Source organism: Tauraco erythrolophus, chromosome 1, assembly GCF_009769465.1.
Source record: "Tauraco erythrolophus isolate bTauEry1 chromosome 1, bTauEry1.pri, whole genome shotgun sequence".
In the NCBI taxonomy this organism is placed as follows: domain Eukaryota; kingdom Metazoa; phylum Chordata; class Aves; order Musophagiformes; family Musophagidae; genus Tauraco; species Tauraco erythrolophus.
The window spans coordinates 50,033,732-50,105,820 of NC_141465.1; the positions used below are offsets into that span (position 1 = coordinate 50,033,732).

At 43.0% G+C, this 72,089-nt stretch overlaps 1 protein-coding gene across 1 annotated transcript; it reads right to left on the reverse strand.

Moving 5' to 3' along the window:
- Positions 1 to 20,362: 20,362 nt before the first annotated feature.
- Positions 20,363 to 42,099, reverse strand: GRPR (gastrin releasing peptide receptor). The gene is made up of 3 exons (XM_009988304.2): positions 41,681 to 42,099; positions 24,195 to 24,546; positions 20,363 to 20,755 (listed from the first exon to the last, which is right to left on the reverse strand). Exons 1-3 carry the CDS (start codon positions 42,097 to 42,099, stop codon positions 20,363 to 20,365), a joined length of 1,164 nt encoding a protein of 387 aa, XP_009986606.1.
- Between the last annotated feature and the right edge of the window lie 29,990 nt (positions 42,100 to 72,089).

A 72,089-nucleotide genomic window follows, 5' to 3' on the forward strand; every position in this document is an offset into this window, starting at 1 on the left:
TTGACCTTTACATATTTTGTTGTGAGAAACAGTGAACGTGAGCTCCTATTCACTCCCACATGCCATTCATGACCATGCACACATGAAGGTACACAGGGTCCTCTCTGAGCTTTTTCTTTCAAAGATGAGAACATTTTGAGCTCTTTAACCTTTCCTCCTATAAAAGTTATTCCATATCTTTTAGTGCTCTTGCCTTTCTCTCTGTATTTTCTGCTTCTGTCCTCTTGGAGGAAGAAAGAATCAAAACAGCACATAACATTCACAATAGGAGCATGCTTTACATGCATACAGTGGCAGAGGATTATTATTCTGTTTGTTCTCTGTTCCTTTCTTAAGAATGTTTAATGTTTCATTTACTACTTTGATGGATCCTGAACATGGCATTGAGATTTTAATAGAATTGTCAACAGTAACTCAAAGATCTGCTGATAGCTAATTTAGAGCCCATCACTGTTACACATGGTTAAGAATGGTTTTACCCATGTGCAATAGTTTGTATTTATTCGCATCTCATATGCCATTTTTTTGCCCAATCACTCAGTATTGTGAGCCATCTGCAACTCTTCACAGTTGAGCTCCATTTTATTGCCTTAAATAATAGAATATCTTCAGCAAATTTAATTACCTCATTTTTCCAGATGACTTATGAACATAGAATCATAGAATGGATAACATGAGTTCCAGCACAGATCTTTTCAAAGAGCTACAAAGTGCAAAGTCTGTCTGTTAACATGGTGATATAAGGACATGCAATGAGAAAAAAGAAATTTCTTAATAGATGAGCAGTAGATGGTCTCTCTGCCTTTCTCTGTGGTTTTGTTGTTTTTTTTGGCTTTTAGTGGTTGTCTGGGGACTCAGATGGAAGGATATCTACAGAGAATATCCCTAAGTCTTTCTAAAGATTCTACCTTATACTTCTTTGACTATTGCATTGATGCTACTTCTTCCTAATAATCCGCTCTGCTCTGTATCGGGGCAAGATCTCGTTTATCACTCAATGGGTGCTACTGGTCCTTCATGCCATATTGTACTGAGGCTTCTCATCATCTGATCCAGAGCCACACTTCCATTTTCCTCCTATACTCTCCACCTGTAATGTCACAGAATGAGAAGTCTCTAAGTCATGCCTTTCCGTAGTATTTTCAATCAGGTGTTGCAAAATCAGTTGTGCTTTCGCATCATATCTTTTGTTTGCTCCACTAACTCCATAGCACAGATGAGAATTTCTCCATCCCCATCACTGCCTTTTCTCCCAAATACAGTAAAGGACTGCACAATACAGAACTTTTCAGAAAGGACCTGTTGATGAACTCTTAAACAGCTAATTTGTAGTCAGCAGCTTTTCCCCTTTCCAAAGCTTCTTGCATTGTATACAGTAGCTTTGTATTTAATCAGAGGGCCTCGTATGCTCTCAACCATATCTCAGCTTTAATGTCTGCTTTGAGACATACACATATGCAGTTCTTTTCTTTTCATCAACACTTGAGGCCAGGTTTCAGCAATTACATTTTTTCCCAGGCATGATGCCATTGCAGTATACAGTCCTAGTTGCAGCATCAAGAAGTGACATGGACATGCTTCATTAGGCCTCTGAGACCCTCCCAGCACAGGAAAGAGGATGCTCTCAGTGGGAGTACCTAGCCACAAGAGCATTCATTTCTCCTTAGGGCAGCTGGAGGAGGATGATATTCACGGTTTTGTTCCTCTGCTCTCTTTTTCGCTGTCTGCGGTATTTACAGCTCAGGAATTACTGTACAATTACAAAGATGCTTCTCCACCTCATTAGATGGTGCAGGACATAAAGTCACATTTGAGCCAGGAATTGTACCCCAGTACAAGAAACAGCACAGTTCTGTGCTCTGTCCCCATCACTGCTCTCCATCTATTATTGCTGCCTGGGCACACAGTGGGGTAAGCCAGCATGAAATAGTGAGCTGCTCCCTCCTGGGGATATAAAACGGAATGGAGGGCACTGGAGACAATGAGGATCACTGCATGGTCTCCAAGGTCTGCTCGTTACTGATGGAGCTCTGCCATGGACACCACACTGTGCCAAGCCTGTGCTTTGTCTAATTCCCTCTGTGAAACTTCAGGAGTTCACATTATCATCATTAATTACCCACTGAAATCTTCACATTCAGCACTCACATCACTCAGGAGAGATGGAGTATGCATCCCTTTCCACAGAGCAGATATACTTGGGCTCATATCAGGAAGAAAGGTATTAAACTGAGTGATGGCCTGGATGGGAAAACAAAAAGGAAGGCACCTAAGCTAAAGTGGTGTTTCCTTGGGATAAGAAATCTGGTGAAGGGACTCATAGTGGGTGGATCCCTCTTATCTGATAAACCAGAGCCACTGTGAGGCTCCCAAAGGGATTCAGGGAGGGGACTGGCACTCCTCATGTTTGGTGCAGTGAGATAAGCCCTGTTCCCCAGCACACAGCCATCTCACTCTCTTCCAGGAGAGGAGTGGGATGGTGCAGTAAAGTGGAGCGGGATGAAGCGTGGATCAAACAGAAAGGCTTCATCGAGTGAAGCTATCCAAGGAATAAGTCATGAGGGGGGATTTACTACTGGATACAGAAAAGAGCTCTTCAGAGAGGAATTTGGCAAAATGTCTGTATTCAGCCACCTGAGGCAGCACTGGCTGATGCCTGTGATAGAGGAGAAGTTACTTCAGACCCCCTCATGCATCTCTTTAAAGTTTATCTGTTTTTCTAGGCTTCTCAGTTGAGCCAGTCACTGTGATAGAGAACAGCAGTCGAAAATCTTTAATCATGATAGTTAATGTGACTTTTAACATTGTTATTGCATGAACAAGCAAAGTCTACTGCAAATGTTTGCCCCAGATGTGTGGGACTGCCCCAGCAATGCTATGCTAATTGAAACTTGCGGGTCCTGTCTTGTAGTAGGGAAATATAAAAGCGACTGAAACAGTTTATTTGGTGTTGTTACCTGGATAAAGAGGATGGAATAAATGCTAAATGAGCAAGATAGAGGTGAGGAAGCTTCATTTACCACTCTTAAAGCCTATCACTGAGCCAACCCATTATTTGCAGTCAGCAAACTGCTTTAGAAGGACTTTATCCCTTGACACTTCCCCACGCTCAGTCTTCTGAGTACTCAGCACTGTTCACCTTTAGCTATCCACAATTTACAGCAACCACAACTGCAGAAGAAGAGAGAAGGAATAAATTCCCAGGGCAGCAGGCACCTGCTGACCATGCCTATACGAGTGGTCATGGCAGCCTGACGTACTCTGCTCCCTTTGAGCATCCGACTCTGGGGGCTCTGGCTGTGTTTCCCCGGTAGAGGTGCTGCAGTGGTGAATTCGTGCCTCTCCCCGGTAATGGAGATGTCAGAAGAATTCAAGTCCCTTCTCAGTAGGCTCCTCCTGAGTCAGTGCAGCAGGCACTGCTGCAGGGAAGAAGCCCTTTTCATTTCCTGCCCATTCACCACTCCTTCTGTCACAGCTCTCTAAGCATCTCATTTCCTAAGTCTTTTGACCTGGTGAACCAGAATAATGACATTTTTGAGAAAGGCTGACTTAGCTCTGAGAACACCACTCACTGCACATCACTGTGTGAGGTAGCAAAATTTATTACTAGACCTTTCAAGGAATCAGGGCACGAATTACGGGTCACCAAGACGCAGAGGTATTTTTTCATCAGCTGCAAAAGCCTTCGGATCTAACTGTCACAACCGATTCCCTTTGAAGAGGGCCATGAGGCCAGCTGACCTGAAGGGGAGCTGGAGCGAAGCCTGAATGGGATGTACACAGCTACAGAAGCTGGTATCACACATTGCAAACTGGACAGTTTTTAGCTGGGAAACTTTTCTGAGAGAGAGAGAGGTAATGCCAGATTCTTGATAGGCTGTCGAAAGGGATGCAGTCCAAAACATGAAAAGCAAAGTAAACAAAAGAATACTTTTAAATTCTTTCTTCAAGCTTCCAGTGGAGTGTGGGGAGTGAATTGCACCTCCCAAGTCAAAAGAGCACTGGAGAACCTTTTATATTGTCTGTACTAGTTCAGCTAGCACAGATAAAAGACACTGTAGGTTAAGCTCTGCTTAACCCTCTCTGATTCCACAAATACAAACATCCACTAGAGGGACAAAAGTAATATATATTTGTGGCTTGGCAGCATGTCGCAAGAGTGGGAAGTTGAGTCTGCCCCTCCATCTGTTCCAGGTCACTTTGAAAGACAGCAAAATCTTACAGACAAAGTCATAGCACAAAGATTTTTCTTTCACTTCTGCCTAGCACCTCCAGAGATACCAACATGGCAAATAATCAAGATAACATGCCACAAATACCCCAAATATTTCTCTTGAAGTTATAGGAAGGATTCTTGCTCACTGCTGTTTCTCAAGTCCTTGTTTTCTGCATATTGTACTGGACGATATCCTAGTTTCCTTCTAATAATAATAATTAGTTATTAAAGTGCAGATTTAAATTTATATTTAAATGACATTTCTGATACTTATGACAGTGAAATAATCCTTCAGGAATGCAGAGAGTTTTGCATAATTACCAAAAAATCCAAAAGATTAACAAGTTCTGAAAGACAACTTAGAAATAGTGATAGAATATGTGCCTAGAGAGATTCGAGAAAAGATTCTGCAAAGACAGGAAGGACAGATGCAGAATATCTAATAAGCATTTCACTCAGGGCACATGAGTGATGAGCTATCCTGAAAGGCTTGGGCATTTTGGAAGGCGGTACCAGAGCAGGTGTCATGATGAAATTTATTTCTCATCTTGGGCTCTCACAAAGTGTCTTAGAAGCGTGCCTTCAAAACGTTACTTAATTAATCTAATGGGAATTTCAGGCTTGGTGATCTATTCAAGAGCTATAATAAGGCATCTCTTAACAAGGTTTGAAGAAGATTGGATTACTATGGGAATTGAAATTTCCATGGCATAAGCAGTAAGTCATGATTTATGCAGGGTGCTATAAATCTTAAATACAAGCATGTGCCTACTGAAAAGTGCCCTTGAATCCCTCAGTAAGACTGGTGTTTAGTGTTTTCCTTACAAAAACTGCCATGCAAGCAAGTTACTAGAAGGTAACATGGAGTGTGAGTTTGCAGGTGCTCTGCTCTTCTGAGACCCCACCTGGAGTACTGTGTCCAGTTCTGGGGCCCCCAACATAAGAAGGACACGGATCTGTTGGAGCAGGTCCAGAGGAGGGCCACGAAGATGATCTGAGGGCTGGAGTACCTCTTCTATGAGGACAAGCTGAGAGAGTTGAGGTTGTTCAGCCTGGAGAAGAGAAGGCTCCAGCGAGATCTTCTAGCAGCCTTCCTGTATCTAAAGGGGGCCTACATGAAAGCTGGAGACGGACTTTTTGCAAGGGCATGTAGTGATGAGACAAGGGGCAATGGATTTAAATTGGAAGAGGGTATATTTCAGTTAGATCTAAGGAAGAAATTTTTTACAATGAGAGTGGTGAAATACTGGAACATGCTGCCCGGAGGAGTTGTGGCTGCCCCATCCCTCGAGATGTTCAAGCCCAGGTTGGATGAGACTTTGAGCAACCTGATCTAGTGGCAGGTGTCCCTGCCCATGTCAAGGGGTTTGGAACTAGATGATCTTTAAGGTCCCTCCCAATCCAAACCATTCTATGATTCTATGAACTGTCCTATGAACTATACAGCAGAGCATATGCATACTCTGTCTCTGTGGCTAAGTGTGAGGTTGCTGAACCCAGTGCAAGGAGAGCAGGGTACCTCGTGTTCGCAGCTGAGTCCCTTGGGTAAAGAGCTTGCACCAGGGCTAGTGTCATGATGCCCGTACCCTGACGGCTGCTGCTTTTGCAGCTCCCCATGGAAAGGCTCCTAGGTGTTTCTGTAGGCACTGACAGAATTGGGTCTTGGAGTATCCTTTGGAAAATGCTAGAATTGGCTAGTACCAGCTAAGATCTACGTCTACCTCAGATTGCCAGAAGGCACGTATGCCATTGTCAGGTGTAGGCAAACTAGAGATATTGTCAGACAAAACAGATTAGCACAGTTATATGGAAGTGTTCTAAAAATCCCAACCTCGTGCAAAATACAATATTGGAATGAGACATCGGAAAAGGCTAGGGATATAGAGCTGTAACAAGCTTGTGACAGCTGATGGATCTGTATCCTGTCAAGCATGATGCTGTTCCCCTGCCCTTTAACCACTACCAGAGACATGTATTCACCAAAGCACTGTTGAAAAGAAGTTTGAACCTATGATCCAAACCTTCAGTCTTGATAACACTGATACCAGAGATGAGAATGGACTTCAGTGGTACAAGTGGGAGCTGCCACGAGATGCCTCAAGATGGTCTGTTACCAGTATCTCTGACTAATAATATATTCTCTAGGGTGAGAATTTACCATTAACAAACACTCATTACAAGAATGACTCATCATGTACATGGCTTAAATAACAGTTACAAATTCCAAATTCCAAATGTTTGAGAACTTTTTTTTTTTTTTTTTACATCTCTAAATCCACACCACCGTGACTAGTTTCCATTTCAGCATTTTACCTTTTGTGGAAAAGTGTCCTGACGAGACACTGCACAGACAACTTAGAAAGTAAAAGGATTTGAGAGTGCCAAACACGAACAGACCTGCTGATGTGGAGTGCTGCATTTCTGCCCTTCAAACACTGCCAGAGAAACACAAGAGCAACCATCAGTAGGCAAGGACCATTCAGGTACATCCAGGGGAAGGTCCACCCTCACACGCCTCTCTTCAGTATTCAAGACAGGTCCATGTTTCTTCACTTTGGAAGGTGCTGAAGGCTATACTCAGTTCAAAACAATGCCTAACTCTCTGTGTCTTTCTGTAAGAAGAGTCTAATGAGTTCTCACGGTATCCTTGAAGCTGATGGGCCATCCATTCCCAAAGAGGGTTAGAGGTGATGCTGTGTGTCCAGCTCATCATCACTGCAGCACACAGGGAGAAGATGAACTTTGTCTTTGGGACTATAATTTAAACTGACTGACAAGGCTGGTAAGTGCTTAATCAAAAAAGCCTACTTTACAAAAGAGGCTGTCAAGGTTTCCTATAACTTGTCATTTAGAAGATTGAAAATTAACATTAGCTTTTTGTTTCATGTTGATATAAAGCCAAACACTTCCATGATATCTGTGGAGATGTAGCTCTTGTATTAACGGTGGCTATGAAATCACAGAACCAGTATTTTTCTAGTATTTACATATTATGTATATTCACCGATTTAAATCATAAAATTCACAGCAGTGAGAAGCAAAACCTAAAAGCAAAGAATCGTATTTTTGTCTTTAGCCTTGTGCCTTTGCTTTTGTTTGGAAATTATGTTTACATTCACCTTAACGTCCTCCATACGCTGCCAAAAGCTATGTTCACATGAGAAGCTGATCCTGTGTCCATAGAAGTCAGTGTAACAATTATATGCATTCAAATAATGTAACAAAAAAGATTTAAGTGTTTAGCAGGAGTGAAATCAGTGTGATTCCCTCTTTTCAATGAATAGAGTTCAGCCACGGCTAGGTAAGGCCCAGCTCTAGCTCACTGCAGTGCCCATGCTGGAGGTAATGGCAGGAGCTGAGAGGCTTTCAGAAGGATCTTGATGTTTTGACTCTGAAAATTAGAGAAGGGTAGCCCTGTTTTTTTAATTGAAAGCAATGCTGACCTGTGTGGCCAGCCATTTCTCCAAACTTCAGCCTTCCTCTTGGATTTCTCCATCACTTTTTTTTGGTTGTTTCCTTGCCAGTTTCCTCAGGCACAGCAACTTGGCCTGCTTTTCTCAAAAACCAGAATCATAGAATGGTTCCTAGAATGATTTGGGTTGGGAGGGACCTTAAGGGTCATCCATTTCCAATCCTCCTGCCATGGACAGGGACACCTTCCACTAGATCAGGTTGCTCAAAGCCTCATCCAATCTGGCCTTGAACACTTCCAGGGACGGGGCATCCACAACTCCTCTGGGCAACCTGTTCTAGTGCCTCATCATCCTCACAGCAAAGAATTTCTTCCTTAGGTCTAATCAAAATCTACCCTCTTTCAGTTTAAAGCCATTGTGCCTTATCCTATCACTACATGCCCTTGTCAAAAGTCCATATCCATCTCTCTTGTAGGCCCCTTTAAGTACTGGAAGACTGCTAAAAGATCACGTTTTCTGGATGGAGAAAAGCCTTTTCTCCAGGCTGAACAACCCCAACTCTCTCAGCCTGTCTTCATAGAGAGGTGCTCCAGCCCTCAGATCATCTTTCTAGTCCTCCTCTGGACCCATTCCAACAGCTCCATGTCCTTCTTACATTGGGGACCCCAGAGTTGGACACAGTACTCCAGGTGGGGTCTCAGGAGAGCAGAGTAGAGGGGAACATCTCGCATTGCTTGAGAAGACTCCATTTGTCCTTCTCCACAGACTTTTGTGAAGTCTTATTTTCACATGGCATCTAGAAGAAATTTGCTAAGAAGTCAGTTCTGCTGGAAAGAGCTGACAAGAACTGTTTTACAGGGACTGTCTGTCACCTCTGAGCTTGTACACCCAGTGTGCTCACAGCTGGTCCTCTGATCTCCCCTCCCAATCACTGGTCAGAGGCTCACCGAATTTGAAGCTCATGATCCATATCTGCTTGTATGTATACACTATACATAAAGAGTGGTGGCCTCGCTACAGAAAGCAAAGAGAAGATAACACATTTAATTAATAAGAGTACATTATAAGGTCTTACAGCATTAGCAAGTGTTGGATCAGCTCCTGCTGTTTGCAGTAAACGAAGGCTTGCTGTGTGAGCAGCAGAGTGGCACACGTTTGTGCAGGTGGACGTACGCTTTTATAGATTTGTCTTTGTGCTCTCTTATGGGGAGCTGAAAAAAGACTCAGGTGCATTGGTAGAGTTCAGGAAAATTTTTAAGATTGATCTGCCACTACAGGCTTGGACTTAGAGAGGCTTGTTAACTTGCTACATGAAATGAGATTAGGTTGAACGAATGGGAGGCATTTCCTTTCCATAGGAAACATTTTATCTCCAATGTCGGAAATGCTTCAACTCAAATTTCTCAACTGCTGACACACCACAACTCAGTGGAAGCAATGTTTCAGTTGGTCCTTCCTGCATAAACTCAATTTTGTTCCTGGAAAAGTTCTATGTGTCGGGCAGACTTTGGAAAAAGTCATTGCAGAGAGTTATCTTGGGCTGGCAAGACAGCAGGGAGAGCACATTTTTCTGTCGGCAAACATTTGTTTGTCTCCCGCGACACCATATGCTATATTTCCTTTTTCAGTGCAAAGGAATGTATTTGCAGATCCTCTGCCTTAATTTGAAGTTTATCGTTCTTTCTAAGATCTGTTTGTGTTTGTGTGACTGTATAGTGACTTCTTATCAGATCGGTTCCCTTCTTACATGAAAGCTACAGTCTTAAGTTTACCGGAGTCTCTCTTGGAGTTGTAACACATTCAGGAACAGTTACTACTAATAAATTCAGTCTGATAATATACAAAATAATAATCTACCTAAATCAAAGGCCAATATTCTCTGCTCCATCAGGACTAACAGGCAGCTGAGGTTACACAACACTTTACAGGGCTGTGCCTTACATTAAAAGGGATGGGGAAAGCATAAGGATCAGTTCTAAATCACAGTAATTAAACTAAATTGATTAAGTGGCATGAAGGGCCCTAGGATAACTCCCAATAAAAATATCCTTAGCTACATTTGACCAGCTCTGAACAAGCTAATATCCTCCTAATATAAATATAATATGGGAAAAGAAGCTTCATTAGCTCCATTGCTTGATAAGTGTCTCCTTTAAACCTGAGGCAGAAAACCTAATAAAACCCAATAATCTGAGGAGCTACGAGGTGAAGATTTGAAGTATTTTCTTAATGACTATGTTAACAAACCCCTAAGTCTGTGATAGGAAACATCGCGGAAATATATTTTCCCAGTGGAGAGTCTGTAAAATCGCCCACGCAAATGGAAATACTTGTGAACTGGTAATCAACATTAACATCGGACATCATGCAGCAGAAACAAAGAAAAGCACAGAAAAGTGGGCAGAGACGGAAGTTCTGCTCTGGAACATTTCCTCTACCTGCAAGTAACGTAAGGCAGCGTAAGGCGATTCTTTCCATGCATTGCATGATAAAGCTGTTCAAGGATTGCTAATGCATGCTGCCATACAAAGGTGTAAAACTTTCCTAAGGTTAATTAATAGCAAATTTAGTATAATTTTAGAAAATACAATCTGGCATTAATATCAAATATCCTATTTACATTTTAAAGCTATTCAGATAATTTCTCATACTCCAGGATTTTTGAAAATATCAGTAGGCATTCAGATTTCTTTAAAAATCCCAATCTTAAAAGCTATGCAAAGATAAATTAATAATTTCTTTATTCTTTCATGTGCACAATTCACGAGATCACTGATGTGCCAGCACAATTTGTATGAGCCCTTTCAGTCTGATCAGAGAGAAACCAGACTGAAGACATGTAGAATTTTCAATCTCTGGCCACTTCAACGTGTGCGGTGCTGTGAGAAATCTTGCAGCACTTTTCTCCACCCTATAGGTTTTCCAAGGAATACCAAGGACTTTCCAATTTGTGCAAAAAGCACTACATTAAAAAACAAAACAAAAAAATGGAATGGGAGAGTATTGGAGTCCATGCCTTTTCATGTCAAATTCATAGTGAAAGGTCTGAGTTTTAATGCTTGTGCTGTCTGAAAATACCTACTCAAATGCAGTATTCTGCTTATGTGATGGTGTTTATTATTATAATAAACTGATCACTTGCATAAAAATGCAATATAAGAAGCAGTTTTATGTAATAATGTATAACAGGACTGTAATCAACATGATGGAAAAAGAAGTTCAAGCTTTAAATGGTGGGCAGAGCAAACATGTAAAAAGAACTCCTTCAATAAACAGTCCTTTGTCAGTTACCTATACTGTTTAAGCTCTAAATAATACTATTAATAGTAAGTTAAACATGGAACAAAGTGTGAGCAGCAATATAAATCTGAATCAGAATCAAACAATGCCAAGCAGAAGAAATTGAAGTATGAAAGACTCAAACAAACAGCATCTGTCAGTATGACATTCCGCCTCCTGCAGCACTCACACACACCTAATGTCTGCGTCCAGCTCGCAACGTTGTCTGCAATGAGGATGGAAAAGATGTTAAAGGCTTAGTGGAATGGACTGACGACCTCAAGTGCAATGATACTCAGCCTCCTTCAAGCTGCAAGCTGCAACCGATTCTTGGAGGGCTAGAACTGCCATGTAACAAGATATTCGAAGTGGTATGGATGTTAAAGCAAAGGCCACTCACAGTTTCTTTCCAGTGAGCCAGACACAAGCCCACTGATGCCAGCTTCACCCAAGAGAGCTTCCATAACATGCCTCTGTACTTTTCATTAATGAACCTAACGCAGCTGCGTTTCACAGCCAATAGCTGTTAGGCGCATTCAATTATTCTAGCACAATTGCTCCGAGCCTTTTGTTTTTACAGGTGACACCGACTGCATCTTTTCATTGCTCTCGCTGGCTGTGGCCCTCTCTGCCCCCCACTCCATCTGCAGCCCCCTCACACTCCATCTGGATTTCCATTGTGGCTGCACGTCAGTGGTGGCAGAAATGATGGGAGTACTGAAAATGTAAAAAATCTCTGCCAAGTCCTTAGGGTCTGCACATCTGTCGTCAGTCCAGTGTTGACCACAGGAGCAAACTGGATCTGGGATGAGAATTCTCAGCAGAAAAAGAGAAATTCTGTCTTGTTTTTTCGGTGACGCTGCTTCTGCTGTTGTCTATTTGGTCACTGGAAGATAACCTTTTCTAATGCTTGCAAATTGACAAAGAAGGAAGTGAATAGAAATGCTTATGAAACTTGAGATTCTTTCTAACTAAAAAGCAACAAAATCCACCTTATTTTGTCTATCATATTTTATTAGCTATAAGCTTTGTGTAATTCAATATTTACCTTTTGATAGAGTGTTCAGTTTGAGTCCAAATTTCTATATAGGCCATTCATGAGCATTCTTAAAAGCATCGTTTATGAAATTAGAAACTATATCGAAAGGCAAAGAAAATCACCCAAATTAGAACACATGCTTTCACTTTTTGACTTTTTTCTTCTATATTTCCTTCTAAATGTTACCTCAAGAGAGCTGAGACATTAACATCTATGCAAATTCTCATTTGATAAAGAAATTACTTTTCAGTGGTTTTCATACCAGATTACATAGCCTCTGGAAAAGAGAAAGCAAAGCATGTTTCAAATAAAATAAACTGCATTGCCTCTGTACACAGCAATTCAAGACATTTGCATTCCATACAGATGGCTGAATGCATACATACATTACTGTACAAAGCAATAAGTAATATTCATAGGAGATATTAAATTTACACACACCTTATGAAATACGTACCGTCTTGTAGTTCATAACTAAGGTTTTGCACACACGCACTTGGAAAATGATACAAAGTGGGTTGTGTCTTCAGCTGGTTTTGGAGTGCATTACTGGTAAAGCTGGTCTATGATATGTAACTGCTTCTCTCCATTGTAGTTTTTATAAAAAGCAAATACTATGTAGTCTCTTAAAAAAGATATTTTTTAAGTGCATGTCATGGTAACGGATCACTATGCTTCCTGAATCAATTCCTGGCTTGTTCTAGACTGCCAGCAACTGAACCTGAGTGCACATTCAGAACAATTGGAAGCACACAATGATTTTTCCTCCAGAAGCAACCAACTGAACTGGAAATGCCCTTCTGGAGTTCAGTGCTCACCTACCATTCATAGGGCTCTGCTTCTTGGAAATGAAACGAGTTCTCCTTGGAGATTCCTAACCACTGAGTGATGTAAGCATTTTACAGTTGTAAAATTAGTTTTTTTCAACCTAGACTCAATCTCTCAGACTGTACAGCACAGCTTACTTCTTCCCTGAAATGCAACATGACACAAGGAGAAACACACTCAACTGTCCCAAAGAGCATCACATTTCCTTCTGGTTGTCAGTAAATTATATTGTTCCTACAGGTTGCTCCTTTCATGGCATATTTAATATTAGTGTGTATCAGATCAAGGGCCATGACTAGCCGTTGCTCTTGCTCTTCACCTTCAGCTTCTGACATAGAGAGCAAAAGTGTAAGCACTGTAGGCATTAAATTGGTCTGCAAATTTTCTGGATTTGCTATTATCTTCTCCTGAATGAGTCTATGTCAATAAGACATTTTTTTATGAGTTTTCCTCCAATTCAGTCTGCTACATGAGCAACCACAAGGCACAGGGAAGACAGGCCACTGGTCTGTTAGACTTATGGTCTAACAAAGCCTGAGGGAGATGTCTAGAGTCATCCCAAAGGATGACTGTGGCCATTAGGAGTGTACTCACAGCAGGTTCCCTCTATCATGCCAGCAGGGAGCCAGACAACCCCAGAGGGCCACCCAAGTGAGCAAAGACCTGAACCACCATCTGAAGAGGTCTCCTAAGTGCCTCACTAAGGTGACTTACGAGGAGTGAAAGTCCCCTTCTCCTTGTTAAACCATCTTAACAGCTTGCCTAATGTGGAATCAGATGGTAGTGATAGGGCTGCAGGCAGCAGTTAGTAAGAACAGATGAATGGGACATCGTGTGTGCCCTTCTGCTGGGCAGCACGGAGGCAGGGCAGGCCAGTGAGGGACCCTGGGCTGAGATTCAAGAGGTGTGGTGGGACTTGGCTGGACTGAAATCAGCCATTTAAAATTTAGGCATCTAGCCTATGTTGGTCATCTAGAGTTGGTCTGGGTGGTGAGAGATGGGGTGCTATGTCTCATGCAAAGGCAAGTGTCCAAAACAGGAGGTATGATGTTCACTGGATGTTCCTGTCCATCTCCATGGACAGTGGAGAGAAGACAGCAGCTCGCTGAGGCTGAGTGACCGATTTTTCAGGGCAACAGGTAGGATAGAGGTACCTCAACCCTGGGGACTATGCTCAACTTTGTTGCTGACATGCAGGGCCAGTAGGCCATCCATTTCTACCTTCTTTGCCTTGGTTTTAGGCTAGTCATAAAACACAGATGGAAACATCACTTCTTTGGGGGCAAAATTCCTTGAAACCTTTGGACAAGAAGACCTGTTCCATGAGCGGGTGTTATAATCATTGTTCTCTGCCTCCCAGTGCAGAGACTGGTGCCAAACCCACCTCCTGCTAAAAAGCAACTGCAGGGAGCTGGTGGTGTGAACAGCCGTTGCTCTGGAGCTGGAAGTGCTGACACAAAGCGAAGGTCCATCCACTTCAAAGCAATGTACTGGACAGTCCTAAGGGACTAACTTGCCTTGAAAACACAGAGCAGCACTTACAAAGAGATGTTCAGCACAAGGCAGGCGTTTTACCATTGAGTGTAATTAATTTACATTAAGGTAGGGTAAATCCTTTATTTCAAGAGAATTCTATGATCAATTCTCTTTAATTCATATCCACTTATGGTAAAATAGTCAAACTAATCACAGAAACAATTTGAAGTAGCTATTTCCATAAACAAGCAATTAAGCACTTTTAAAATGAGTTTTGGATGTGTTTTTAATATAAAATTAGATTTAGTCTTCATTGATAATCTCAGCATTAAGCAGACTGCTATTCAGTCTCTGTTCTTAAAAGATTTTACAATTGCAGCAGTCAATTATTATGAAGTGAAAGGTAGACACATAAATACTCATCCAGCCAGCCAGCAGTGATGGACTTTCCAAGGCGAGGGACTCTTTCCAAAGGGAACTCTTTCATCTCTTTTGTGGCATGACCTACACAGACGCCCTACCTGGGTGAGGACTCACTGGTTAAGTGTGAACCTGCATCTGGATCCATCAGTTTCAAGGTGCTGAGCTTTCAAGGTGGACTGTGCAATTAGACTTCAAGTTTCCTAAGGGAACTATTACAGAGGAGAAATCAAGCTATAGGTGATCTGTAACTTGGACCCAAGTTAACTGCACTTGGAGTGCCTGAAACGTGATTTGGAGATGAGTGGCATCTCTCCTTCCAGGGGTCTAGCAGGATGCCGTACCCACCTCCCACGTATCTCAGCGTTCTTCCCACCTGGCTCCTTACAGTCCCAGATGAAGGCAGGATGAATAGAGGCAAAACCCTGCCAGCTCTTCTGCAAAGAGAGGGGGTTTGGGCACAAGCTGGTCTTCCCAGAAGAGATGTGCAGGCACGCAGCTGGCGCAGGGCTGTTGGCTTTGAGGGAGCAGTCTGGCTGCGGTCTGTGCACGTGAGCTGTATAGCCCCTGTGCAAGAAACGCCGTATAGAAGGGAGGGCTGCAGCAAGAGCAGCTCGTCCGGCTCACCATCTGCCGCGAAGATCCAGCTGCAGGCTGGCTGAACTTTCTTGGGGGGGGTGTCTGTAGCTACCCAAGCTAAAATACATTTTACAGCCCAACAACAACTTCTCTATTCCTAAATAAATATCTAATTACAGTAGACCAAAATCAGCCATCTCTTTACATGCACACCTTTCAGGCTTAAAAGATAGTATCATGTATAAAGATGGTGTTATAAAAATAAAAAAAAACAAAACAAAAGGGAGTAAGAATACACAAATATTTCAGTAAAGGTGGAGAAAACTTTCAGTGTTGAATAATACCATCTAAATATTTCCTTGCCTCCTTGAACTGCTGCCTTCTTCTTCTTGGAAAAGGCAATATAAGAAATATCTAATGATTTATTGTGAATGATACAGGTCCAACACCTGCTGTGGTTTCCCAGAATGGAGAGGATAAGCTACTCCGTTATCATTGTGATGCCTAGAACTAACAATGAGCCACGCAGTTGACATTCAAGGGATTGCTTAGTGTTCAGATAAGCAGCACTGAACTTCTTGTCTTTAAAGAAGGCTGAAAGACAGGTTTTCTTCCAAACTGAATACACACAGACGATTTTCTGCTGTAAAAAAACCTGTATTTTGTCAGAAAAATGAGCAAGAAGGTATATTATTTCTGCAAACCATGCATAAAACTGTAATCTTTCTGGTTTTTAACTATAACATTCGTTCCATATAAGTCAAGCTAATTGGGAGAATCAGCATTACATATATCAATAACAGATTTCCTGTTTTCTTGTTAGGTAAATAAAGGCTTTTTGAATTTGTTTGTTTGTTTGTTTAAAACAAACAAAAATTAATTACCTTATATATTATTTGGTGTTTTTTTCAAATAAAATAAATATTTGTGTTCAACAAATATTTCCATAAATATTTGTGTTCAGCAATACAACCCTCCTTTCCACCATGTGACATTTTTTCTTGCTTACAACTATTGTTGCCATGTAACAGAATCATGCAACTTTGATTTTTCATATTTAAATATTTCCTGAAAAGCAATATTTGGAAACACTGCAACACAAATGCCCCTTATAGGTAGAGCTGAGGAACTTCGAATCCTTTACCTGATGTCAGTATTAGAAAGTTTCTATACTTTGTGATTCTTTGTGGTGATTTTCCAAACTTACAAGAAATCATTTTAGAGCCAAATTGCACTGTATAATCCCAAACTAAAGCAAGAACAGCTGAAAGCTGTGATTTACTCACCATCTTCATCTCCCACCACGTTCAATGGGAGCAAAGGGAATTCAGGAATCTCAGAAAATTCAAATTCCTAATGAAAAATAATGTTTTGTCCTATTGAATGTCTCCTGAGAAAGCATGGACATAACTCAATATGTCTCTGTTTAATATTAACTTTGTATTTCACACTGATTTATCTAATAGCAGCAACATATTTTTAATAACCCTCTGACCTGTATAACTTCTGACCCAGGATGAAAGCATAGCTGCCCAGAATTAAATAGCGATACTCCCCCAGTGTTTAACATACAGCATCCTGACCCAGAGACCATTTTTCCCCCACCCACACCCTGCAGCTGGTTGAGAATGAGACAACTGCCACGTGTCAGATGGGACAGAGCAGACCAAACCCAAAGGGCTATGTGGTTCAAGGGGAATTTCATGCATTTCCAGTTTTGGGGGAGGTCTGTATGGACCCCAACTGGAAAATTGCTCAGCCTCCCAGGAGCTAGGCATTTCAGCAATGCCACCTTTCAGTGCCCTGAATTGCAGTGTTTCCCGAACAACATGGTCTGAGATGTCACCCCAACGTTCCTGGTGCTGGGCAGAGAGAGTGGAGCCAAGGACCGGGGCGCAGAGCCACCCGCCCCAGGGTCACAGCCAAGGGCTCTCCCCATCGAGGACCGCGAAGCTTCCCAGGACCAGGCTTCTCTGAAGTTGCCTGCCAGGGCGGGGTTTTTATCTTGGGTGCTTTGAAAACTTATCAAACACACGAAATGCTGCAGACAACGCTCCAGGTTGAAAGACTCAGCGCTGCGGGTGTGCCAGCAAACACCGAGATAGCCCTAGATAAGGGATTAGACCGCTGCAGCAGTGTAAAGTACATCGTGTTTTTGAAACCAAGGTAATGAGACCAGGAGCGAGAAACAGAAAAACGGTTACAGCTACAAATATTTCAATTACATGCAAGGATATGGAAGAAAAATTTCTTGAACTCTCCCTTCCCTGACCTCAACAGCTGCATCGGGTTTTTTCATTATTTTAACACAGAGATGGAATAGAAACAATTCCAGCCTCAGATTTACTCTTTCTATGGTATTAGAAAATGAATGTGCGTTTGTGAAATACATTCCAAAATACTTTTTTGCCAGGAACCTTTTTTTGATGGATTTTTTTTCCCCCACAGAACCACTTAATTGTCTTAAAGTTGTTAAAAGGAGGGCAGGGATCTGAATAAGATGAAGAATGTTAATGAAAACTTGCATTCTAGTTTTCATCTGACAAGGCCTGATCGAAGTTGCTAAAAATTAAAAGAAGTTATAGGCATTTTAGCTTCTGACAAAAAGAATATATTTTGCATGGAACTCCCCCTAAAATTTTGCCTATCAGATCTGAAAACAAAGAGAAAAAGAATACCCAGAAAATTAAGCAATGGTGAGGCTATGACACATGTGGACACCTGCAGATGTATTTCTGGAAAGCACTTTCCAAACCAGAGCCAAAACCATCTTTTCTGTCCTCTGAGAGTCGCTGGTTTTGTTAGGAAGAAAAGGGTAAAATCAATAGCACTTATTTAACTCCACAGTGCCGTATCTTCATAACTCTCCCGTGTTGAAAACTGCATCTTTCTCAGGGAGGCAGGGTCTGTATTCAGCTTAGCCCCAAGGGAGAGACAGCAATGCTCTTTTCCCAGTATTTATGATTTTTTCGCATCATAGCTGTGCTTTCCCCTTTCCCTCAGAAACAAAAATTCAGAACCTACTGGAGCCTCTTGTAGAGCAACAGTGATCTGTTGCTCGTTACCAAACAAGAGGACACATCACGTAGCACAGATGGTGTGGCTGCTGTTGAAGTTCGTGTAATTCCTGCTTGCCTTCGATTAAATTCTTATAAGGCTGAAGAAAATATTTAGTAGAAATATCTCAGGCCAGATAAATTTTCCTCATTTTTAAAAGCCATAAACAGCTCGAAACTCAACCAAACTTTCTGAACTAGGCAGACTAGGCTTCTGGTACTGTCCGTGGCTTTATGTTAAAGATCAGGGAAAATGCCATCCTGCCGAAAATTTTAGTAAATGAGGACCTCAGATAGCCTGGTAAATTGAAGTTAACACCATAGCTACACAGTCAGCTAAGCAAAGGAATTGACTCAGCTGAAAAACAACCCCATGGCATTAGTTTTCGGGCTGACTGGGGGGCAAGGACACTCACGCCTGCAGGAGGAGGAGACACAGGTGGTGGTGCCCAGGGATGGTGCGGGGACAGGGCAGGCGTGCCCTTAGCAGCACGTCAGCGCGGTGGTGCGGTCACATCCCGAGCTCATGTACCTGCCTGTGGAACCTCACCAAGAGGGCACTGCTCTCAAAGGCAGAATCGGAGTTTTCAGAGCTGTGCCTTTGGCATCGCAGCCCTTTTGCAGGCCCTGGAGACAGCAGCAGCTCCCACCACCAGCATCCCTGGGCAGCCGCAGAGGTAGGGCTGAGTGTTTTCGCATTGCACACGTGAGTTTTTCTACATTCACAGAGCAAGCTCAACACAAAGTTTTACTAGCTTTCATTTTTCTTTTGCCGTGGTAAGGAAAAGAATCATCACCAAACAGGTTGAGGGCCATTAAAAACTCAATATTTCTGCTGCAGTGATTGGTTTATGGCCTCATTTTGCAGCAGCTTTCTTTATCAGGTGTGCAGCTTCATTGCCTGTCCTATGGCCCACATGCTTTGAATTTGTTATCGGCAGGACACTGTGCTCCTGTTTCCAAGATAGCTGATGCCTGGCATGGGGACTGCTCTGGACAGAAGACCTGATTCTCCAATCTGTTAGTCAGTTTTGGCACTCTGTCTCCACAGATTTCTGTGAAGACAGAAGGAAGAAAACTGTGGGTTGGAGATCAGACCTTGCATTGCTGAGAGCTTTTACTGAAAAACTAAGGTGTTTTACAAAGCACTACCGCATGAAAAATAGCTGTGCTTCATTTTCTGTCAATTGCCTGCCCTTAGTCAAACCCAAGTAAAATTTAGTGGTACCTCTTAGGTGATGAAACACTCGCTATCTCACACTTTGAAGACAGGAAGAGCAACACAGTAATGCTTGGAAAATGCCCTGCTGTCTCCTCCACAACATGGCAAAAGCTCACACATTTGAAAACTGTAAACATATTCCAAATCACATTTATTCACGTTACTGCTTTCACATTGATGTGGTGCAAGATACTGCTCATTTCAGATGGGGCCACCGACATGCCCCAGTAAACTTGATATCTTTTATACCATGAATTAATACTGTACTCGGAACATTAATAAATACTTGAAAAGTCTGTAAATTACCTACACTGAACTCCTTTGTAAAAGTATTTACCTTATTTAAATGGATTTATTTTGGTGTCAAAATACGTTATACCATGAACTGCTGGATGCAACTGTTCTGACAGATTTTGTGCATCTGATATGGTTTTTGTCACTGCTGTAAGTCTGCCCAAGTTCGGTATTGAGCAGAAAGTGATGAAGAATGTGAAGAGCCAAACTAGATTTGATCTTAAGATGCTCACTTTGCTCTCATTAAAAGCAGCAGGTCTTGAAGCAACGCAGCACTCCCCAGCGAGCTCATGTAGGCTGATGCTCAACTGATCTGCTGCTCTGGTGATGCTTCAGTCCAGGACGAAACATTGGATGTTTCAACCTCAGCCCAGGATGAAACGTTGGATGCCTCAAGCTCCTCTGAGTTCTCTGAGCATATCAGACCTCCTAACATGCATGTGTGCACACGTGTGTGTGTGTGCGCTACTCATCGTCCCTACAGAGCAAAACCAAGCAGCAGCGCTAGGTACGTGATGTGGTGGTCCCTGACTGTGCCCTTTAGACATAGCCTTCATGGCAGACATGATTGCCATTGATAAGGCTGAAGGTAGCCAGGGAATGGTTGGTGCTCTTGAGGGAGGTCATTCGTGTGGTGCTTCTGGCCATGCTCTGGGACCGGATGAGGAGGCGAGCTCTGCAGCAGAACAGCTGGTTGTTGAACTGTTTCCGAAAGCTTTTGCTGAGCAAGTAGAGAGCAAACGGGTTGACACAAGAGTTAGTGAATGCCAGGATCCGAGCGCAGATGCTGGCAATGAAATGCAGCACTGAGGTGTCCACCTCTGAGTAGTGGTAGGACCGATATAAATAGATGATGTGAGTAGGAAGCCAGCAGAAGGCAAAGAGGCACACAAAGACCAGTACTGTCCTGGCCAGGCGCTTACGGGATTCAATCTGGAAGAAGAAAGAGAAATGCAGATTAGCAGCTATTCCTAGCTCAGACCAGGTACTCCAACGGCTTGTCCCTTTGCAAAATCACAGCTCAGGCAACAAAAGTGAAGACATCTGCATTAGTTATCCCTGTATAATATATATATTCTTGTGTAATTTTTAGATATTAACTTATTATTATTATTATTATTATTATTATTATTATTATTATTATTATTATTATTATTATTATTATTATTATTATTATTATTATTATTATTATTAATTATGGGGTAGGGGTCTGGGTTATTTCACAGAGCCAGAGGCAGGACTTTCTGCCCTGGGGCCATGTGGTATATGTACACAAAAGTGCTGCCAACAGCTCACGGCCCTTAGAGACCAAGCGCAGCACTCAGAGACCTGAAAGAGCCGGAGAAATCAAGAGAGGAAATTCTGTACTTGGAGAAACACTGAGGCAGCGGTGAGGCAGACCCTTCAGCTGAAAGAGTTGGGGCTGTGAGGAGAAAGCAGATGTAGGTGGTGAAGAGATGGATGACCCCCTCTCCCAGCATAATTTGAGCTTTGTCAGGGAAAGGCGCTTTTGCAATGTCAGCTGTCACACAGTATAATCTTCATGCAGACAAGCCACGCTTTTATTTGACTTGTGTGTACAGGCTTGGAGTCAACCTAAAGGTATTGTTCATCCAAGGGGAGCTGAGGTAAATGGTACCTTGTCTTTTGTCCGCCAGTGCTGCTGAGAGAACAATGCCACTGAAAAACACATCTTTCTCCCTAACAAAGACAAGAGCCGCGACAGAGGTCACCAAAAAGGAGAGGACAGACAGAGTTGCCCAGAAAGACCTGCAGAAATACACCGCTCCCTGGGAGAGGTTTCAGAGCCAAAAGTTTGCAGGCATGGGAAGTGTAACACCGCTGACTTTTCAGGGCTTCACAACGTTCTCTTCTCTGGTAATACCTGCATGTCTTCCCAGGCACTCTTAGGGAATTCGTTGCAGCCCACTCCCTTTATTCAAGTAGGATCTGCATGGCCTTAAACTGCCCCTGGTCCCAGCCCCATTGTCCTTGTTCCCATCCTGGTGTGGCCGCAGTGTCTGGCCAGGCTCCTGGGACACTTCCCCATCCTCACTCTCCTTCTGAGCTGCACAGGTACATCAGAAACTCCACATCTTCCACAGGCTGATCCTTCCTCAGGACAGCTGCGAGCAGGGAGTAGGCAAGAGAGACCTGACAAGCCATTTTTACTTTATTTCGTGCCCCTTTAGTGGCACCAACTGAAAATCAGCCATTGAGCTGAGGAAGGATTGACATGTACCAGATGATAATGTCTCCAGAGAGCAGGATGAAAATTAAATCCTTTGAGAAAGGGCTCTCCTTGGCTAAACCATATATTCTTTTTAAACGCATCCTTAATTTGATATAGGGCTATTGAGGCCACATCTGCACTATAAAGAAAGGAAGCAACGCAATAATGAAATCGATACCAGTTATCTCAGATGGAGACCTATAGCTCCCGAATTCACTGCAGGATGGGAATGATGGACTGACGGTGCTAGACTGCAGCCCAGTCTTGCTTTCTTTAGAGCTCTCTCCCCAAAACCAAAGGGGGAAAAAGGGCTGCTTCTACTACTCACTTTATTGTCACTAATCAAAACAGTCGTTGAATCAGCAGAAAAATGGCCTGCAGGGGAGAAAGATTTAGACATGTTCAGAAGGGGAAAAGGATAAAGATTCCAGGGACCATACATCATTTAACGGGCAGAAAACACAGCTTTCCAGCCTTGCTGTTTCACCTTAGCACCTGGAGGCTAAGTGAGATGATTGTGTTAGGTCAGCCTAAGGTGGAAATGTCAGCTAGATGCAATTATATGGACGTTTGTTCAGCTGAAGAATGGCTTGTGTCAGGTTAGCTTAGGTTGGAGCACACTCCAGCTGAAAGGAAGAGGTAAGGTAAACAAGGTAAATACGTCAAGGTACATAAGTTGTTTAGAAACAAGTTATCCTGCAGCTGCTTTCTTACTTGGACAACCTAAGGCTCAGATACATTCAAATTTAAGCACCGACCTGAAATACTCAGTTTCTCATACAGCATTTGGATTTCCCCCTGGAGATGACTCTTTTTCTCTCTAGTTGCTCACAAGAGGAGCAGTCAAGAGGAAACAGTCTCTAGTCGCAAGGCTGGAGTTAGGTTGGCCAAATCCTGGCTAAATCCCCTCACTTGACTCAGGACTCACACATTTTCAGCCACACATTTTCAAGCAGAGCATGAAACTCACTTGAAATACATGTGTCCCAGCTGAGTCAGCCCAACCGGGAGCTCTGCCGTGTGACAGTTCGCAGAGTTTTATCGAAACAGTAACAGAAGTAACTCTGCTTTCAAGGGTACAAAGGGAAAGTTTAAAGACTTCATTATTTGGAGCAAATATCGTGCTTATATAAATCAAAGACTGTCTTAAGGTTAAACCTGAGGCTACCAGCTATTGGACCAGAAGAAGATTGACCAGCCTGGCTTATTAGAGGGCAAATAATAGGTGGACAGGTTGTTCTATCCAACATCACTTCCCTCCAGAGACCCTAGAAAAAGAGGCATTTTTAGAAGGAGAATTATAATGACCAGAGGGTTTAAGGGAAGAAGCCGGGTCTCTCCTCCTGAGATTCCACACTGCAAAGATCACACCATCCACAAGGCATGTAACTTCAGAACATCTGTGGGGAACCCACACTGTCCTGCTCTGTCCTTCCTCCTGGTGACCCTGTGCCCACCACCATCCTCCTCTGCTCTCCACTGCCCTAGTCCCTCTCTAGCCTGTACTGGTTTCTCAACGTGGCACAGCATCAGCAGATGAGAGCCAGAGCCACGGTGAGCACAGGAGGCATTGTCATGCCTGCCTGACCGACTGATGCTCCTGGCCCTGGAGGGCCCTTGCAGAAGGGGCTTCTCCCACCCCTACTCTCCCATTGCTGTGTCTCATTTGCTTTTTAGTCCAGAGGACCAAATTACAGAGCCAGCACTTCCCTCTCCATGAAAAGAGCCTGCTTTGTGGGGCAAGGCTTTATCCAAGGTCCTCCCTCTGTCAAAGCAACTTTGAGAAGTTTTGATTTTCTGCTGTGTCACCCCTCAACTTCAATCTCCAAACACCATCCCCAGCTCTGCCTCTTTCCCTGCATCCCAGTCAATACCTTCCCAGGCTTTGGCAGGGGTCTCCTGCTGTGTTTGCCATGGTAACCACCCTGCAGAACTCTCTGAACTTAGAAACAGGAAAGATGCTTTAACTGTTTAGCCCTGTGCCATGGCTTGTGTCAACCATTTTATTTTTTTTAGCCCACCTCATCTATTAAAATTAGCACAACAGATGCCTTCTGTCCTAGTCTAATTTTCCCTATATGCTCACTCTATTCCAGATTCATGAGGAACGTGGATTTTTGAAGAAAGCTAAATCTCTACCTGTTTCCTCACATGCACGTTTCCTTCCACAGGGATGTTGTAAGCGCTCCGGATCAAATTCTTAGCAATGAAATAATAATAGACTGAAATGACAGATAGGGGAATGACATAAAAGATTAGAAATGATGCCATTGAGTGAATTTTGGGATGCAGCCCATCAGAATGTGGGTAAGGAGCACAGCTGATGAAGGTTTTATTAGTCCCTTTGTCATGGAAAGGGTGTAGATCCGAAAACACTGCTTCAGGGATGGCAAGCAACATGGATACAATCCAGATTATAGCAGCTCTCACACAAATCTTCATCAGTGCATGGGACGCTTGGATCTCCATCGGCCTTACTATAGCTTTATACCTAAAAAAAAACAAAAAAAGAAAAAATAATTTATTGACCTCAAACCTCAGGCATTGTACTCTTGCTTGTCCCTTCCATTTAGAAAAACAAACAAACAAGCAAACAAAATCCTCCTTTACTCAAGATCTCAAGGTTGTTTTTTTTTTCTGATGTTTCAAATTTCGATGTTTTCAATAGATTTCTCATTGTAAACCAGAGCTACCTGTCATGGGTCCATTCAGTTTCATGTGTATTGACTCTGAGTTTATTTAATTTGTAATCAACTCAACAAAGCATGGTGCTGCCTGACATTAATATGTATGTGTTCAAACAGGATTAAGATAGGAAGTGCAATCATAGACTTCTCTTCAAAAGCATGCAGCAGTTTACATCTCTTCACAGAATAGTGTTGAAGGAAACTGAATGGAGGTTTTGCCACATATTTAATTTTGAGCTGTGAGTACAATGGCCCCCTGCAAACTGAATCTTATGTTTTCTCAAGCTATGAGGAGTATGTTGCCTGTTTTAATTGCTGTTTAGTGGCATAGCTGGCAATTAAGAATTGCCCATAACTCAATGTACCCAGGCTAAGCAGCCAGAGCTGCTAACTGACTTTCTTGAAGAAATAAAAGTATTATTACTTGCTATGTTAGATATGTAGAAGGCTTTTTTTGATTTGCAATTTCGGCTTTCATGATTTCAGTCTTTCAGAAAATTATATATTAAAATCCAGGAAAATGAAACAAGCAAACTTATTTGAACCCGATGTGTGTAACGAGAGGAATGGAAAACAGGAGAGCTTCATATTTGCTGGAGCCCTTCTCTGGCAGGAACGTACACTCCAAGTAAATCACAGTTCACATATACATTTAAGGCACACAGTAGAAGAAAAAAAGATAATTAGGAAGGAGTATCTACAGGTTTCATAGGATCATAGAATTGTAGAATGGTTTGGGTTGGAAGGACTGCTTGGACCTTAAAGATCATCTAGTTCCTGCCATGGGCAGGGACATCTTCCACTAGATCAGGTTGCTAAAGCCTCATCCAACTTGGGCTTGAACACTTCCAGGGATGGGGCATAAACAACTTCTCAGGGTAACCTGTTCCAGTGCCTCACCACCCTCAGAGGGAAGAATTTCTTCCTAATACCTAATCAAAATCTACCCTCTCTCAGTTTAAAGCCATTGCCCCTTGTCCTATCTCTACATGCCCTTGTAAAAAGTCCCTCTCCAGCTTTCTTGTAGATCCCCTTCAGTTACTGGAAAGCTGCTATAAGGTCTCCCTGGAGCCTTCTCTTCTCCAAGCTGAACAACCCCAGCTCTCTCAGCCTGTCTTCATAGCAGAGGTGCTCCAGCCCTCAGATCATTTTCATAGTCCTCCTCTGGACTTGCTTCAACAGGAACCTGTCCTTCTTATGTTTGGGGCTCCGGAGTTTCTTAAGTTATTTAGGGTCACTATCATAACAATTACAATCTGTTGAACGTTTTTTCCATGATCTACCTCACAGTGCCTACAGCCCATTTCATCCCTTGGTCACTGTCAGGTCTCTGAGGATTGATGGGTACCTGTGTCCTAGACTGCCTCAGCCCACTTTCCGCATGGCAGGGTATATCCCCCATTGCCATGTGTTTGCTCTAGAGTCCGTTTCTAATCTATCAGGACCATGGCTTCTTCAGCCAGCCAAATCGGGCACTGGGGTGGGAGCAGAGGTAGCAAGAATAGAGCCCTTCCAGAGACCAGGGAGCATGCAGCAGGGTCCAGCTGCCTGGCAGCCCAAATCAGGGACATTTCATGTACACGATGGATTCCCCATATACTGTAGCCTCCGTTGTCCTAAAGCTCAGCATTTCAGAGAGGACTCTATCAGCCCTGCACTGTCTTAACTGGGGAATTGCCTTATTTGCAGGAAAAGCACACATTCAACTTCTAGTTATAAGCAATAGCCTGTTCAGCATACCTACTCTTTCCTTCTATGCATGCATATATGTGTATATATGTGTACATCTGTGTGTGTATTTTATATACATATACATATGTTTATATGCATATATTTTATAAGTACATACATACTTACATTTACATCTATTTTTATTTATTTTTATAAAGATTGTATCTGGACATCTCATCATTTGCAGATGTTTCTTCATACAATCCCACAGGTGTCTTGTGTAGATGATTTTTTCATGTAATGGACTGCAAACACCTTGCTTATTAGTCTTCTGCTTAACCACTTATTCCCTAAGCTCTCCAGCTCCCCTTTATTCCAGCTACATAGCTGCAGCAGCGAGACATAGTATTTTTCAGGAATGCTTAGCACGTGTTTAACTTGCACTCTGAAGCTGGGGATTAAGTGGTGTCATACTACAAAGCACAATCTTCCAGTGCAAGATCATCATCTCAGGTGAAGAAAATCACCACACTTAAACAAATATGATGTTACGACTATTGCAGCAATAAAGGGAAGAGCTGGGCAGATTGCTAAACAATGTAGCTGAAATACCTCAATGTATAGTCTGATTCACCAGTTATAAATTATTGACAGAAACACTAGCTAACTGAACATCTTCAGTAAACCAAAAGGAAGATAAATGCAAAAGGAAATTAATTACATATCAATGTATTCACAAATTTAGTTAATTCAAAGGTATTTCTGCAGGCGCTTATTGTATGCTTATCAACATGACATGTTAGCATAATTATTTCAGGGATTCTCTTACATAATAGATCCAGCTGAGAGAATATTTTCCAGTATTAATTTCCAGTAACATGAATGAGTTGAAGAATACAGAGAAAGAGAGATTCTATTTTATTTTTATTAACATTAATAGAGTAGAGAGAGTCAGAAAATGAATCAACTTCAAGTTATGAGTATAATTTAATTAGACATGGCATTTCCAAACAGAACGAACATAATTAGAAAAGGCTAGGAATGCTGGCACTGATTATTAGGCATTTAATTTATTTTTAAAGCCTCCTACAGCAGATATAAAAGAAGATCTGAAAGAGATTTTGCTTGCAAGGGGCTCAGCCTAGACCCAAGGCATGAGGTTGAAAACACAAAAAGATAAAACCGAAAAAACAAAGCTAAAAAATAGGTTTTGAAAATACAAGTTTTCCTGCTCAGCATGTCAGATCAGTTGCAATCTGCTTCATAGCAGCTAACCTGGTCTTCAACACTTCCAGTTTGCTAAGGAAGTAGGCCACCCCTTTGGGACATGAGCCACATCCAGTCCATGCTGTTTGCTTCTCCAGCAAACACCTGTTAACTCTTTCAGCATCTGTCCATGTTATAGCACTCCATTTTGTCTCCTGTGAAAAGCATGGTCCGAGGGTAACTAGCTGAGGTGAGAACAGCCTCCTGAGGGCCAACTGAAGCTGGATGAATTGAATCAAGTGCCCTGTGTCTGCATTCACCATGGAGGTGCCATGCATCTCACTTGCTACAGCTGCCCAAGTGCAGAGCATCTGCCTCAGCATCTGCTATGGCTAGTGGAGAGAAACAGGCAACTCTGGGGGTGATTCCTCCAGGCCAGAAATACGTGCCTGAGAGGAGTAGGGTGGTAAGTCCTCTGGAGTTGCCTCTCTTTCTGCTCTCTGTAGATGGAGCCAGGGCAATGAGGCGACCCATTCCACAGCTAATTTTAGATGGCTAAACTTTCCCATGCTTAAGATCCAGCATTTGAATACTCCGAACAACTTTGAAGAGGACATTGATGAATATGCCGGTATACCTCAGTGGAGCCCCAGACCTAGGTGGCCAGAGAAGCGAGCCCTCATGCAAAAGTCTTACAACAGCATTATTTTCAACCCAAGCAGTAGCGTGGGCTCTGAGAGTACATGTCGCATGTCGTGCTCGGCTTGTCTGCCGTAGATCCAGACATGGCCCTGGATCTCTGCTTGCTCTCACATTCATCCTCTCTAACTATTGTTTGATACAGGGTTTTTTTCAGCTGAACTCCTTTCCTGACCAGCTTTTAAAGAAATTTTTGAAAAAGATTAAAAAACAGTGGTATGATTCATGCCCTACAACAAAGGTCAAAACTTAAAAAGGAAAATATTCCTTCTGAAGATTCAGCTGAATAAAAAATGATACTTTTGTCAACTCCAATCTCTCTCCAGTTGTCAAACTGCCTAGATGAACATGACTGAGTTGCCGATCTGGTAGGAAATATGAGCTGACCTTTACTACTGCTCAGTCTTTGAACCTCTCTGTTCCCACTGTGCTTGTGAAGCAGCAGCCTGCCTCGTGCACAGCAGCTGCCGATGATCTTCTAGCCAGGATGGATGCCAGTGAGCTCCGTGTCTTGCAGTCTTGTTCAAAGAAGCCCACGCAAAGAAATTACACACGGGGCTACTTAAGTGCGATTAATATAACCACAGTTCACGAGGCGCTGTGAGGATACTCCTCAAAGGGCAATCCTCCCCTCCACCAGCCACAGTGACGCCAGTGCCATCCCTCTTCTCCAGGTCAATCTTCAGGCCTCCAAGGGGAATCTGGTGAGAGGGCTGCTTCAATCCAGTATGTCAGAATTCAAAAACACATAATGCATTATCAATTGTTAACCTAATCCCCAAAATTGATTGGGGATTGGTAGGAGCCCACAGAGTGCGTGCCTCTCCATTGAATCCTGGAAAAAGTCTTACGCACATCTCTTAGGATCTCTATCGTGCTCATTGAATAATTGTTTCTCACAACTGAAACTACTGAAATGACCATAAACTGCTAAAATGTGACACATACAAGGTTTTTCTGTGGTAAATACTTTTCCCACTGAGGTTAATACGTCAGGGCAACTAGAAAACTCATTATCCTTGTGTTAATAATAATGTAACCAATGCTAACACCACCTAATGCACTCTAGAACTTTGACTACGCAAACATTGGTTAAGACCGTACGCTTAGCCCCAAAGACGTAACTTCAAACACAAACAGAGCAGTAGCTTTATCATGAAAAAGACAGTTACAAATATACTCTCCGAAAAAGAAAATAAGGCCCCAAATGGATGTCAGAGTTTCCTAGATGCAGCTTCTCTGCTGGTGCAAAATATTTTAGCCATCTTTGTGCTCCTTAGCTGAGCCAAGAAAACACACACCACTTGAAGTATAAACAGGCTTTGCCTTCAAAGCCATATTGCCTAGAAGTTCCTAAGCATAGAGATATGAAGGGTTGCAACTTTGCTATAACAATGGGAAAGAATAGACCTTATCCCTCAGGCAGCAGCTTCAGTGCATCCCTCATGGCTTTGTCCTGCCACCTTCATCCACTTACTTCTGCCTGCTATAACAGCCACAAAAATTAAATTAAAAAAACTAAAGCATGGGAGTAAAGTCAGATGTTTCCCTTGGATTTTAAATTAATTTATCTCTGTATGTCTCACTTTCTGTTTTTGGTTTTGTTTTAGAAAGATAAACTTTATGCTATGTGGGGAAGCTGCTGCTGTAAGTAACCTGAGCTTGCTTTCCTCTTTTATGCTTGCTTTATATTAATGCCTTTCCCTCATCCTTTACATCAGCAATTACAGCTAGTATACATTGCCCATACAACAGTCCTCATTGTATATACTATAGATTTGGGCTGAAAAAAAAAAAAAAAAAAAAGACAGGCTTTTTTAAGCTGGGAGATACCACCTTCTACAGTATGTTGTACACCAGTAGATCTTAATTTCAGCCAAAATCATTTGTGTCCTCTATAATAATGGTACCTTTGTGGCCATGAGCCGAGGGTCTCATTGTACAACATACCAGTGTGTTACTGCAGCTGCTGCAAGTGGCAATGGGAAAGAAACATCGCTCACTCATGGCAACAAAAGAGGCTGGTCACACTGGTAGGTGGATGTCCAAGATGTTTCTGCGGACCAAATATGACAGCAAGGATTGTATAGCAGCTATGTGCTGGCCACTACATCCCTCTGACTTAAAAAGAGGCACTAAGTTGCCTTCATAACTCTTTCTTCCTTGCTTTTTTCAGCAGTAAGAGTGTAGCAAGAGAAAATGGCTGAAAGAGTCTCTGCCACAGAGTACTGCCCTTTTTTATCACAGTCCTTCCAAGCATGCCTGTCTTCCTGCAGCTGAATCTTACACTTGCGAGAAATACAAGAAGAGAAGAAAAATCCTCCCCATCCTCCCTACAGAGAAATGTGACATTGCCTCTCCAAAATGAATTTGCAAGAATACTTAAGTTTCAAGGAAAGTTTCCTCCAAATAATATGCCCTACACTGTTTACATAAAAAGACCCAGTCTTGAATTTGTATAACAGTTTAAAAAAACAAGTGTATTAAAATCTGTTCAAACAAAATTTCAGAAGGCTTGCCTGCCCTTGCTTCATTAGCAACTCCACTGTTTAGACTGCATCAGGATGGCAGAAAGATTCACCATATTGCCACTTTCCAGTTTTTTTCCTCTGAAGTGAGAAATCCACTGACAAACTTTTGAATCTGTTTAAACTGAGCTCTATTTTGAGATGTTGGGCTAAAGTGAACCTGAAACTTAAATAAAAAAGCAGGGATTAGTTGAAATGGACTGATGTCTTACAAAAATAGTTGTGTAAATTGCTGTGAAGTGAAAATGCTGAGTTCTTCCCAGCTCTAGAAAATGAGCTCATGAAATTGCCACCACTTCTTATTGTAATGATGAAAGAAATGCCCCTCAGTCAGCACGTCCCCATATTTCTTCTGTTCCCACCTGCAACCAAAAAAGGGAGAAAACGTGCAAATCACAGTTCCTCTGATCCCCAGTCATCTGTTCCCAGTTAGAAGCTTAATGTGTGCACATTGATCTGGTCTTGGCCTATGAATAGACTGAACAAAAAACCTTCTCATTAAAATTTTGTAATTATGTTCTGCTAGCATCATATTATTGTTTTGCTCACATAGCATGAGGGACCTGCTCAATTACCATGCAAAAAAGCCTCAAGCAACAGAGAAAAAGTTGATGCTACGCAAAGACAGCATAAATGAAGCACGTGGAGCCTTGTCGAGTGTCAAGCTCCACTCGGAAAGCAAAGAAAAAGTTTTACTAAACATCTGAACAGATTTATGAGAAATGCGATGCCCAAAACTTTCTTTATTGTTTCCACTATACATGTTATGAATATTCATAGCTCTGAAGACAAATAATTCAATAAATCCACAAAATTGCTAGACTGTCTAACCCATCAATACACTCTGACAATCTATTCCGGGTCTATCTGCTTTCCGCATACTTAGTTAAGATTATCATTATTATGCGTGATTCTTGGCTGAACATCTGTTATTAAAATCTTTACTTTAGTAAATTGCATATAGGCACAAAGACATCTCTAATGGGCTAGTCTTACATACATTGGCAGGTACTGCCTACTTTCTTTCTCTTCTTATTAATTAACATTTAAATGAAAAGAAGAAGGATGCATTGATGGAAGTGGCATAGTTCTCACTTTTAGAAGTGTGTGTTCAAATTTCAGTCTGTATACCTGCATACTGGTATACAGTATACCTACATCATCCTGGAACGGGAATTTCAGTCCAAGGCTTTGCTGTCTTGGCCCAAGTCTCCAGGGCTGTCAATGGTGTGCCTGCAGATTGAACTCTTACCAGGGCAACTAAAGCTGGGGCCTCAGACACAGACGCTTCATCAAAATTCATAAATCAATTTTGTACCTTGTCCTGATAGAGAAAGAAGAGTTTGTCATTGACTTAAAAATTAGCAGTTCCTTAAGCTATAGCAGTCATGGTGTGTTTATCTTAATTTCGTTGAAAGAGAATAAAAAGCTATACACATATCTGTGGAACTTTACAGAAACAGGCTTCCTAAAGTTAAAAGCAGCTGTCAGATCAACTGGCTGGGAACACACACGTAAAGGGGGCAATGCTACTGATACATTAGTAGCTGACCTCCGCCCTCCTCCCTTGTCTCCCTGGCCTTAACCCTGAAAATAATACGCAGGTCAAAAAGTTGCCCTGAAAAAGAGAAAACGAGGACTCATGCTAAAATCTCAAAGAAGTAACTAAAAAAAAAATCAATATACAACAGATGGGAAAAAAGCAAAAGTAAATGACAGCAAATATTGAAGTTCAAAAATGTCGGTGACTGATAAGGGAAACTGGAGGAGCCAACAAAATATCAAAGGTCACTGTGTAACAGACAAACGTGCATTTTTAAATACATCAGGAACAAAAAAATCAGTAAGTCAGGCATACACATAAATGGTGACGATATGATCAATGATGAGACAAGGTGAAAGGCAATGACTAGGCATTTGTCTGCAAGACCAAATGCAGAGGAGGTATCTATACCACGTGTGCAGTGCTATAGATGTAGCAGAAAACTCATCAGCTGTATTAAAGAAGATGTGAGCCAACATCTGCTACATGGAACACTTTCACAGCAGCAGGCCTGAGTAATTTACACCCAGGAATATTAAAGGAACCAGCTGGGGAACAACTGGTGTTAATTTTTTTACAAATCTTGAAGAAGTGGAGAAATTTCCAAGAGGTGGCTCCAAAGTTATGAAGTCCAGAAAGCTGGAAGGTGTGACCAAGAAAACTGCAAGTATCTCAGTTGCCCGAGGCCAGTTGTAGGTAGAATAAAGGAGAGATTAATCCTACTAACAGATGATAATTAGTACAAATCTGTCTTGTTTAATGCACTGCAGGGTTTGGTGCCTTTTTTTTTTTAATTTGTCACAACATTGTAGGTAATGTAAAAAGGGTGTGGGCCATGCTGGCATACAAGGGACACACAGCCTGCATGGGCACATTGGAATAGGTGACCGCTCATGTAGATATGCACATGCATGTGCCAGGGCATGCATGCTTCTCCCTCCTCTATCCACACCCATGCAATCCCAACCTCTCTCCCATGGGGCGCGGGTTAAAATTAGCAGTCCTGACCTGGGAGATGGAGCCATGCTAGATGAGGACCCTAAGCCCCACGGCATCCCCAGCAGGACCACAAATGTGCCAGTAAAAAGGCAGCAGTGTGTGGAGCCATTTCTAGCCTGGATCTCGGCAATCTCTTCAAGCTGTGGTGTTATTTATTGTGTGTATCAGCTGCCTTGAGAAGGCTATAAAACCTTTGCTGGGAAAGTTTACAGATGACACAGTGGCTGACCAGACTGTAAAAATATTGTAGCGTCATTGGGATAAATGGCTATAGTCTAATAGAAGCGATTTTAGCTCAGCCAGGTACAAAAGATTATATCCAGGACCCAAGTGAGCAGACTATGCCAAAAAACTGAAAATCTTTCTTGGAAAGATAAGACCAAGAGGAGACACCGGAGCATCTCTTCTGCACCTGACAAAATGAGATATCCTGTGCCATGGCTTTAGTGTAATTGGCACTTGAGCTAGCTGGTATAAAGCTAAGTCAGTTATATGATGCTTAAGTCCTTCTTGTGACTTCAGTAAACCTAGATGTCATAATAAACTATCACCTCCTGATGAATTTTCAGCTGCATGTTGGAGCTGAACAATCTTGTGGTATCCTTGACTGCTTTTATCATAGAATCACAGCACAATTTGGGTTGGATGGGACCTTTAAAGATCATCTAGTCCAACCGCCCTGCCAAATCCTGCCATGGGCAGGGAAATCTTTCACTAGATCAGGTTGCTCAGAGCCCCATCCAATCTCACCATGAACGTTCCAATGATGGAACATCCACAACATCTCTGGGCAACCCGTTCCAGTATCTCACCATCCTCATCATAAAAGGTTTCTTCCTTATGTCCCATCTAAACTACCCTATTTGCATTTAAAACTGTTGCCCCTTGTCCTGTCACTACAGGCCTTTGTAAAAAGTCTATTTCTTTTAAGTCCCATTTATATGTTGAAAAGCTGCAATAAGGTTTCCCTGAAGCCTTCTCTTCTCCAGACTGAACAACTCCAGCTCTCTCAGCCTTTCAGTAGTGCTATTAGTTAGATTATTATGCAGTGGTTAGAGTTTGGGCAAATTTTGGTTTGAAATACAACATAATTTTCAAGCAGAGAGGATAATAGGATGCTGGAGACCCATGAGGAGGACAGGGTGATACGTGCACCTGTAGTCTGAATACTCAGAAAGTCGCCTAGTGTCACTGAAAAGATCCATTTTAATCCAAATCCTAGGAGGTATTCAGCAGCCTCTGTGCACAGGTGCGGGCAAGAAATGCTGCTGAACTGGATGGCTAGTGCAGTCAGTACTAGTCCAGCCTCTGCATCTCTGGTTCTCCCAGGCCATTCGACCATCCATGTCTAAATCTCATGTGTCAGGGCAAGTGTAAAGAAATGTTTTTTCCTTTCCCTGTTGTGGTACTGTTTTCTCTCCCACCTTTCCACAGAGCCACAGAGACTGGACGTAGCCGGAGGGCAGGTGAGGACAGGATGGGCTGAGCTCTGACAACACTTCTCCCTTTGATGCTCCACAGTCTTCTGCGCTCTGGTTAAACTGATGACTAGCCTGATGACTAACTGATGACCTCCTAGCGTCAGAAGGGGAGTTTCCTGCAAGGAACCCCAGCTTTCTGCCTTTCTCTACAGCACAGCAATTGACTTGCTGCCTTTTGGTGCCTCAGCACTGTGAGGAGCCCAGGAACTGTCCTCGGTTTCTGCCTCAGGGCACAGGCTGGTCTTCTGGATGCCGAAATCCCTTGCTCCACCTGAGGTTGTACACAATAGATCGTGTGGGAGTGAATCGAAGAGCCTGCTACGAGCGAGAGCTCAGACAGGATCTCACGGTCCCTGGAGTCTTACGTGGTATGGGGTGAGGTGGGCACGCGGGTGCAGAACTGGTGAGAAACAAGGCGAGGGGACTTGGCAGGGCTAGCGCTGGAGTCTCTTTTCAAAATAAAAGTAAAATAGGTTATTGCAAGGGCTGTCTGTGAGCAAAGTAGCTACTGGGTGTTTCACTGCATGTACAGGACAGGCTGTGCCTGCCTCTCCTTTTTCAGCTCAACTCCCCTCCATTCTTTTTGGCCAGGCTGTTGTCCACATCTGAACACCAGGTACTAACACCTGAGCTGATGGGGCCACTGTGGGCTTGCTGCAGCGATGCCAATGTTCCAGTCCACCATGTTCAGTCTGACACGCAGCAGGCAAATTCTCCACGGCCAGTCACTCTCCTCATTAACGGTGTGTACAGCACCTCGTACCGTGAGACCATGACAACCGATTGGGGTTTTTAGGTTTTACTGAAATGTAAACAATAGGTAATCCAACTTTTCTTCCTTTTGATTGCTTAAATATTGACAGTCTCCAGCACATTAGCACTGACTTCAACCTCGGATTTGCGCAGCAGTCCCACTGATATAAACGGGAGCTCTAATGTTCCTGGTTATAGAAGTGCATCTATTGTGTTTTGGCCATCTGCTCCAGCTAATCAAGATATTCAGCAAGTTTGTGCTGTTTGATCTGTTTCTCTTGGTGCAGATGGAAATGAGAGCTAAAACCAAGGGTGTTAAGAGTTTCTATGTTGTATTGACACAACAGCAACACAGGATCTAAGACTCTGTACGTCAGCTGAGAGAGATATGCATATCTCTCGGTGCACATATCCTGTGCCAGCAGCACGGACACTGTGATGGCGGCAAGGGTCGAGGAAGGGCTGCCCTGTGCTTCAGTGGGAAGGAACGCTTTGGGCTGGGGTCTGAAGCCCCTCTGTTTTTCTTGCCTGGCTTGGAAGGACTGATGTTCTGGCTGAGATCATGCCAGTGAATCCAAAATGTACAGGTTGGCATGTCATTCTGTTGACTCACATCGACCGGATCAGGGGGTGTCTTGGTAGTTCAGAGTGTCTTTCTCCACCACCCTTTCAAAACCACCCTGAGGCTGCACTATAAATTACAGCACAAAATAGTGTCTTAGTGACCTGAAGGCACTTCATGACTACTATGATTAGCCTGCTCAGATTAAATTCATAACCAGTATGGACCTGACACTTTACAATTGATGGTGTTAAAAAAAAAAAAGTATCACTCTAAATGAACTCAGTGGAAATCCATCTGGTTTGGATCTCCATAGCTTTATTTTAGGGTAACACACTTCCCTTAATGCTCTTGTAGTGACATAATTCAGTGATTGCAAAATAAAATCAATGAATTGACATGTAGTTATTACTTCTTGTTTGGTATTGTACGCAATATTAATAGTAGGGGCTGGAGCCATTCAAAGCACTGAAGAGATGAGTCTACTAAACAGAGATTTTTGCATATTTCAAGACATCTTTCTAGAAATGCTAGATTTGTTTCTTTCCTTCCACCATGTATTTTTTGGGAGAGAGGGTTGTATGAAGTTTTCTATTTCTTAGATAAACAAATTGTCATATGAGTTCAGAGGAACATCAAATGTTGTGGCTGTGACCTGCTCCATGGGACCCAGCGCAGCTGGAAGCACCACAGCATCCCTGCACCTATTCCTGCATCCGAACACTGAGGTCAACATTTCCAAAGCTAATGTCTTCATTTCAGGTCTCAGAGCTCCCACGCAACTGCAGTTCCTGCCATCTACAGCTGATCTTACCAACGTAAGCCACCTAACCGCACCCATAATGTCACCCCATGTGTCTCACTATGCCATCACTCCCTTCCACCGCAGGCCAGCAGGCAGCTCCAGGTGGCAGGCATTGCTGCAGTTTTCCAGCACTAAAATCCAGATAATCCAAGGTACTTAAAGTAAAGATGCTGCTTGCAAACTCCAATTACGCTTTACGCTTGCTCTGCGGTGTGCTCGTAAAACCAGCATTACTTCAGGAAGATTTCACTGCATGAGCACCAGGGCATTTTGATTTTTTTACAATCTCAGCAAAACAGTGGGGAAGGCTGATCAGTGCTTGACAGCTTGGGTAATTCAAATGCAAATGTATAAACCTTGTCAGTCATGGGAGAAACAGTCAATTAAATAAAGATGTCTCCCGTGACAAGGGCAATTTAAATGGGATGCTTTCCCTCTTACTGCGCAGAGATTTTCCTTAATTTTCAGTCACTCACTGAGCCAGCCTTGGCTTTTCTGCCTGGGCTAGTGGCCCAGGTGCTACTGCTCTCACAGGCACCTCTATACCCCTTCCCCTTGCACCAAGGAGGAGGAGGGCAGGCCGGCAGATGAAGCCAAACTCCTTTGTTGGGACGAGCTGAGCAGCAGCTGAAGAAATCCGCTGCCTCGACAGGGCAGAGCAGCAGGGCAGACAGATGTCCTTCCCCTGCCAGCCTCATTTATGGGCCTTCTAAAACACACAGTCATGCATCCACACGCATGGACTGCTTGTTTCCTTGCTCTTGTATACTCAGCCCTGGTGCCTTATCTCTCACGGAGGGTGGCTGTAAGCACACCACCACGGGCCTTAACCCTCTCCTGGCTGCTCTGCAAATTTGTCAAGCTCACAGGAAAACGGGTCTCGCCAACAGCTCCCGCGGCTCCCGCAAATGCAGCTAGACAGATCCAAGCTCCCTGCAGCCAGCCGAGCAGTCCCACAGAAAACAAATTTCTAATATCATTAACTCCTCTTTGCCGTTTCCCCCACACGTTCTTGAATAATTTAACCTTAGTCTGATGGGATGTCATGATGGTGCACAGAGACAGCCTAAGCACCTGGGGACACTTTGGCTATGCCCTACCTAACCAGAGCTGTGCAGGCACGCTCGTGTGCATGCGTATGCGCGCAGAGCGCCTTGCAGACGGGGACTCAGACGTCCTGCAGATGCCTTCCCACTGCAGGAAAAGCTGAAATCAGCAGTTTGTTTCTCCGTTTCTACTTGAGAAAAGTTAGCACGTGAGCAGTCAATCCTCTGGATGACCATCAGGTCTCGGCAGGTCAAACCACGGAGCAGCTTTAGGTGCTCCGTGGAGGAGGCTGGGGCTTAGCTGAGCATTTGCAGTCATCAGCAGGTGATGGATTCAGTATTATCAACCCTGCTTAACACAGGGGAAAGTGAAAATGGAAAGAATAAAAGCTTACCTCAGGAAGGTACACCCTTGTGTCCGTGATGTGGGCTGCACAAAAATCTATTGAAACTGGGCCCCTTGTTTTCAGAAGGCAACCCAAACAACCGAGGTGATTTGTACAGTTCTTGTTAACATGTAGCATACACGTCGCACTGCTGTCTCGCATGCTGTATCTATCCATCACACCTACCCACTGCCTTTCATCTTGTGCTTCCATGGTCACCTCTTTGGACTTCACACTCCAATGCCTTTCTTTACACAGCAGATTTCTGATCTCAGTGATGCTAGGTCTCTCTAGGCATCACCACAATACGTTCAGTAACACTGGCAGTCGTTCCCACTTGCTTTTGTTAATCGAAGAAGACTGGAACCGAGGGGGTTTTATTATTATTTTTTGTAAAAGATGAATTACAGAGAAACGGTTTGCGGTGCACTGGCAAGTCTCCTTTTTCTTGGAGACAGTGGCATGTGATGCTTTTCACAGCAGATGGTTATGTTTTTCTCTCCCATGGTCCATGGCTTTGATTCATGGGAACGGGGACATTCACGTGGTTCATGTGAACACCTCAGGTAGGGTTCATGTCACTGAACATTAGCCATCTCAAATATGGGCATCTAATCCATGCTGAACAGCAAAGCTTCCTCTACATCCAAGCAAAGGTGTAGACATCTTGATATGGTGATTTACTCCGTCTCCTCTGGAGGTATCTCTTTCCATGGACTAGGGGACCCCTTGCTGACTATCCTGGAGTGGCTTCTCATCACAGACAGTAAAAGCCAGGTGAGATGAGCCGTGCCTGAGCAGTCTTACCTGCTGGACTTCCGAGTCCTCCTGTTACCCTGGTCTCACCACCATGCCCCTGTCTTCTGCAGATGTTTCCCTGCAGGGCTGAGCTGCCGCTCACCCTTCATGCAATGCCATGTCTGACCTCGGAAATGGTTGTCTATGAATCCCTCCCAGGTGCCAGGCTCAGTATATCCCTGCGCCAAGGGCCACAGCAGGGTATTGGGCTGCTGGTCCCTCTGCAGACCCAGACAGGCATCACCATGGTCTTCACAGTTGACTTGCGTCTTGGAACTTTTCCCTGTACATTTTATTTTCCTAATGATTCTGGCATGATTCATAATGGGCCCTAGCGTTTAGGGTGACAGTTTTAAGAAGATAGACTAATGATCTGCGAGTGACAAAATATAGACTGTATTATTTTGTAACAAAATTATCCCAGCACTACTGTTAATATACCAAAACAGAAACTTCAGTAAACATAATGGATAAGGACCATTTGTGGTTCAACACACAGCATTTAAGATTCATTGATCTAATAAAAGTAAAAGTTTTGTTATTACCTCCTTCAACAGTGGACAACAGATGCTTTAGAAGAGGGTAAAATGATCCCTTGGAAATGGGAACATAAAGTCTTCCCCCACATGCATGACTGCCTCCCTTATGGCCAAGTGGCATTGAAAAGTGTGCTAAGGTTTGATTACCAGTGCAGCATGATGGTTAACAGGATCCAGATAAAGCTGAACTTGAGAATTTAAAGTCACCAAAACCTAATCTTGTCTCAGCTTCTGTTTTCTGTTCTGTTCACCAACTTCAGGCAAAAAATGCTATTGATGTGCTGCTCAGTAAAAGCATTTGCAATGTTTACTTTATGTGGCACGTGATCAAGTAGCAACAAATGTAACATAATCTTCTTTATGATGTATTTTTCTTTCACTGACACTCAAAACAACTTACACGACGGCTTTGGAAAGATGAGTTTCCTGTAGAAATACTTATTGTTTTCCTAACATTTTCTTCAGAGCAGGCAGAGGGGGTCCAGTCACCAGATGAAACTCAGGAGTGAAAATTTAGGTGGCCCTTTACTAGAGGATTTGTGCACTTTTCCTATTTTCTCAACTCTCTTAGAGCAAATTGCTTAAAGTCTCTTGTCTACACATAGGCCTATTTGTCCTCTGCTATTGGGACAGACAGTAGTATTTTTATACAGACATCAATATGGAGGAGTTATTAAACATATTGACAGTTCTGCCTCTGAAATACTATGGAATCATCTGCTTTCATTGAGACCACATACTGTATATCAAAACATGCGTACAAACTACGTGGTAAACTGATCAAAAATAGTCAGATGCTTTAAAGTAGGAGGTTAGGAGGAGAGACACAGAGTGGCATGAATGGGACTACCTAAAGTAAACCTAGTTTCACTTCTTTGTGATCAAGAAATGCAATCCCCAAGTCTTTTTTGAGCAAAACAAAACTGAAATAATTTTTCTCATTGAAAATCTTCATACTTCTATGAGATTTTATGATGGCAATGTATTCCTTAATCTCTTTCTGAAACATCCAAATTAGAAACAAAATGTCCTGGCTTTGGCTTCTTTGATGTACGTAGAAGTTTCTATAAAAGCCAACAGTCTAATAAATGCTTAAAACCTTTCCAGAAAGGTAAAATTCATTCCTTCCAAACAACATTTAAATTAAAATGTCTTTCGAATTTAAATCTGAATTCTCTGAGACAGTTTTCCAAAGCTTCACAGAAATCTAAAATAGACCTGGCTTATTAGAAGCATGTCATTTGTTAAAATCAAACTTGTTTTCACATATTCTAAAATAGCACAGCTATTACATGTTATTTTTATCAAACGTTATTGGAAGACAAAGTTTCCAAACCAACAGCACAAATCAGTTTTGATTGGATAAGGGGTGAAAGGTCTAACGAAGGGAAATACTCTGGCTATGGCAAACCGAGATGCCTGGCTTCAGGCATCTTCATTTGAATATTTGGAACATATTTCATGAAATATTGCCTCACGTGTAACAAGCCTTAAAGAAGCCAGCCACCAGAAAGAATTGATTCTAACTGCACTTCCAGTTGCTGCTCCAGTGCCTTCACACTTCATGAAATACGGATCAATTATCTTTTTGGCAAATACGAACATGCTGTCTTTAACAGAGCTTCCTTCATTAGTGGTATTTTCTCTCTCTGGTCTTGAGCTTGATTTGCTTTTGTCTTCTCTTTTAATTAAGTTAGACTACCAGCTAAACTGCACATTTAGTTTAGCCTAGAAAAAGTATCCTGCGTTCAGCCTGCATCCTCCTCCTCAAGTGTGCTCATAAAAGAAATTAACCAAAAGTTGTTCTTTTTCCCTCATTAGGTAAAAAACATGCTTGTCACCTAAAAATATGCATTCACAATCATGCATTTTATAGTCAGAAATATGCAGACTTCTTTTCAAGGCTACAGCAGCCAGCTTACCTGTCAGCCGAGAGAGCAGTGAGAGTAAAGACTGACACCCCAACAGAAGTGAGCTGTATGAAGGGGATAAGTTTGCACCCAGTTCTGCCAAACAGCCACTCATCAGCAAGGTACCTGCTGGCATCCACGGGCACGCAAGTCACCAAAAGCAGCAGGTCACCCAGAGCCAAACTGGAGATGAACAAATTAGGGACGTTTCGCATGGATTTCACGGTACAGAAGATCTTAATCAAAGTGATATTGCCAATCAGGCCTATCAAAATGATGATCCCGTAGATGGTGGGGATAGCATACAGGAACGCTGGGTAGAACCAGTCATCACCAAGGAGGGAGACGTTCGCGGTCTGGTTGACGGAGATGTTGTAGAGAACAAAGTTATCTGTTTCTAGGTCTAGCAGAAGGCACTCTCCAGATGCCATTGTCCTACTTTGCTCTTCTCAGAATGCAGCTTTCTTCTTCGAAAATCCTCAGATGAGTTTCTTGCTTTAATTTTGCTGCTGCTTGCTGGCTTTAAGCAGTCAGGAGAGTTTAAAAGTCATATCCTTTTGTGACACATCGTGACAACAAACAAACCAAAAAGCAAGTGCAGCTTGTTCAACAGCACTGTTTCCCTAAGGTGAAAGGAGAACATCCTGTAGCATAGTTCGAATCCTGAAACTTGCCTTTTCCTCATGGACTTGTCTTGCTGACAGAGCTGTTCCTGAGCTCTGCAAGGCCATTGATCAAATTCAAAGACCAGCAAGTGGGAGGCATTTTCAAAACCGAGGCTCCTTAAACTCCCAGCCTCAGGTCTGCCGCGCAGGACCGAGTCCAAAAGGAGGGAATTCCAAAAAGCAAGAACTTTTGGTAGTTGCCGTCGCGCTGCATCGTCAAACCTCTCCCGGCTTTCGGCGCCTGCGCTCGCCAGCCGGATTTAAAGTGAGGAGAAAGCAGGGCTCCGCTGACAGCTCGGATCCTATAGGCAGGATCTTCCGGACGTCAATCCTTCCCCTGCTTCCCACGACGAGAGCCGCCTCGCTGGAAGCGGCTGCCGCTGACTCCCGGGGAGCCGCCGGCGAGCGCCGGGGAACGCCGGCCACCTGCTGGACGGCCGGGTCACTGCCCGCTGGAACGGGGACCGCTCCCACCGAAACCGCCCTTCACTCTTCAGCTGAGAGGGGGGGGGGGGGGGGGGGAAATGTTCTCGTTTATAGCTCTTGAGATGGAGTTCACCGCCTGGCTAAAACGAAAAAAAAAAATAAATCAGTTTATTTCATACTGCAAATGATGTGACCGGGAAAGTAATCACAGCTTCTGAAATAAGAGCACACGAGCTTTGTTTGCGCTCGGCTATTCAATTGCTCCGCTGAAAGAGAATAATGGTAACGAGGCCAAATTCATCCCCAGGGCAAATGAGCTGAATGAAGCCAATTAAGATAAAATCAGCATTATAGTTAAGGTAGGCAAATGAGTATCAGGACTACGCACCCGGACTTAACCAGGGAAGCCTGAACTCTGCACATTTTTTGTTAATGTTTTAATTTGGAAGTAACAATAATGAGGGACAAAGTTTACTGCTCAATGCCATCATTTCTGTTTATGAGGTACCCATCAAACTGGCATCTAGAGGTAATGCACGTCTAGACGCAGCAGAGAGAAACTTGCTTGGCTTATAACAATCTGAACATGCTCTTTCTGAGACCTTAATTAAGATATAACTATTATTGATGCCTTACTACTTTATAACAGATGAACTATTTATGATTATATACAAGGACTTTCCAGACTACGAAGAAATACAGTTAATTTGGAAAACAGCCTGCTGAATTAAATGAAGCTGTAATTTACATTTCCCCTTCTAACTGCTCATTTTTGCAGGCAAAAGAATGTTTTACCAAGTGCTAGGATTACTCAGAAGCAAAGGGGGAGGTGATTAAAATCAGACATTAAAGTGTGATCACTGGTTTCTAAATAAGGGAAGCATTTCAGGACATGATATGGAAAACCTCCAGGTGCTCGGGATCCATGTCCCACGGTGGGATTCTGAGCAGGAAACATCAGTAGCTGTTTTTCTGCCTCATTCTTGTGACCCGGATCAGTGCTTTCAGCTGCTTTGCTGCTATTCGCTCTTAGTTAACAAAGGACTTAGGTGTATCCTTAATTTTAAGTAGGGCTCCTCATGTATGTTTTTCAATCCAAACACCCAGAGCGTTGGGCTGAGAGCTGGAGTGAACAGAGGCAAAGCCAAATTTTCTGGTATGCTTTTCCTTCAAAAGCGTGCTTTTAAAATTAGACCTGAGGTTGCCACCATTAAAAGCAGAGGACGCAGAGCTACTGTGCACAGTCCGATTAGGGCGTGCAGGCGAAAGCGCTTCAGTGGGTCAGGGCCAGCTCTGGGCAAGGCTGCCAGGTTGGGCAGAGCCCAAGCCAGAGGGAGTGCCATATTTGGCATAGCAGGACCTGCAGAAGGCATGGAGAGGCACTGTGGAGCTACTGAAGCAGCCCAGCCACACCGCATGGTGGGACACCTCTCCCAGAACTTCCTCCAGGATATCTGTGAGTCTGGTCAGAGGGGCTGCATGACAAAGGGACACACTCCTCTCTCTTTGCTTTCCAAGCTTCGGGATGAAGCAGAAAGGACATTGCTGGAAGCGATAGAAAGAAGCGGGAGCAGCTACTCAGTATAATCCTGATGGACTCCCGTGCACAGCAGCGGTTGGACTCCCATGCACAGCAGCGGTGACCTGCTCTGAGCGGGAGGTGGGACCTGAGATCTTCCGTGCTCCCTTCCCGTTCAAATGACTTGGTGACTCTTGGATTTTTAAACTCACCACTCAGAGACGTAACAGCTCTAGCACTCATCATGAGCCTTTATTTTTCCAGATGGACAACAAAATGGTCTGCCAAAACCTCTCTAATATGGCCACTAAGTCATAATTAGTCACAGTTAAACTGTTTAACACTGCACAGTTAAACTGTTTAACACTGAAATCTTTTATAGCAAACTATGTTGGGTGAGCAAAGCGAGGCAAGGGAAGTAATGCTGGAACCACTTCTATCTTCCTGCAGACGGTGGTGTTGATCACTCTTCTGTTCTTTTGAGGTGAATGTAGGCAGATCACCACGTCCCAGGTGTCTCCATCAGTGATGGAAGAGGCTTTCATGACCTCTGGTAGGATTCATTTCACCTGCATCTTTGCCAGGTGGGTATTTTGCTCCAGGAAGTACATCAAGTCCAAAGCTATAGATTTCTAATTTTTGGTTTTGACAAACTCAGGCTTCAGGTTTAAGGACAACCTCTTTTGGCCACAGAGAATAAGAGATTGAAAAGACAAACGCAGAAAAGGAAAAAAAAAAAACCCCACCCAGATCCTGTGAAGCTTGAAACTTAGTTTACATTATAAAACATTCATTACTTACGTCAGACATAACAGACTGTTTTGAGGTACATGACTACTACTGAATGGCAGGACACTGTTTTTTCTCACAATTGCCTAGCCTACTGCTGGTTCCCAGAAGCAACTTAGATATGTTGAGGATTTTTCTCAGAAGTGTTTTCGTCTTATCATAAATTGCATATGAGAGGTTTTGCTTATTATAAATGGTGCATCTTTTTCATCACATCACTCCAGCATTTATCTTCCCTGAGCAGGCAAAACGTGTGGGCACTTGTATGAGCATAGACGCCTCTGCCGTACTGTTCATTTCAGGCTCCCAGGCCTCTCTCCAAAGGACGGTAAGCATCAATACCCATATTTCACCAGCGGAGTAACCTTCATGCACACACACAAAAAAGTGACTGGCACAGTTACTTAACAGGCTATTGGCAAAGTTGTGAATAGGATAATGCAGGTCTCCCGAGCCTGGTCCTGCATTATAATGGTTTTCTATTGGACAATGAGAGATTCCAGAGATACTTTCAATAGATGCTTTTTTTTCAGCTCTCAACCTTCATCCAACCTCTAAATGACAGCTGCAAAGAGACAACCTTCCTACTCCTTAATTGTGCACAATGGGGGAGATTTGTAAAAGAGCTCGATAGGTAAAATTTTCAAAAGCAGTTAAACCTATTTGAAAGGTAATGAAAATTAGGCTCCTACATTGCTCATGAGCTCACCACCCAGAAATGGAGCCAGATTTTTGAACAAATGCAGTCTGCATTGAGAAAAGTACACAAGGATCCATTTTTCAAAGGCGCTTGGAGAGCTGCAGCTGCCACAGTGACAGCTACAGTCAGGTTTTCAAAGAGCCCAAATACCCAGTGTACCGAGGTCTTTTTCAAAGACACTGATCGTTTATTCTACATACTTAAACGGTTGTCTTTTGAAAATCTAGTGCAATGGGGGTTTTCTGAGCCCCTGTGAGGTCCCACGGGAGGTGCTCTGGTGATGGGAGCCAGAGAACACCACTGCAGCCACCTGCAGACCCTGAGGCTGGCTGAGACTGGCATGGCCATCACCTCGGAGGGCAGGAGCACGCCAGCTGCACCTGGGTGGGCAGCCCATGCAGCATCCTCCACACCAGGCACCTCCAGCACCCAGGGGATGGGAGGGTGATGGGGATCATCTCCTGAGGAGCATGGCTCTTTGCCGAGGGTGTCACGTTTGTTATCTTGCCACAATATGACTTTGTAGTGGCCTCTTGCATATCTCCTCGGAGGAGGTGGATAAACTCCTTTCGACAGTCAAGTGTCAGGAGAGAAGTCCCTTAGCTCAGGGTTCCGCTGTTTCCTGATAACTGGATTACTTGGGCTAGGAGTCAGTGAACCAGGGATTACTCCGTGCTGAGCTTGTGGAGTGCAACATCCGTTGATTTACTCAACATTCTCCTTCCGCAAACTGTTCATCTCCCAGAGGGAACAAAGTGGTGGGAAGCATCCTGTCTATCATCTCTTCAAGCAAATTTTTAATTTTTATTGCTGCCACCCCTACCTGATCATATCATGCTCTGTGTCTCAGTTCACCAATCTGTTTCAGTCACCAATGTTAACAATAACTGTTCACAAGAGGGTAACTTTCTAACTCAGTCCATTCCAGGATTCTGGTTTACAGCAGAGCTTTACAGACAGTTTTGGGGGCTTGTTGGTTTTTTTTGAGCAGTGATCTGGGCTCATACCTGTGTGACTGGAGGTCAGAGGGGCTCGGCAGAGAACTGAATATAACTCACAGTGTAAAAGTCCCCTGAGTGGAGACTGTGTGCTGGTGTCTTGCATGTGTAAAAATGGAAATGAAGCATCGTCAAGTTTCCTCCTTCATCGTGCAGCCTTGCTGATGCACAGCCTGTCCTGCAAATGAAGATGCAGGCCACACAAGGTGAAGCACTCCCACTGTGCCTTTGAAAATAGCTTATTCGTCCTAAATTAGACAACTCCTTCAGTTTGTTATTGAATTTCATAAATCCCTTACTCACTCCCAGCATCTCATCATGACACACAGTCATCAAAAACTGACACAGCTGGAAGGGATGTCTGAACTGGGTAACACCTAGGATGCGTGCTCACAGAGAAGGACGTATTTGAAGGAGAGACCATGCAGATATTTATTTACAGGAATCTGCTGCCAGGCTTGGAAAGTAACACAGACAAAAGCATAATGGCACTGAAAACTCGGCAAGTGAGAGAGGTGGGTCAGTAGGAGCAAGGAACCAGCCTGTGCCTACCAAATGAGGGATGAGAAGGGACTTGAGGATGAAGAGAGATGCCTGTGTGAGAGTCTCAAGGAGGGGGCATTTGGAAAAGGTGCCCAAAGAGTGCTAGCATGAGTCAATTGCAGGAAAAGGACCTTGGCAGCAGCCCTCTGCATAGATTGGAGGAGCAACATTACATTTTTTTTACAGCAGAGAAAAGAATGCTGCAGCAGGCCAGATACGAGATAGTGGACATCTGGGCAAGAAACCTCAGCTATAAAAGAGATAGGAAAAGCTACATCCCATGTAGTTTATACAGGACCCTCCACCCTGCAAGGCAGATATATCTGAGGATGCAGAGAGAGGAACAAGTAGAAAGCAGGCTTCAGTGACAAGCAATCAAGAAAGGCGCTGACACCTTGGTGTAGAGAAAACTTTAACATCTCTTTTAACCATGCTGAGCTCCTGCGGGCAACTGATCATTCCCAAGGAAACATGACGGGACAAGATTTCTGTCCTAGTAGATGGAGGCAAAGCAAAGTCAGAGAGATTTGAAAGTCACCTGCATGAACAGAAGACATAAGTTTGTGGATGGGGACAGCTCAGAGGGGCAAAGAAGGGTGCAAAGGGAAAAGCATCCGTACATCCCACAAACAGCTGAGAGGAGGTGAAAAGAAGCCATTAAAGATCCTGCAGAAGGGAAAAAGTGGGCAGAAGAGAGCGTAGCTGAGGAAAGCAGGGGAAGCCAAGATTTTTGGTTAAGTCTATGATCAAATTTATCACCTCAAGTTACTACCCGGCCAAGTGCCAGTTTAGGCTTGGTTAGGCTAAAAAGAAAGAATTAGACTTTTGTGCAAGAAATTTGAGCGCAGTGGAAGAGAAGGAAGTCAGATTAAAAGTCTGGGTTGGAGCTGAATGAGAAGGGGCTTTTCTTCCATGCAATTCGTTTGCCAGGGTAAGAGAAAAACACAGAAGTTGGGTGCAAGGAGGTTGGGGATAGCAGTATTAGAAAGGGCAAGGAAAGTGCGTATATCCCATGCTTGTCCTTGGTACCCTAATTCTTCCCAGAGTGCACTTCATAGCCGAGCACCTTGGTCAAAAGTTACTGGAAGGTGCACGTTTCCTGGTCTTGGCTGTTAGTGGAGCCAACACTTCCCTGCGGTTTATGGCCCTTAGCAGGGATATGGAAGTATCTCCCTGGAGAGACTGGAGAGATAGACAAGGAGAGCAGAGCATGGGATGGCACACACACTGCAAAACAGGGAGCCTCAGGCCTGTGACATCAACCTCTAGGCTACAAACCCATCCTACTAACATATTTTTTTCAGGACCTACTGCCAGAGAGCCTTGAACTCCACTGGGAACTCTACCAATTTAAAAGACTTTACTTGGTAGGTGAAATTTGGGCAGTCAGCCTGAGTGTTTAAACTCTGTTTATTAAAATCTGTTTATTAAAATCTGTTTATTTTTAACTCTGACAAGGCCGGACAGGAATGTTGTAAGGCTGTAAGATCTATGTTGAGACCTCAAATTGTAAGCATCAGCCCCTAGCTGTATCACTTCACAGGCATCTGTAGGTGCTGATTTAAGAAGACTAAACCTCCCCTCCTGGCCTCTGCCATGCAGAAGCAGCATTCGGGACCTGCCAGCCCTTGTAGCTCTTTCCCTGGCCTGAGGTGCTGACGGTTTCACCTCCAGTTTGACTCCTTTCCCTGCTACATCCCAGTGCCCTCCTGTGGGCTCCTGGGGTTGGAACATTTTTTTCTTTCGGTGCTGTTACAGACAAGCAGCTGGTGCAATAAATTGTTACTGAATGCATGCTGTTCTTTTGCTTTTATAAGGAAAGATGTACTGAAGATGCATTTTTTTTCAATCTTAGTTGTCATAGGAGAGGACAATTCCCCACCTAACAGGAAAACAGACAAAAATGGCAATATTGTTATTATTAATAATAAAAACTGTACTCTGGGAGATGGGAACAAATGAAACAACACAGCATCAAATACATATTTTAAGAGAAAAAAACAGTAAAACTCGTCGTCAACAAGGCGGTTTAAACTTCTTTTCTAAACAAGTAATTCCAAAGCTAGCTGGCAAAAATCACCAAGAAAAGTACTGGAGAAACACAGCAATGTAATATCATCATTTACCATCTTTGTATTGTACTTGAGGGATGTTTCGGAAAGCGAATCACGCACTAGAGAGGCATTCAGTAACGACAACTCCGAACAAATTGTTTTTTCTCTGCATCTAGTATCTGATTTGCTTTCTGTTATCTCCTCTCGCACGAAAACGAGAGCGGATCTCACACAAAAGCCATGATTCGCCCCCCGCGTTAAAACTGAGGACGGCTGCAGCTGTGACAAGTAAGAGGGAGCCGACACAGACACGGCCGAGCCGCCGGTGATGCTCTGGATGAAGCCCCGGGGTGAATCCCACCACCACCCCTCGGCCCAGACCCGCATCCCCGCGCTGCCTCACGGCGGCTTCCCACAGGGGCAAACAGCCCGCTCAAGCCCTTACAGAAACGCTGAGGGATGGAGTTTTGCTTGAAATCAAGTCCTTTGTGGCGGATTCAGGCTGATCCCACGGCAGCCCGCGTACGGGCCGCTCCGCGGGGCCCGGCGGCCTTGGCTTCCCGGCCGGACACCCCTCCTCGCTCCCCCCGGCCGAGGGGAGAGCGCGGCCGCTAGAGGACAGGGCTGAGACCGGCTCCTGGCCGAGCATCCCTCTCTGCAAGCCTGCGCTTAGGCTCGCACGTCCCCTTGCTGGAGGTGGTAGGACGTGGAGGCGCTTCTCCCCTGCTCCCTGGAGCGGCTCCTTGCAGGGTACGACTTTTCTCATGGAGGAAAAGGCCCTGGAGAGCAGGGCCGGGTGTTAATCACGGGGACTTCTTCCTTCCCATCGGGACAGCAACCCTAACATCTTGTAAGCACAGGTAGCAAGAGCTGAAGGAGGCTGCACGAGTGGATAATTAGGGGTTGTCCCTTTTTTGCCGTCAGTGTGTGAGCAGGGGAGAGAAAGCAGAAAGGAACAGGTAGCAAACCATAAAGGACAAAAAAAAAAAAAAAAAAAATCTTTGATAAGGTCACAAATAAAGCCACGTAAGAAGGATGGTGAGCCAGCTGTGAAGGTGTTTGGAAAGCCTCCCCTGTGCACACTTGAAGAAAGGCCCACCCTCTGGCACAGAGGAATGACTAAGAGAATGTCACTACGCTTTTGGGAGGACACAGAGAAATGGGAAAATGAGATCTCAGTAAACTACTCGACTGCACTGAGCTGTGCTGATGGGTGACGGATTTGGAGGATCCTTCTGCAGCAGTGAGAGGAAGGGGCAGAAATTGGGCAGAGCATCCCCTCTTGTCTCAGTTTAATTTAACTCTGGGTGTAATTTGGTGGGCTGTGCTCATTTATCCCCACCACCCATTTGTAGGATTCATTTTAGTGGCTTTGCATATCAACAGAGCGTCTGTCTGACTGGCTCCATCCTTATTGCTGAATTCCAGTTGAATTTAAGGCATGAACATGTTTGAAGAGCGAGGGAAGAATGGGGTTTTCTGGAAGGCAAAACCATCTATCAGTGTAGCCTAGTTTCTTAGAACACCTCCTATGAATTTGGCAGTGCTGGCTTTTGTGTCAAGAAATGGGTTTACTCTGGCAAAGGATAGGACAAGGAAAGATGGTGCAAACGTCACACAGATATCCAAAAAGTGTGAAGTCAGAACTAGGGTGCTACAGGACAGACACCTTGCTTCTGGTGTCTGAAGAAGACATTATATTAAAAAATAAAGTCAGTAGCTATGTGAAGAAATACACAGTGTTGGGGAAAAATCAACACGACATTCATAGAGGGAAGTTGTAGTTCACGAACCTAACACTATTTAAGTTAGGTGACAGTGAGGTTGTAAATAAGGGCAATCAGACAATACGCATGTGCTTGGGCTTTCTGAAAGCTTTCAGAAACTTATGGTTTAGTAATGGTTACAAAATAGGAAACCAGGAGTAGGAAGGAGTCACTCCTTACCAAGGAGAAAGGCAACCCGGGGCACTCTGGGAAGCAGCCCTGCACTCTGTGCAGGCCAAAATATTCAGAAGTGATCTGGAAAAAAGGGGTGAGCTATGAGGGACCAAAGTCTGTTGGTGGTCCTGAGTTGCTCAAGGCAGTAACAAGGAAAGCTGGTTGCTAAGACTGGCAGAAAATTTCGTCTTTGAGTTGAAGGGAATGACAATAAATGCCAAGAAATACAGTGTAATACTCATGGGAATAAATTACTTTGACTAATCATAGCAATATTTGATAGGATCTAAACACCCTGTTTCCAGTAAGAAAAGTAACCTTGGAATCACTGTGGTTAGTTCTCTGAAAATATCAGCTCAGTGCACATAGACCTAAAGGTGAACAGTGAAGAAGGAGTGATGAAGGAATAAGAGATGAGTTTTAATCAAAACTTTTAATTTGATGTCTGGGCTTCCTGTCCCTTACAAACTGTAGCAATAATTGCATTAAAGAACGGGAATTGCTCCGTGTGGTGTGAAATGCCTTAATCTGCATTTGCCAGCAGTTATCACATTGTAGTGTCTGAGGCTAGTGGGACATACTTTTTTGGAATACAGCAGAAAATTGGACAATGCTGAAGCATTGGCTGACAATCTTTAGCTATTAGTAGTTTTGAATGTAAGCACGTACATTGTCTTATGCTGAGAAACTAGTTATGTGCTACCAAAACCATGGACGTTATCATAGATCCCTCCAGAAGTCATCTACAGGCTGATCATAAAGACATATAACCACCATTGGCCCAGATCCATGAATACATGTAGGAATTTAAGTCTGGTTGTGACCATTGGGAGTTAAGTACCTAAATGCTTTGTGAATCCAGTTCTCTTCAGCCGACTTCTTATTTGTTGGCTATAGATTAACAGATCTGACAAAACATGGATTAAATTTTAAACAATGATCTTTGATTGCTCTTGACATTCTTGTGCTAATTAATATATTGACATATCCAAGGTGTACATTCTCTGATGGATACTCGTTTTTCATCTATAAAGACAAGATACGAGCCCTGGACTCTGCCAATGGGCTAACCAGTGCATCACTATCAAGAATATCCCAATTCATCAGAATCCAAGCTGAGATGAAGATTACAATCCAGCAATACTCATTCTTGGGCTCAGAGGAGAGAGTTGGTTTGATGTAATCACCACCTCAGTGACACCTGAAAGAGCTCCACAGCTCTGCTCATTAGTGAATTTTATGTCTACTGCAAGAGGTGACATAAGCTTAAGAAGTCAGAATATTAGAAAAAAAAATCAGTATCTACTGTCACCATTAGTAGATTGTCTAATTATCTAGAGAGAAAGGCAATGAAAGGGAACTATAGGTTCAGACAGATATAGACTTCTGTGATAGCAACCATGCTTTGATTTTCACATTCAGTTCCCCTGAATGAAATCCCAGATTTCCATCATAAACTGGGATAGCTCAGTCTTTTGTTTCAACTCAAATGAGGACAATTGACAATGCACTCAAAACATTTCATTTCAGTGTGTGATGGTTTGATGTGGGGGGGGAGGTTCTGGTGGCAGGGGCTGCCCACCTGATCGGACTTCCATCCCCATCGGGGCTTGAGCCAATCGGCGCCTCTGCAAATTGCCCTATTTACGTTGGGACAAAGGAACCAGAAAGGTGCGTGCCTTTGTCCAGGAGCGAGGAGAAGGGAGGATGGCACTGCCCCCGCTCCTTGATGCCTGGCCGGGTGGCGGCCCGTGCCAGGCCAGTGCCACCCACTGAGGATGGTGGCGGCGGAGCCACTTGGGAAACTCGGGGACAGCCCCGCTCCCGGGGTGCCCACCGGGCCGAGTTCATCCAGAGAGGACTGAGATCTGAGAGAAACGGTCACACACACACCAGATCAGTGAAGATGGAACGGGACGAGCTGAGTTTCCCCTGCAACCAGTGGCGAGACGGCAAGCGGCCCTCTTGCAGTCAAAGGTGGTCCTCAGTGGAGCAGAGACCCACTCGCAGCCCATGGAAAACCCACATTGAAGAACAGATGCCTGAGCCTGAGGACGGTACGCATCTAAAGTCCATGGGATGACCCACGTCAGTGGGGAGGTGTTTTGTTTAAAGGAGATGCTTGAGCCCGAGGACTGCTGTGAAGCATAGGAACAGGTAGAGATGCATTTAAAGTCTGTATGACGACCCATGCCAGAGCGAATGGCCACAACTCCCTAAGAATCCGAGACTGTGATAAGCCCGCACTGGAGCAATCCGATGGGGTAAGGATTGCATCCTTGTAGATTTTTCCCCATGAGTAGGCGATCCACTGGAGCACGGGAAAATGGTGTAAGGACACTTTCTCCTTTAAGAAAGAAGCAGCAGTAACAGCATGGAATGAACTGACCTGCACTCCCCCATTCCCTGTCCCCCTGCACCGCTGGGGGAGGAGGTAGAGCCAGGAATAAAAGGAAAGGAGCATGGAGAGGTGTTTTTAAGATCTGGCCTTATTTTCTTTTTATCCTCTTAAGTAACTGGTTTTGCTTGTCTTTATTCTTTTAAGTAGCTGTTAATAAATTGTTTTGCTTTAAGAAAGCTGAGTCTGTTTTGCCTGGGACCATGGTTGGTGGGTGCTCCCTCTGTTCTCATCTCAACCCTCAGTCCTTTTATTACATTTTTCTCCTCTCCATTTTACCAGAGAAGGAGAGGCTGTGTGGAGTTTAGTTGCCGGATCGGCCTAAACCACGACACAGTGTTATCCAGTGCATTCAAATTAGTTGATTTCAATTTAGCTGAATAAGTCATTGCGTTTCCCATTTTGTGACATTACTGTGTGACGGTTTCATTTAGGGAGCCAACCGTCATAGCTCTCTCTCGTATGCCAAATCTTACCGCATCTTCTATGATACCCCATGTCACTGACTTCACACGAAAAAACACATTTGCACTCTGGAAAATACAGCTGGATCCATAAAAGAGAATAGGGTCATAAATAATAGCTCTATGCGGGACTGGACTGATCTGGTATGTAATTTAGTAATATTTTTTTTTATAAATTGATGCTGAGTGAGACATTTCTCATCTCTTCAGGAAAATGGACGAGTCCAGTTTGAACCAACCCAAATCTAAAGACTTAATTTGTAGTTTCCTGATGGGAAATTTAATTTTGCATTTTCAGTCAGAAAGTCATTCTTACAAAAGACACAAGAGCCCCTGTAGTGCGCCATGTATGCCCTGCTATCCTTGTCCCTGCTGTAGACTGCACAGTCATCGTTCTGCTCTTGAAGGGAAAGAAGATTCAGATTCAAATAAATAAAGCTAAGACATCATCCCTTGAAAAAAAAGCTAAACTGACCAATGCAAAAGAAATGAACAGACTCTTGGATTGCTTTGTAGCTTATTTAATTGTAGCTTGCAACTAACTACTGTTTTATCAGTTTATAAACAGTTGAAGGCAATACATGACTGTCTCAAATGATAGTTATACAGATGAGTGGATCTGACAGCAAAACTGTCAAAGAAATTTGCAACTAAAGGTGTGCTAGTTTCAGTGGACTCTATTAATGAATGAAGACCACAAGGTGACAGGAAATTATAGGAGATTTGGGACTTTATGCAATTTAAAACTTCAAGAAGTGGAGGGGCTAAAAAAACCCACAAAAATGAAAGCAAAAACTTGAGGTTACAACCTATTGAATAATTATTCAAAGACTTAGATACCTTTACTGAACCAGGCTCTTAACCTAATAAAGCGTTCAGCAGTCACGGTATGGCGATGAGCTGCCAGCAGGCGGGTGGCTGAAATGATCTTCTCTTACCCATCTGTGCATACTCTCTCTGACATAAGACTCAATCCAGCAGCTCCCTGAGAGAGGGCTTTGAGGGCAGCAGAGGCTTAAATAATTCCCCTCTCCTCTCCACTAGCAAGAACGTTTCCTCCACTGTCATGCTGAGAAGGAAGAGAAAAGCAGATGAGAAAAATGCATCGCTTCTGCGAGCCAACACGCGCTGGTGTGAGGCTGGGAACAAGGCCCTGGGGACTGGGACTGGGTGGAACCTCCTCACACCAGGACCTCTACAGCAGCCCTCCCCATGTGAAACTGCTCTGTGGCTCCAACTGAAGAACAGACTGTTAGAGGAAGACAAGGCTAACCGGCCAAGGAGATGATGTATTCAGAGGAGTGCTTCGTATAAACAGCTTCTGAAAACATGTGGGCTGAAAGATATTCCGAACAGTCTAGTGATATCTCTGAGCATCTAACCTATGCTGAACTAACGAAGAAAAAAAAGGGAACAATCAATCATTTGCAACAAGCAATTAGATTAGCTACAATGAAGACAGAGGGAAGGTGAGGGCTTTGAAATAGAATTACAAGGCTAAAATAACTGAGCTTCTGTCCCCAGAATAGATATTGCATCAGAAGGGAATCTGAAAGTGTGAAATTGGTCAAGCTTTGTCTTATTTGGAGCATAGCTTTGCTTGCAATGAGACACAGAGCCAATTCTGATATCATACTGTTTTTCTAATGGCATAACTTCCCTGAACTCAGTGACTTACTGTCTTGATTTACCACAAAAATGCACATAACAATGTTCAGCAAATTCGATTCTGCATTTATAGCAACTGCAGAGAGGGGAAAGATTGAGATGCAGACCTACACGTGCACTTGGAATAGCCAGCCCTGAATCAGGAGAAGAAAGCTTGCCTTTCTCTGTAAACGAGAAAGGCACGGTGTGCGGTTCCCACTCCATCGACAGAGAATTCATTCATAAACATATTCCTAAACTTCACTGAGAAAGCAGATTGCAAAATGTTTGTAGAGAATGTGCCAATGGATGTGATTTACCAAGACCTCAATTCAGTTATGTCATTCCACTAAAATACAGCTCTTCTTCGGCCCCAGCTTCCTATGCCGGATGTTGTCTACATGAAATAAGAGAGATGAGAGATCCCTGGAGTTTACAGCCTTAACAGTTGCTGTAATGCCTCACTGTGAATGCCATAGGGAAAAAGTCTTTCAGAAAGATGCATAAACCCTCAGATAAAATTAAATCAAAGTCCGTAAAACACTATCTGTATTCATGTATGTATTGACAGCTCTCAACAGTCGTAGCAAAGTTTTGGCAAGTCAGTGTCCCATCTTATTTAACTGAATAAACAAATTATTAGTTTTCTTGGCAGACAGATGAGCAAGTGGAAAACAAATGACTTTTTGAATAATTTTCTCAGTATAGCACTGTGCTTCAGTAAACATCCTATTCGTAGAAATCCCAAATAAGTGGCTTCTGATACAATACAACAAGTATAACTATTGCTTTTTCTGCATTTCACGGAATTAATCTTATTATCTATCAGACTGCCATACTAGAAGAGATAGGAATTCAAGTACAAAGTGAATATATCACCCTGGATGTTCACTGAAACTTTGAATAAAGGAAAAGACAAAAGCATCTGACAAATGCTTTGAGAATCCTTTGCCAAGAAATGACTCTATGCAATCATTCAACTGAAGCCGTAGTTGTGACCCCGTTATCCCTTTGCTTTGATCCCTCTTCTTGGGACTCGTGTGCATAGGACATTTACTTTGGATTGATTTTCATCCACCATGCTATCTACTTATTAGCCTACTTCTAGTTTGCCTTGTTTTTAATTTGGATACAGAACACTGTGCTAGAAAATGCAAAAGAACTGTTAATAGCTGTTCATAAATTTGTGCTCACGGAGATTGCTTCCAGCTGCATTAAACAGATTTGATCATAATATGCTCCCATATGCTCAGTAGACGTATGTCACTTCTAGAAGAGCTTCACTTTTCAGCAGCCATAGAGCAGGAGCCACAACATTAATACTCACAAAACACAGGGCTCCCAGGTGGTACAAAATATGCATTTTTTCACTCAAATGTCAAATACAAAGTAAACCCCTTAAGTAATTTATGATCATTGGTAGTTTCCCTGATACCTTAATTCCCTCTTAAACTATGCCTGACACTTACGTCGAAAGCTGGGATGGAAGAAAGGGCAAGGAAGTTCCCCATCATGAGCAGGTGCTATACCATCACGTACATGGTATCTTCCAAAAAGTCACAGGTGAGTAGACTGAAAATAAAGATATCTATCATAGAATCATAAAATGGTTTGGGTTGGAAGGGACCTTAAAGATCATCTAGTTTCAACTCCTCTACCATAGGCAGGGACACCTTCCACTAGATCAGGTTGTTTAAAGCCTAATCCAACCTGACCTTGAACACTTCCAGTAATGGGGCATACGCAATTTCTCTAGGTAACTTGTGCCAGTGCCTCACCACCCTCAGAGTGAAGAATTTCTTCCTTATATCTAATCTAAATCCACCCTCTTTCAGTTTAAAGCCATTGGCCCTTGTCCTATCACTACATGCCCTTGCAACAAGTCCCTCTCCAGCTTTCTAGTAGGCCCCCCTATACATATATGTATGTATGTATATATATGTGTGTGCATATATGTGTCATATGTGTGTGTGTGTGTATATACATATATATATATATATATATAAACTATAAATACAACCAAAAGACAGCTCTCCAGTTCATGCCCAGATCCTGGTCAATGGATTGTCCATGCTGCATAAAACATGACCCAGAGGCTGAATCAGTTAGTTTTCTCCCAAACAAAACCAGGGACCACTTTCAACAGTCAATGAGTGAGGAGGCTTCATCAGGTTTTCCAACCCAATGCAGTCCTCCAATACTGTTTGTGTGGGTCTGACAGCCTTACATTTTCTACAAATGTTCTCACGTCACCACATCCCAAAGCACATTCTACATCATCTTGGTATCCCACTGTAAAAATGCCATTCTGGTTGACTGCAGCCCAGACCTTCGTGTATTTCAGATGCTACGAACTGAGAAAACATATGACAAAGAATGTGAGTATTGGGCTGTGAGTTGGGACCCAGAGGAGGCCTATATTGAGCGCTGTACAATGCAGATGCACCAGCTGACCTGTGCAGGGCCAGCTTGAACAGTGAGGGTGAAACCCTGGGAACACTGGCAGTCAGAAACCACTTCACGACTAGGAGCATTTAGCAATACAGATAACATCAGAAAAGAAAAAAATGATCTTGCAAACTCCTGAGTGGCACATTATCAACTGTAAATACACATTGTCCCAAAATGGCTACGTGTGTCTTTTGTTAAAATTACATCAACAGCAAAAATTCATGACTGACACATACTCAAATACCAGTATTGAGTCTGGCGGATACGCAGCTGGAGCTAAGTTATTCACTTATTTTCAGGCAAAGGAGTTAAAATCTTACATAATGTGGACACTTTGTGGACTACATGAAGAACATCTGGGTCCTCAGCTTCCACCTAAAAAATCTGACAGGACAGACAAGAAATTCAGTAGCCGTTTATTCTGCAAAGAAACTGTCAAGAAAAGTAAAGAAGAATACCCACCCTCAGAAAAGCAACTATTCTGGCGGGGTATTTGACACACAGAAGAAAGCCATCAGAGGAGCTTGAATTATCAACATCTGTGACACACCAGTTACACTGTCATACTGCAAATCCTTTCTAGGAACTTGAGCAATGACTGAGAACGAATCATCCTTCACCCATCTTCTGTGAAGTTAAACTTTTAGTCTAATCCAGTCCGATCTTCTGAGTGTGCCAAAATACAAATGTCATACTAATGTGAAAAATACTAGGGGAAGAAAGAGTAGAAATAATTAAATGCTTTGCCCTCCAAATCTAAAAAAACATTCAGTCACTTAGATGAAAAAACATCAGTAGTACTGAGAAGACATTTTACAGCAGTAATAGTTCAGGCTGCTCTCTGTAATGTAGAAGGCAAATGGGCCATTTCAAGTGTGTTAAATATGTTGCAAGTAAAATGAGACCATGTCCATGGCAGCATCTAAAACAGTTTTCCAACAGACCCAACCCAACACGGCTGTAAAGCTTCAGCCACATCTGAAAACTCAGTACAGGCTTCGTGGTTCTTTTTCAAACTCTCAGTAGTCAAATGGGAGGTTTTCCATTAATGCTGATAGTCTGAACTCTGAAAGCTCGCTGCCAATGTCTAACCACAGCCTTTTTCCTGCCATGAAAACCTTGCCTAAACTGGAGACTAAAAAGTATCAAATTCCTTGTACTCAGAAAGACACCCTACATTTCCTATCTGAATAGCTCTCATTTGGGACTAAAGAACCAGAAAATGTTACAAAATCTCTGTGAGGGAGCTGATAGAAGAAAATACCATTTTTTGACAGTGACCTCTGTGTGTATAAAGGCAATATGAAGTGCTTTTTTTATCTGGGCTAACACAGCAGGTGGAGGCATTTCACCTCACTGCCCAAGTTGTTCTTTCACTCGGAATGGTTATTAACAGGGCTCCTTTGGCATTTTATAAGGGTAAACTAACCCACAATGAAAAGCTATAAGCAAAAGTCTGTCACTCTGAGAAATCACGTATCAACTTGTCTGTGGAGCTCAAAAGCTTTTACTTAGAGCTGCAAGAAATTTGCTCTTAGTTTCAGTATACATCTGTCAGTGTTTCTGAACCTGTAAACTTTAGTCTGAAACATGTGATTTCAGCAAATTAAGTTAATAAGACTGCAGGATTCCTGAAGGGCTGGGTATACCCAACTGAGCCCTGAGAACAGGTGCAGGTCCCAGCGGTACCTGTGGGACCCCTAAATGCCACCAAGCTCAGCATGATGGAGGCACAGCACTTCCACAGAGACTACTCACAGTCTCCCCCAGGAAATTATTAGCAACAATTGCTAAATCTTGGAAATAGGCATGGCTGGTGAGAACCTGAACCTTAGAAAGAGCAGTAAAATGCTCCCTGACTTCAGCACAGAAAATAAAGATGCTTCTGTAGCTTGTTTTGTTCATCCACAGCACACTGAAGCAGTGAACAAGTGGGGAGATGGGAAGGTAAGCATATGTTGGTGAGGCTGGGCTCCCACTTCACCCCCAGGACCAGGGTGCAGAGCATCCGCACAGCACTGCAGCTGGGCATCCTGACGTTTCTCACCCTGGCTTTTCATCTTCTTCCCATTCTTGAGCCTTGCATTCTGTTAATGCTTTTGGCTCTGAGCCTTCCCCAAGTGCAGCAGCCATTGCTCCAACCAGCCCATCAATAACAATTTCCCTCATCTTGTTCTTTCTGTAGGTACTTCTATAGAGTCATTAACATTTTCACTGGAGTTGGACCAAATGGCCCTAATCAAGAGGAACTGGCATGCTGGCAAACTCTCTGCAGATACTTGTCAGGGATGAAATACTACCACCTTTTCTGTAATAGATATCAAGATTCACAAAACTACCCCTCTCCTCCTCTTCTCCAAGTTCATTATTAATTAGAAATAGAGGAAAGGGTTTCAGACTTTTAAAGTAATGCCACAGGCCCTGTCCCTGCAGCATGGGGAGAGATGCAGGATATGATGTACACTCTATTCACGTAATTAATTTTTTTTCTGGTCTAAAATGGGTTGATGCTTCCTTTAGGTTCAGGCTGACAGCCTATAAATAAACAGGTAAACATCTGTTTGCTAACGGTTTATGTCCTGAAAGTTAAGTAACTTGCCTTACAAATGCGATTTTTATCAGACAAAGGAGGAGACATGCTTAATTCTGGAATTGCTGATATTTACAATTTGATGATTTCTGATGATTTCTAGAAATATCAGCCTCAGACAGATAAGCAACTCTTATCAGTGTAATAATCCAGCAATTTCATGGCCATTGGAGCAAAGCCCTCTGAAGTATGTTGTGACTGACTTCTCTTTCACTGAAGAGTCAGACGAAATCTAACCCATCGCCCTACAAGACAATTATCAAGTTTAGGTGTGTTAGCTTTCACTGAAATGTTTGCTCAGAGAAGCAATGCATGCTGTCTGAGGGATTCAAAGAAAGAAATAGGAGTGAAGTGCTGTTACACAGTGAACAGATGGAAGTCATAAATAAAACTCTTAACCACTCTGGAAATAAAGATTCTTCTTCTTTAAGAAAAACAACCACCTGTAAAACATTAACACAACTCATACTCTGTCAAGACTCTCATGTTGTTGTACTGCATCGTGAATCTCTTTGCCAGGTTTTGTGCCCAGTGATGTCCTCTCTCTCTGTGTTTCAGTGACTCCATTTCAGCCCCTTCAGGGCTTCTGCTCCCATTTATGAGCACAGTCGTAGTCTCTCTGGACAGGTTTAAAAGTGTATAGATCTGAATGATGTGAGATGGTATTTGGGTTGACATGTGAAATGAGAAGTATGCTTCTTAATAGCTATTTATTTCTCCTTGGAAATGCTGAATTCACTTGTGCCTATGCTGACAGTGATTTGTGTTTATGAAGATTTATAACCGAGTCATAGATACTCTGAAACAGCCTGAGTATCCCACAGCAAGTGTGTGACAGGAACATGTTCAGGACTAAAGAGGATTGAACTGGGAACAATAAGACCTTTCATGCTGACATAATAATACCTTGACATTTTATTGCTCTTTCTGCTATGGCTACCATTGCACCTGGGACCCTGCTGCACTGTCTGTACTGACGTCGGTCAATATCTTATTCCATAGGTGAGATCAGTGAGACTACTCACTATGTAAGATGTAAGTGATGGTATTGTGGTCCCTAATGAGTTTAAATTATTTAAATAGTGCTCAGAAGACAAGTGTGGAGAATATAGTACCAGACAGGGAAAATAAGTTAGATTATGTGTGTGAAGGTAAATCTTTTTCTGCCTTTATGAAGGTAAAATATTTATGAAGGGAGCTCGAATTATGAATTACCCAACTGCCATTTGTATCAGACGTGTAATTCCTCTTCCCTCACTTTTGCAGAGCAGTGCTTTTCACAGGACAATCTATAAAATGAACAGCCTGGGTATTTTTGGAAGAAATTTTTCCTTTTTCATTAAACAAACACAATAAAAATCACAACAGGCTCTACAGCACATTTTTCGTCAGGAACATGTGAATTGAGATTAGTCAACAATTAAGTTATCTGGTATTGACTTTACATGCACTTTCAACTCGCTAACACCCAGTTAGTAGAAACTCTTGACACTGTGAGAGGTAGAGTCTTTAGCTTAACGTTGTTTTTTACAAAGGCAAACAGTAAAACATTATCGGTGGCAATTTTCACAAAAATGATTTCAGTTTTTTACCCTTCTCAAAAAATTATATTAACAGCTTTCTTCCATAAGTAGTTGTTTGGCAGAAATTACTTTGCACTCAGTGGAGGAAACCTAATCCCCACACTTTCAGGCAAATGAATAGCATATTAAGTTTGAAAAGAAGCATGCTTAGCTCTAGCTTTCACTCATTTCTCGGTGACTGTCACCAGAACATGGTCAAGATGATTCCCATGTTGTGCGGGGGATTATGATTTCTTATTTAGGTGGGATCTGGGAGCAGTCAGCATCTTGCAGAACAAAGTAAAAAGTCTTCCTTTTAGAAGCCTGTACGAAATAGTATCCACAGGCAAATCAAAAGACATCTTTTTTGAAACAAAACAAACAAAATAAGCTTGCGACCAGTTCCACCTCGGCTGGAAGGCGAGCAGAGTGAGAGGTGGTCATCTTGCCGGCCACACAGAACCCACGGGAGCAGCCACATGTGAGTCACAAGGAGCCGGTACCACCTTGCTTCCAGAACTGTGGAACAGGGAAAGGATGGAAGGATCAGCACAGCCTGGGCACTGGGACAGTGGCTTCCTGGGAAAAGCAGGCACTTCGCACCAGCGAAGCATGGGCCATGGGTAGCCTGGGAATGAAGGTGCCGGTGCTCCCAGCAGTGAAGCTGGGTTATTGCTTTAGGCTCAACAGCCTAAACACAACCAACAGTAAGTGGTCATTCCCGAGGGTGCGCAGTGAGAACACGGATAGGCAGGGAGCAGCTCAGCCCATCCAGAGCTGGAAACTTGCCAGCAGGGAGGTCTTTCTCAAAGCTCTGCCAGATCTTCTGCGCCTGGTTTCCCCTACCGTGAACCTCAACTCAATGGAGGTTCTGCTGATTTTTCTACACTGTTATCTCTGCTTCACTGGAGTGTAATTTGATTGGAATACGAAAGCTGTGTTACAGCTGGAGCCTGGCACAACCTCAACCCTTGTACCTCTTGCCGTCATGCACCTGGGCAGCCTCAAGAAGCAGGTCCAGCTGACAGCAGGAGCAGCAAAAAATGAAGAAATGTCTTTCAAAATCCAGATTAATTCCCAGCCGTGGCCAGAGAAGGCCAATGGAGCTGGAGAGACTTCAGCAGATGAGCTGCATGCTGCGAGAGGATGAGCCAGACCCTCCTCACCCACTGGGTGAAGGATCTGGCCAGAGAGGTAGCGCGTGTTGCATCAGAGCAAGCCTCGTGTGGCAAAACCAAGGGCAAGACCATTCAGCAACCCATGCCAATTCTTAGTGTGTGGTGGAGCTACCAGATACTCCGTAAGAGGTAAATCGTGAGCTGGGAAACAGTTGCCTCCTGTGATACGCTCTGGGAGAGTTCGTTGGGATACTGTGAGGACAGCGTGAGCCCTGAGGCTGGCAGCGCTGCTGGGCTCTGCCTCCCAGCCCCTGAAACAGAGGAGGAATGCCAGAAAGACTAGAGAAGGGAAAAATACTCCCATGTTCTCAACTGTAGGAAAGCCTCCAACACGTAACCAGATGTGCGACAGTGTATTGTCTCCTCTCGCCCCAGCACTACCTTTTCTTCTCCATCCCGTGACCCTCGGTTTGGGGCTGGAAGTTGCTGAGCGAGATACCACGGTTGAGCTAGAGCAGAGGCAGGCAGGCAGCTCGGGGGGAGGCAGCAGGGCAGGCAGGTGCTACTTTATGCTGAAGATGGAGGGTGTACCCCCACCCCTGCACCACGCACTACAGCACCGGGGGAAAGCATGTTATCTTCAGTGCCTCGCGTGCTCTGACTGGCTGCCAGGCGCTCTTCTCCTGATCTCCATGGGAAAAGGAGTCGTTTCAGTGCCCTGTCTCACTGTATGCAACCACATACAGCCACCTGTAGAGACTCCTGGTCTCTAAGTCTCCCAGTGTTCCTTCAAGTTTCTTTTCCAACAGCAATTACTCCTCTGATAAAAAGCAGGTTTTTTTAATGACAGTCTTTTTCACTCCACCGCCTTTAAAGCAGGGTTATAAATCATACTAAATGCCTCCACATTATGTAAATTGGCTCCTTTGCAGAACATTTTTTAGTCAGTATAAACAGAGCAATTACACCCTTTGACGTTTGCCCAAAATTGCTATTTCTTTTGCCCTTTCAAAAGGGGGACTTTTCATCTGTGTCATCTTTTCTCTTGTGTTATGCATTAAGTTGCAAATGCTTTGTCCCAACCCTCCTTTTTAAAAATCAGCTGTGTTTGACTTGCTGTCTCTCTAGCCCTCCTTCTGACCTGTGTCCTTTCCACTGGTCCACTCAATCTCCTTTGCTGTTTGCACATTCCCTTTCTGTATTAGGTAATACTTTTCCCTTCAAGTTTCTTTCTCCCTTTTCTGAACGTTTTTGATGCTTTGATACAGGGCATTTAAAAAGTGTCCTCTTCCACCACGTCATGGCCAAACTTCTTAAGCAGCTTCTTTTAAGTCGGGTCATCCATTGTTTTGCCAAAGCCTCTCTAGGTTTCTACACTGTTCATCCTAGGGATGTCCTTGACACAGAGAGTTGGCTACTGGAGCACTTCTGCTTCTCTGCAGCACTGGTGTTGCGTTAGGTGCTGGCTTTGTATTTTGCATCGGAGTTACCTACAACAATGAGGATTTGAATTTAAAGATCCAAGAGAGCCTGAACAAAATAAGGACAATGAAAGTAGCAATTCCAGAATCTGGCTTTTAGAGAAAGGCATGGGAGCCTCAAAAATACAGCAGAGCTCAAATTTTCCTAAGGTATCTTGAGAACAACAGAAATAAACAGACAGAGATGGATATTCTCAATAATGCATTTCTTTTATCTGGTTAATGGCCTAATTAATTATTGAGAATATTGAGATCAGTTTTGCATGCCATTTCTATAAACTTAAGATGTAAGAGATGTCTGGCTTTCAACGTCCAAGATGATGGCTGAGCTGCTCCAAGCCTAAGCTACAGTGCAGTTAAGAAACTCCAACATACTTTTCTGTTAAAAGATGAATTTCAGTGCAGTTAAAGTCAGATAGATCTTCTTTATTGCTGTAACTATTTCAGATAGAAAAACCCATGATAACAGTCTGCTTCTCTATATCATTCATTTTCTTAATTGTTTTCCTGCAGTGCTGCTTTAGTAACAGAGACACATGGAGTCAGTCACCCTGACAAAGCGCCCTTTCAGTTAGCAGCATTTTTCAGACTGAAGTCCCTATAGGTACTGCTAGAAACTCACTGTTGGTTTCATCCCTACAGGCATCATCTTTTCTTGTCCTTCTGTCAGTGTTTTCAAACAAAAAAGTCCAGTAATTCTTCTGCAGCCATAGTTTTTTAGTCAGATTTATCTGCAATGCTGTGAACTCTTCAGCACTTCTGAAGCTAAAGCAATGAAGTATGCCAGTTTTTCTCTTGGCCAGCATTTACAATGCATCTTTAATTGATACAGACTTTACTGCTATTTTCTAAAGAATGCTCTCTGTAGTCTTGGTAGGAAGCTTGCTGCTATACAATTATTTGAATGTTTCCAGTCTCAGGGGAATTGACCACACTGACTCTGCAGAATTTACCACACAGAGAATTTTTGCTGTTACAACTAATCTTTTTTTTCTCTATTTTTTTTTTATTTTCCAGCTAATTAATGCTTCAATGGCTGGAGGATACATTCACTTTGTCAATCAACATGACGGCTCTTGATAAAAACATTAGTACCTCTGCAAAATCAGGGCTGTGCTGAAGGAGGTTCTGCTCACTTCAGTATAACTGGCTGTTGAAATCTTAGCTGGATTCCAAACCAGATGAACGCTTCCAACAAACCCCATTTTTTGCTTCCACCTCACCAGACTCACTCCCCAACTATATTTATTTTTTTTTTTTTTGAGGCAATGAGCCTCTTCTTAAAGTTCTGCCAGCTAATTCTTTATCTTCAATCAATCCATCAAACATCCCATGACCTTGTTCTTGGAAATAGCTGATGTTTGTTCAGTAATGCACTGCCATGACCAACTGTCCACAAACAACCCATGAAAGATAATGGATGTTTTTCATCTAGTGGGTAAGGCAGATTGATGGCATACTTAAAGCAATTAGGACCAAGATCGTATAGTTTTCTTATGAATTGTGCCATTTGTATGTTCTTTCCTTTCTATGACCTTGGACAATTTTCTTTAAAGACATCTTCCCACTTGAGCTCTCAACTTCCAAACACAGTCCAGTCCCATAAAAAGTGAAGATGAAGGGCAAGATTTTGCATCAAGCCTCCAGCAGCTGCAGTCAAGAAGCCTGGCTGGAAATATTCTTAAAATATTCAATTGCTCTCCTTAAAAATGAAAAATTACTTGCCTACTTACAGTAAAGCTGGAGATATTTACAGGCACTGACCATTTCCATGTGCGTGACCCTGTCCATACTTTACCTTTGTACTTAAGGGTTTTACGTGATGTGTTTTCCACAGCCTCAGAAGGAGAGCAGGAAAGGAAAAATCTGTGGACTTTAAACCTCTCAGGAACCTCAACTCACAAACTAAGAGATCATCTTCTATGAAAGTCACTGTCTCCAGTCATAGAAAATACCTTATGACCAGAATTGTCAAAAGTGTTTATTTAAATGTTTAAACTGGTGACAAGTTCTTTCATTCCCTGTTAGAGAAGTTTTAGAGTGTCCTTTATTTTATTTGAACACACTCTAAGCAAATCATCCCTGTTTGCCTCCATGGCAACCCCTTCTCGCTCTCCTTTTCAGTCCTTAGAGAGGGAAACCTTCCTTTCCTTTGAGCCTCCCAAAAGCTCACTGCCAGCCCTGGACATCGCTTCGATTCTGACCTGGTTCCTTACGGCCCCACGTGGGAGCTGTGACACATGGCTCCTGCTGCCCATGGGCTTCGGATGCAGAAGAGGGAAGGGGTCCTGACTTGTTTACAGTAAACCATTACCTGCCTTCGCTGCATGAGGTCTAACGATGCGCAGCAGTGCTATAGGACATCAGAGACGTTCTCTATCTTGCTAAAAGTAGCAATGTTAATTTTACGGAACTCTGTTATGCAGGAAAAAAAAGAGACAAATTTCTGGTCACATAAGTTTGCTCTGGGAGACACTCTCCAACCCAAATGCTGAGGACAGGCGGAGTCTTTATGCCAAGTTGGGCTTGATAGTGCTTCCGGCGGGATGATTTGAGAGGAAAGGGCAGCTTGGCCCTGTGGTGCAGGTGGAAACACAGTTAGAAAATCAGGTAATAAAAACGTTTCCCATGAGGCTTGCTCTGTGTGGATGCTGCACGGGAAATGTGTGACACGCCACAGAGCCAGTATCCCTGCTGGGACCAGGGTTTTAAAGGCCAGCAGAGCTGTTAACTTGATTTCCCATGCTTGCCTTATAAATCACGCTTATTTCTAAAGTTTTGGCCACCAGCAACGATCCCTAGTGTCAATGCAAGCCAGATCTCAAAGGAGCATGATATTTTTCAGAAGAAGCAAACTGCACCAATTTTTCTCGAATGAAATGACACCATTTTAACCCAACCTTGTGGTGTATGTTACAGTGCTGGGCAAGGGCAATTTAGTGAAGCCTGAAATCTCACCGTAGACAAAGCTTCTGGCAGCAGACAAGAAGAACGAATATTTCATGCCTGAAGTTTAGACACTCTGGATCCGCTAGACTGTAGTATTTAATCTTGACTCATTACTGTGAGTGATCTGTGAATATTTTCAGGAATAAAAGCAGTGATTTAATTTTCATTTATTTTCATAACAATATTTATCACTTAGAGTAACTAGGACAGCTTCCTGAAATTTGGGAAAACCGTAATGAATTCTTACCTAATTTAATCAATCACCATGGAGCCTATATTGAGTCTCAAAGACTTGGAGCGTGCGAGTCATTATTCACCTGCCTCCAACTTTCAATCAACAGCTCTGGGAGGCAGAAAAATGAAAAAAACATCTGTTGAAATATACTCAGAGAAAACATTTGCTACTGCTTACAGAAATTAAATGTGTTTGTAGGAAATAGAATGATTCCATAAATGCTTCACAATAGGAGCAAATTTACTACCAATTTTATTTGTAATGATTCAGTCAGCAAATAATAGAAGTAAGCATTTGATGATAAAAAATTACTGTTATTTAGAAATATGATTTTATTGATGCAAAGACAGTTTTGATAGAATGGCTTGACTATTTTGCATTTAATGTTGGGGGAAGATAATTGGAGACCAAGATCTCATGGATATATGGCTCAGTGCTTGCATCATATGTTGAGAACGGGGAGCTCACTGCAAAGGTTTGTGAAAAGAACCTTGCAAGATGAAATTGCAGCTGAAAGCCAGCAAGCACACATGCTTCATAGCATAATGCTACCTCAAAATCCCATATAAAATTAATATCTTCCCAAACTGCTCAACACCACTAAGTACAATTGCAGCTATGTGTAACAAGGATGTGTATATTAACTAAATACAATCTATTTTCTTCCTTTCTTTCCCATTCCCAGATGGAGGACAGTAAATATGGAAATAAAATCTCAGCATAAATCAGAGGCAGGTTCAGTTTCTTGTTTGATATTCTGAATATTTTAATTTCTTTTCTGAAGTGCTACTTTCCCCACTCTTTCTATTAAATGTAAATGAATCCAATGAAGATCATGTGGAAAAAGGAGAAAGTGAAGTTTGCTGATGGATATATTGTGACAGTGTGAAAGAATGTTGGATAGTTCAAAAAGTCATTAGTCTTCTCTGGGAAATCCTTTCAGTGCAGAGCGAGACCGGCTGTACTTATCTTTGTGGAAGCTTACGTCACGTTAACTTCTGGCAGGAGAATACGCAGATGGCTGATGGCTGTATGACATGTAAAAGCATATAGAAGAATGAACTTCAAAACATTTAAGTAGATAGAAATTCGCTTTTTTCCTATGGAAAATTCTCAGCAAATTGTACTGACTGTCCCAGAAACACCCTTTGGCTGGACTCTCGATGATTAAACAGGTTTTGAAGTGCCAGCCACTTATTACGGTCACACTGTTAGGTGAGAATATTCTGAACAGGTAGAGTAAGGCAGAGCTAAATCTTCACTACACTCTCACAACAGAGATCGGCTGGCTCATGTTTCTGTGCTAGACTTCACCGCTTTCGCAAAACGTCACTGCGAGCTGTTTTACGACATATCTTCTTCCTTCAGCGAGGGTGCTTATATTTTAGTTACGAGGCAGTAATCTCTTTTTGTAATGTTTGTGCCTGCTGTAGCTTTGCTCCTCTAAGAGCAATCGCTTTCAAGGGAGGGATAAGTCTTTCGGTTTGGCCACTCCTGGGCAGGTTAATGTTTTCATGAGGTTTCTACCTGTTTGCTGTTTCAGCATGTGCTGGGGCAAGCCAGGGGTGCAATGAGGTAGCTGTATGTGACATGAGGAGATAGAGATCTCCTCTACCATAATCATTGATAACATTTTGGCTTTTCACTCAGACCCCTCCTTACACAGGATGTGCCAGGCTTTGTTTGTCCCTATCTCTTGAATAATCTTCCTCCTCCTCTGAGGAGGAATAATCCAGTTTATGAAGACACCATCTTTTAGGTGGGTAATAAATTTCAGGGAAGGGATTCCCCTTACAGATAAGTATTATGAGTTACTGCCTTATCACGAAACACTAATATGACCGGATGTGAAGTTCAGTAAGGGCTCGATATGGAGCCCATGAAAGGCTCTGAATCACATACAAATCAAGTTTACAAAACCCCCCCTCCCAATTTTGGTGATTGAACATTTCAAGAGAAATGTTTAATGACATTTTCCAAGGCAGCAAACCAAGAATATACATATACGTACTCAGTCTTCTGCCAGGTTGTCTGTTCAGACTTGTGTAAATGCGTCAATGCTTCTATATGTTTAAGATACATATATACCACCATTTAAGCTCTCTGTGGGTGTATGAATACAGGGCCGGGCGTGGATTAAATGCATTAGGTCCATGATGCATTGGAAATAATTCTCCCCCTCTCCGTCTCTCTCAGCAGTATCTGTTAGCATGAACAGTAGTTAAAAGCAGAGGTCTCTGTGCACTCCACAGTGCAACCTGCTCCCATTACTACTGTGAGTTCTCCTAAGAATGAGCTTCAGAATTATAGCAGGATTAAAATTCAGAAGAAATTGCACAAACTAACATATAAAATTCAGTAAAGAATTACTTACTAAAGAATACCCTTTTCATCTATGTCTCTAGAATACAATAGAAACTCTGTTAAGCTTTCTAAAATTTACTCAGTCTGCTGGAGTAAATAAGAAACATCTTCCAGACTTTGTGGTGTTCTTATACTAATCAGTGAATTCTCTGTTATATTGTCTGATTTTGGGATTTTTTGGCGGGATTTTTTTTGGTTGCAGTTCTCTAGAAGGATACAGAGTCTAGGCAGGTTGTTACGCAATTAAAGTCAGTTTCAATTTGCAGGTCTAGAGGAGTTCTTCACACTGTATGTTAAAACATTCAGGAATTTAGCCTGAGAGAGGCAGAAATGTAAGTAAAAGGGAGCCTGACATTTATAAGCATGCATGTGTCTTTGTATTTCAATCTGCATATGCAAAAGTTACTCTGCAGCTGAGTGGTTTTGCATCTGAGCGTAGAACGGAGCAATACTGAAAAAAATTACAAATTCAGAAGATGACATGACCACTTAAATTCAGTTTTAAATGCATGTCTATTTTTGGAACTGTAAGACATGGACACTTCAAATGTAAATCACTGCCACTTGAACACAGCTCATGAGAAACACCTCTGAGCAATTGGCTCTGTTTCTGTCTCAAAGAAGCTGAAAGGAAAAAGAGTGGTGTTTGTGTGGGGTTTTTTTTATTATGAGGTTTCTTACTCTACTCATTCACCATGTAATAGAGTCGAGTTTTCAGTCTTTTTGAAAAGATACAGATTTTGCAGGATCGTTCTAATCCTCCATGATGTTTGAAAGGCTTCTTATTTACCGAATCTGTTTCGGTGTCATGATTTAAAAGTATTCATTACCTATTCATAACAATATTGATAGAATAATTCATGGTATGGTATTACCTCATGTTTTGCTTTGTGCAGAGCTGGTTCTGGGAGGCATTTCCAAAGCAACACTGCTAATTTGTCCTTTCAGTTTGAAGACCTTTGCATGACATTGCCGTATAATCAGAGGTAAAGTGTGAGTCTACGAATTTCTGTCACATCTTACAATAAAATATGGTGCTTTCCTTCAAAATACCCTAAGGGAGGAGTCTTATTTTCAGTCTGTAACTGTACAGGCTTTTACAAAGTACTGACATAAGGCTTTAATGTCAAGCAGAGACAGAGAGGGAGACCTGCGGATACGATACACTGGAGAACCAGTCTCAATTTGTACTTGCAGCCCATGTCTATGTCTATACCTATAAATCAAACTAGTGTGAAACAGCCTGTGTCCACACCATCAGACACTTTTGGAGGATACTCCAAAATGGAACAGTGCTATCCAAACTGCCAGCCGTTGTAGGTGGCCTTGATCCACGCAGGCAGTGGTGGATCAAGATCCCAAACGGTGCCTGGGGCCGTTGGGTACTGGCTGGTCCAGATCGGAACCATACCTGAGACCCCTTCTGACAATTTTCCAGTGGCAGTGAAGAGGACTCAGTGTCTGGAAAACTCCCTGGTACTGCTTAAATTTGCAGGTAAAACCCCGCAAACCTGGAAAAAGAAACTCT

Excerpts from the sequence above, each read along its gene's own strand:
- GRPR (XM_009988304.2), bottom strand. The coding sequence starts at position 42,099 with ATGGCATCTGGAGAGTGCCTTCTGCTAGACCTAGAAACAGATAACTTT. Across the intron at positions 24,547-41,680 it reads ACTGCTCTCTCGGCTGACAG|GTATAAAGCTATAGTAAGGC; the intron begins GTAAGCTGGCTG and ends GTTTTTTTTTAG. Across the intron at positions 20,756-24,194 it reads ACGTGCATGTGAGGAAACAG|ATTGAATCCCGTAAGCGCCT; the intron begins GTAGAGATTTAG and ends TTCTTCTTCCAG.